This window comes from Artibeus jamaicensis, unplaced genomic scaffold (assembly GCF_021234435.1).
Source record: "Artibeus jamaicensis isolate MK-2021 breed Jamaican fruit bat unplaced genomic scaffold, CSHL_Jam_final scaffold_1689, whole genome shotgun sequence".
Taxonomy (NCBI): Eukaryota; Metazoa; Chordata; class Mammalia; order Chiroptera; family Phyllostomidae; genus Artibeus; species Artibeus jamaicensis.
Genome location: NW_026522029.1, coordinates 12569387 through 12641126, shown reverse-complemented (window position 1 = coordinate 12641126; position 71740 = coordinate 12569387). Strand labels below are relative to the sequence as shown.

General features: G+C 48.5%; 1 protein-coding gene across 1 annotated transcript; it reads left to right on the top strand.

Annotated features, from left to right (window-relative positions):
- Nucleotides 1-26273: 26273 nt before the first annotated feature.
- Nucleotides 26274-71532, top strand: PALMD (palmdelphin). Its single transcript, XM_037152938.2, has 8 exons — nt 26274-26630; nt 46786-46866; nt 49884-50008; nt 64589-64703; nt 64845-64878; nt 64998-65111; nt 65990-67081; nt 71158-71532. Exons 1-8 carry the CDS (start codon nt 26586-26588, stop codon nt 71199-71201), a joined length of 1650 nt encoding a protein of 549 aa, XP_037008833.2. The 5' UTR covers nt 26274-26585; the 3' UTR covers nt 71202-71532.
- Nucleotides 71533-71740: the final 208 nt, after the last annotated feature.

Genomic DNA, 71740 nt, shown 5'->3' with positions numbered 1-71740 from the left:
ATTTGCCCGTGGCATTTTACAAAGAAGAAAAACAATACCTAGAACAGTTCTGTCACTTGGCTAATGATGTAAAGACTTGAAAACCGAAATGGAAGTGTTGAGATTTTCTTCCCAAGACGATGACGAGTCATTGAAAGTTCTTGATCGTGACACTTAAATCATCATTACTATGTCTTAGGAAGATGTTTTAGAAAGTAGTTTGCAGAAGAAACCAAAGGAGGAAGAAGCTGTAGGCAGGGAGAGGAAATCGGTGTGAATATATATGTGTTTACTTTATATTTCACATTATAATCCTATGTGTTGCTGTTCATTTTGCTGCCTAAATGATTCTCGCTTTAGACCATGGGCATTCCTTCGTTTTGACGCCTGTCCCTTTGACATCTTCTGCTCATTTTGTGAGCACGTCCCTCCGTGATGGCACTGTAAGACACGCCAGGCTCATCTTCTGTTTTCCTCCCCAGCCCTACAATCAGCCATTTCTCCAGGGACCCCTAGTTGCTTTTATGGAGAAATGGTGTTTAGATACCAAGACCTATGCACTGGGGGTTCCTATCTCTCCTGTGACGTCACTGCTTCTGGACTCTCAGTGGACAGATCCAGCTGATATATGTGTGTACACCTACTATGCACACCTATCTAAAGGGTTTCTGTGTTAATGCACATTAAGCCACACGTAAGTTCAGACTGACGACTTTGACCCCAATTCAGCACCACAGGGAGATTACCCTGGTTTGCAAACTCTCACCCCAACGGTTAGAAACATGGCACCCACTATTGGCCATACACACAGCTACTTGCCCAATTCCAGTGTAAATATAAGGCAGTTTCAGAACTGTTAACCCTGCACGAGAAACAAATTTACCAGCTAGCATGCAGTACATATATATAGTCTTTGTGGTCTTCGCCCTTACAGTTTCTGGTCAAAACATGGTTTTCAATTTAGGTAAGCTCTTTTCCCTCCACGGCCTGAATGCAGCAATGCTGTATGTTTGCACCACAGTAAACTCATTTGCCAGAGTCTGAAACTCATCCCGGGATCTCTGATACCCTGGTTTACTTCTTGGAGTCTGCACACCCCGAAGTTCACTATGAGCGGTGTGCATGTCTACAGTTTTTGAGAAGCACACGGAGCTATGTGTTTCCCACCCCAGTGCCATACAGAACAGGTGTATCAGCCTCAATTTTTCCTGGGCATCCTCTTTATAGTCAACCCACCAACCCTCCAGAATGTCATATGAATGAAATGATACAGTACAGCCTTTGGGATCTGATTCTTTTACTTAGTGCATTTAAGAGTCATCATTTTCTTGTATGGATCAATGTCTCATTCCTTCTTGTTGCTGAAAAGTGTCCAAATGAATAGATATACCAAAGTTTGCTCATCCATTTTCCTGCTGAAAGACATCAGGGTTGATTCCAGTTTCTAGTAATTATGAATAAAAATTCTATAATCACTCACATGCAAGGTTTTGTTGGAATGTAAGTTTTCAGTTCACTTGGGACACACCCAGGAGCGTGACTGGTGGGACAGAGTGTAAATCTATGTCTAACTTTACAAGAAACTTCCAAATTGCCTTCTAGGGACTTTTTGAAATATTGTCATGCAGATGGCAGATTGAAAATGATTCTTATACCAGTTCAACTATAAAATTAGATTGTATTAAGAGTTTATCATCATCATTTTAAAAACCATTCTGGTTAAAAAGTCCTCTAAAAATGTCAACAACTATTGGTGAGTAGGAGACCTCGGGGGACAAGAGGCCGCCGACAGCACCTGTGAAGCGTGACATGTTACTTACGTACAAAACTTCCCAGAGTATATAGCAGGCTCTGCCTTAAAGGCTTGTGTAGCCACACTTTGCTAAATCGTGAAGACAAACTAATTTCAGATGAAGCAGGTGGTAACTCGTTACAAAGCACATTAAAACTCTGTCGATGTTAATGAGCAACCTGTTTGTCCTACTTTAAAGCATCAAGCTGCTCACACATACAAGTGCTAGACGACTAATTTTAACAACAATTAAATGAAGCTTTCTCGGAATCAGTAGTGGGTCCCTTCTTCTGTATACCACACACCTCACATGGCGCTTTTTCGGTTGGCCTTCTGGTGAGGTAAATCATTTCTAAAACATTTCAAAGTTGTATCACCTTTGATCTTTTTTGTTAACTTCAACCGTACACTTTCTTAAGTATTTTTCTAAATCTGTTTGCGTAAGTGAAAGCTAAATGGTCAGTTCTTCCAAAGGCAGGACCGTTTTTATTTTTTAATTCCTCTACTTTTCCCTACCGTGCCAGAGAGCCAGAGGATACTTCAGTGGGCATTTTCAAATATTTGAATGTTCGGCCTGCCTCTCATCCTCTCCCTCAAAGAGAGAAGTTTTTCTAGAGTAGATTCCCGACATAAGTAAAATGCGTTGTCACGCTCCTGTGACCTCCTCTGTCATCTGTCCAGGATGGCCATATGCAGTCTCTGAACAGCTGAGCTGATTAGGGGCTCCAACCCTCCTTCATTCATTAAAGTACATTTCTTCTCACGATGGTGTTTGCCCCCCTCCAAAAAGACAAAATAGTAACTTAACCATTCTAAAACTGTCTGTTCCCGTAACTATCGAGCAGATTAAAAAGCGTTTCAATTTCATGTGAACTTGAACTCTTCACTCCACAACCTTATGAGTGGAGATAACCTATCAATGTTATGGCAACTCTCTCTAATGTGGATCCATAAGAAGAACTAGGAGAGGTCATCTGTCCTCTTGCTTCAGGCCCAGGACCAACTTCACGGGTGTGCGGCCTGAACACCACCACGCAGGAATTCCCACATAGAAAGGCCCCACCCTGGGTGAAGGCTCGACCATCTCTGCCTTGAAATCCTCCATCAGTTTTGAACAGGGAACCCCTCGTGTTCATTCTGCACTGGACCCTGAAAATTACTGTCAAGATCGTACTGAAATCACCAGTCGAGACTCGGTCAAGGCACTCTAGAACTGTACATACTTGTTCCCTCTAACAGGGTCTATTTTTAGGGTCACAGCCTCCTGAATCCGCCAGCTTGGTTCTGCACAGACCAGAGTTCTATAAATTCCTCTGTCCCTATTTGTCAGGGATGATGGCAGGGGAGGAGGGACCTGGGGAGGGGGGCAAGAGCCACAAAGCTCCTTTGCAGTTTTTCTATTTAGCACACCCCCTCTGATGGTCCGGATTAAAGAAGCGACTTCTGATTTCAGGGGCTGCCTCTAGCACCACGCCCCGTTCCTGAACTTGGCACCAGGGGGAGAAAGCTGTGGTGAATGAGATTTAACATCAGTAAATGAGGGTGTGAACCCTATTTTCACCACTACCCAGTGTTTGATCCTGGAAAAATCTCTTACACACTAAGGCTCAGTTATTTTTTAACTTAAACGAGAGAGAGAGAATGATACCACTCTGCAAACTTTTATAAAGATTAGAAAACTGTTATCAAAATATCTACAAACTACCATCAAAATATACAAGATGTATATCTGATAAAGAGTTAATATCCAAAATATATAAGGGACTCCTGCAACTCAATAGGGAAAAAAATAAGTAATACAATTAAAAATGGGCAAAGGACTTGAACAGACATTTCTCCAAAGAAGACATACAATGGCCAACAGGTATGAGAAAAGATGCACATGGTAATGACAATGAGCGGTCCCCTCACAGCTGCTAGGATGGCTAATATAAGAAAAGGTAAGTGTCAGCGAGCGTGGGGAGAAGTGGAAACCCTGACACGGGTGGGCCTCGAGATAGTGCAGGTTCCGTTCCCTGTCACTGCAGGGGAGAAATATCAAAATAAAGTGAGGCGCACGCGCACACGGACACGGTTTATAGATTTTAGTAGACTCTTCTGCTGAAAAACAGGCCTGTTTGCAGCAAACATACAGTTTGTCCTTACAAAATGGCAAAAAAAATCAACTTATTTACTCAGTTTTTCAGGAACTGGTAACTGCATGGCTCATTTCTTTCAACAGAAAGGGAATTAATAGTCTGGTGTGTTACTCAGCTCAACCAAAGAAACAGAGGAAGCAGCGTCTGAGCTGAGAGCACAGCACTGGGAACCCCGGGTTTCCCAGACCGCTAACTAAGGTATTTTTGTTAGCATAGTGTTTCTTACTCCCTAGTGTCGAGAGCAAATCCAAGATGTTTGAGTTAAGGACATTATGTTCAGTAGAACTCCCAACTGCGAGTGAGCATAAATTCCAGGAAGCAGACTCACCTTCAAAAACAAAAAAGGATTTTATAAGAAGGGGGTCTCACAGTTCTGTGTATCTGGGGTCAGAACATCCACGCTTTGTCCCTGCTCCCTGTGGGTATTTGCCGCGGTCCTGAGGCCCAGACGCACAGTCCATCGTAAGAAAAAAACAACCAGCATCAAACGGTCTCAGCCTGAGAGCAGTTTTTTCTCTTCCTCTGCCCCTCTTCCCAGCACCGGGCAGGGGAAGCTCCGCACGGCCACAGAATCAAAGTCAGTGCGATACACACAGTAGGTGACTCATAAACACTTTTACCACGCTGACTTTTTTTTCATGATTTCTGCTTACAAGTTTCTATTTTTAAAGCTTCATATCCTCAACATCTGTTGGTGTATTTGCTGAAAAGTAGTTATAAAAAAATATTTCGAAAAAAAATATTTCGAGACCAATAAGATACTTATCACTTAAACCAATAGAAATGTGTGTTCAACACTTGATCGGCATGACAATGCCCGGAGAACTATTAGCATAGCCTACGAGAATATTTTAGCCATTGATTTAAACAAGTAAAAAACAGGGGCACGTGGTAGGAAAGATCTTCTAATGCATCCGTGAGCAATGTACCTATAGACAATATACTTGTTTTAAAAAAGGGGTTAGAAAACAAACTAGAACATGGCTGCTGTTCAATGTCATTACAGAATGATTCCCTCTGTGAAGCGACACACCCTTGGGTGATTCAGACTTTCAAGATTTCTGAAGTCTCCTCCCCTGGGGCAGTCACCGCTTCCTGTGCGGCCCTCCTTACTCCGTTCGGTCATGTTGCCACCAAAAGTTCGGCACACGGATTGCATTCTAGCCGAAAAACGCAAAGGGACCGAGAATAGATTGAAGCACCTGTGTTCCTGAGACTTGGAAGGCCTGTGTTAAATTGCTTGGAAATGAATGAAAAGAGCTGGGGAAGTACATCAGAAATGACCTTCATTCACAATTTTTCAAGAGCTTTCCCCGACGACCTCAGCAGGCCCTGCAAAACCTACACCTCTCCCTCTTGGCTGATTGCTCTGGGCTTCTCCTTCAGCTCCCTGTTTAAGATAATAAAAGTAAGAAGGGAGTGATTTCATCTAAGCTTTGCTTATTAATCCTTACTTCTCCTTGGGAAAAAATTATCTATTTTTTTAATTTATCATCATTCCTAGAAACACAAAGTAATGTGGTTTACTCCACTGAAAAACATCTCAATCTTCCTGTCTCAATATTAAAGAAATCAGGCTATTACCATCGCCAAATGATGTAACCGAATTCCAGAAGGATGCCTTCACAGACGACATTCAACAACACATTTGTTCAGAGCAATTTATCATTGAGTTTCAGGTGACGAAGATCTTAGGTAAACGATCCAGATGCTTAATCAAATTGCGCCATCAAAGCGCGGCCACAGCCACCTATGCATGGAAACTCCGACTCAATGGCTTTCTTTGTGTGCGTCTGATTGTTGACATTGGCCCTCGGGAGAAAATTACATTAAACAAGAGACCGATATGCCAAGGTGTATCACTGCCTTAGAACCAGCCCTCTCAACCTTCCTCAAAAAATTCAGTTCTCTAAAATCAATCAGAGCATCAGTCCTACAAGATTCCAATCTGACGCCCCCCTGGGTGATTTTACTTAATGAACCCATTTTCCCATTAAAATTGTCATTGAACTTCAGAGCTAGTATCTCCAGAATTATCCCACCCACCCATTTTATTTTACAGTCCAAACCACTGAGACCAGATAATTTGAGTGACTTGCTCCAATCTGGCAGCATGTTAATTATAGGCCTGGGCCAGAACCCGGGCCCTGACTCCTCGGTCTAGTGTTCTTTTCATCAGGAAGTAAAATCCTTCTGAAGCTTCTCACACTCGTCTGAGTCCTTTACTAAAAACTGCCACTTGCTCACTTGCATCAGAATCTACTCAACAGGGCAGAGAAGTAAGAGATTCAAATATGGGCAAGGATCTTGGCTACAATCAAAACACTTACTCTTATTGTCTCTATAGATTCTTGCCCACATTTCAGTAAAGGGGACAAAAACAACGTTTTTTGGAGTGTGATGTTTCTTCCACGGATCTGCGGCACCTATAGAAACATCACCGACACAGTGCAAGGCCAGGGGATGCTACCAGCCACTGCAGACATGAAGCAGCTCAGAGCTAAGTAATCCCCAGAGGGCTACGCCGAGCCGGCAAGGTCTGCACTTCTCCCCAGTCTTCCCTGTCTCGTTAAGGACCTGCGTGCGCATCCATCCAAGTTTGGGTTTCTTTGTCTGTTTGTATGTTTTAGCCCATTCTACTCTACACATGGAACGGTCTCGAGGTCTCCCTAGAAATCAGTGAGCTAGCCAGGCTGTCACAGGGCGTGTGCCACCAGACTCAAGAGACACATCAAATGTCGAAAACGTGGTGTCTCTTACCAACACCCATCATTACCACAGTGCCACGCTCTGCCCACCCTCATTCAATTCCATCCCCCATCCCCCGCTCCGAGCTAAAGCCCTTCACAGCTAAGCATCACAGGGGAACTTATTAGAAGCACGTTCTCAGGCTCTCCCTGGACCTACCGAATCAGAAACACTGGGTTTGGGCCTGCAATCTCTGCCTTAATGAGGCCTCCAGCGGAGTAGCAGCCACAGGAAGGTCGAGAACTGCCAGGCCGGCCCATAGCCCTTCACTTCTCCCAGGTAATAGGAGAAGCATGAGGCAGTGAGTGTCTTGTGAGACTAGAAAGTCCGAAATAGCTGCTATGAGGAATTCGGATGATGCTTAGTAGCTGATTGTTTGACAGAGAAGTTTTCCATGAAGTCTATGTATTCCGGGACATTCTGTCATCCTTGATAAAGGTACAGAAACGGCAGAGAAGTCTGACTGTGGTGACAAATAGTCATGCACTTGGGAACGATGCGATGAGCAATATTTTTGCTAATTCACAAGGGTCTGGTGCTTCCCCGCTTACTTTTACGTGCCTTACCACGCGGATGTTTCAGAGCAACACTGTGAGACCGAGCTCATTAACTCCATTTTCTGGATGAAGAAAGCGAGGCTCTGTTGTGGACCGCTCTGCCTGGTTCTAGGAATTGTAACTCTACCCCCTGTGGCTAAGGATGAACAAGTGACCTCTGGAATGCGAGCCCCAGGAGACAAAGCTGGTCTCTGGTAGCAAATGCTGCCTCCGTTTCCTCCCTGCCCCCAAAGCACGGTCGGAAGTCCTTGAAGACCTCTCAGAGGAGGGGCAACCTAGGCCAGACACGATCACTTGGGAGGCCTTCATGGAAGGACTGGGGGGGGCTGCAATGGACTCTTGCCCCACCCCCCCGACTTTGACAAAGCCCGAGTCCTTGTGTTCTCTGGGAAAAGTGCTTCCTGGCTCTAATCCCCTTCAGCCTGAATACCTGATGGGGAGAGGTGCAGCTCCTCGCCTTGCTAGAGCATGTCCTGGGGAAAATCTGGCATCACAAAGACTTCCTGATAAACCTGTGAAATCTGCTCTGCTAAGAGTGCTTTCATTCATATGTTAAGGGTTCCAGCAGGAAACCCTAAAACTCTGTTCCTGACAGACTCTGACTCAAACTAAGCCCTCAGATTTCTTTGAAATGTTATCTACTGTTTGATCCTTGCCGCCCTGTATTCCTGTGTATTACAACCCAATAAAAGCCCTTGGAGGAAGGGGTTCAACGCCTTTTCCCCCTGAGAAGCTGGCCACTGCTCAAGGCCTTTTTCCTCTGGGAAACTGGCCACGTCTCCTCCCCAAGCAGATCATCACATCGTGTCTCTGTCATGTTTACTCTCATCTGTGGCACACGGGGGGACTGGCGAGGAAAGTCGCCCCCACAAGACTCCAGCAGTTGCCTAAGGTCACAACTGGAAAACGTCAGAGCCAGGATCACAGCGCAGGTTTCGGATTCAATGCACGGCTCCCCCTTTCGATCCAAGGTGCCCTGCGGAGGCCGCACAAGGAAATGAATGCATCCTACAGCTCTACCCTCTCAGAGAGGAAGCTTTGTTGGGAGAAAGCTATAAATATGCAGCACAGGTAATTAGTGAGAACTAGCACTTATGCTCACGGAAACAAAGGAACAGTGTATGGAGCCAGCGCCGCAGGGATGGGGAAGAGAGGTGTCTGCACTGAAGGGAAGCTTCGGGAAAGGTGTGGGGGCAGCACAATTTGCACGGCGGGAGGGGAGGCGTTACTCCTCTCGGAGGCTACAGGCTTCAAGCAGGAAGCACAGCCTATTCAGGAAACAGAAATTAGGCCCCTTGAATCCAACAGAAGGCTCAGGAGGGGCCCCAAAAGGACAATTACAGGCGAGGTGCCCGTGAGGCCAGTGACAGGAATTTGAGTTTGATACTTGGTCTACTCCTAAGGTGACCCCCGCCCTCATATGGACCAGGCCACGGTCACAGCCGCAGTTGCATGTCAAGCTTGCCTCTCACGTATTTAACCACTGTCCCCAGAACACAGCCTCACGCCGGGGCAGCTGGATCCGATCTCCCTCCTTTAACTCCAGGCACAAGCCCCGAACCCGGATCCCCAGTCATCAGCCCTCCCCTGCGCTGATGCTGGCAGGACCCCTCCCAGCAGGTTGTTCTGACAATTAAGTGGCTCCATCCATGTAAAGAACTTACACTACCTGGTGCATAGCAACCACTATAGCAACCTCACTATAAATTACTGTCACTAGTCTTTGACATTCAAGAATGCAAATCAAGGGGTGGAAAACTTCTTAGAGATAGAGCCTCAGCGTGCTGTCATTTCCAAAATGATTGCTGGCTCTTAGAACCAAAACTTGGTCGCTGCCCCTTTCCGTAGCCAGCTGGTCCCTGTCAACAGGCAAACTCTCGGGCGAGGTAGTTATTAAAAGTGAGAGCGGATGAGTCAGGATTTCCAGTCCACACTAAGCCATACGTGTTATAAATAGGCCTTTAGAATAGAGCAAGCAAGTCGGGGCAAAGCAAGTTTCACGGAGGGGGAGGGAATGATAAATGGTTGTTAAAAAAGTCCTAGTATCCTAGACGAGGGGTGCGCTCAGGTGCTGAAGGACGAAGGACCATGAAAACAGTAGCTGTGCCTTCTGCGCTGCCTCTGGCGTAGAAAAGCCTTTTCCTGACCCACCTCCCACACGTCACTCAGGTTCTGCACATTCACGCACACCGGTGAAACTCCCAGAGTGTCGCAACATGCCAGGTCCCTGGGACCCTGAGAACCAGGACAGGGCGGCCCCCCAACTCCCGGAGGCCACCAGAGTGGTGACACCTCATCAACTGCTGGCAGAGAAACTCCCGACCCACCCCAGCTGCTTCCTCCCTGCCCGGCCACAGCTCCCGCCTGCACCTTGCAGCCTCCATGGCAACCCGGCCTGGAGCAGGTGTGCGGGCCACGCAGCAGAGGCAGGGTGGGGCCCCGACCCTGGGGGCGGGGAGAATTGCCCGGGCACCAGAAGGCAAAGATGGAGTTGCAGTCAGCCCTGTGGACGCGGATATCACACCGAAGTCAGCTACACTGAGGTCGCTGGACATCCTATTTGTTACTAACTTCAGAGGAAGGACTGCTTATACAGTCTTCGTGGGATTTTGAGTCTAATGTCCAGAAAGTCAACCGTATATGAAATATCCACAAAGAAGGATCACTGAATATATATTGTTCTGCATCGTGCGTTCTCCGTGAATGCAGAGCGGGCACAACTTACCAGAAGTAAATCTATCCCATGAGAAGTTCCCAGCGCAACGCTTGTTTTAGGAGCTGCGTAACGCCCCACGGACTGGCCACTCGGTGGTGTATTTGACCAGAGCTCTGCCGAGGGACATTTAGAACTTTTCCAGAACTTTACTAGTGTTCCCTGTGTGTCACGTCTGTGTGAGGTTGTGTGTACACAACACATCCGTGCAGTGGATTTACACGTTCAAGTGATGCACGCCTTGGAAATGTTGATAGAACATGCCAGGCTGCCCTTTAACAAAATGGTACCATTTAATCAAAAAATTTAAAAAAGAAGCCCTGGCTGGTGTAGCTCAGTGGATTGAGCTCAGGCCTGTGAACCAAACAACTGCTGTTCGATTCCCAATCAGGGCACATGGGTTGCAGGCCAGTTCCCAGTGGGGGACATATGAGAGGCAACCATACACTGATATTTCTCTCCCTCTCTCCTTCCCTTCCCCTCTAAGAATAAGTAAATAAAATCTTTAAACTTTTTTAAAAAGAAGAAAGGGGCTGGGATAGGGCAACTTTCCTCCGAGAATCCAGGTGGGTTCACACGTGGCCCTGCCATGCGTACCTGTCTGTACCTCTGCCTTGGAAACCAGCCCACTCAGTTAAAACTTCCTTCTCATGGCACCAGCCGCCATCTCGGCAGGGGCCCCTCCTGGGGCTTTACCGCTAGAAGGTGGGGAGGATTTGGGGAACTTTCATCTCCTCCTCGGGCAATGCCAGACCCTTGGACGGCTACAACTTAAGTAGATGCCACCAACATCACTTCATTTCCGACCACCCTCAGCTCCGCCCTTCATCCACCTGTGGAAAGCGCAGGTGAACCAAGAGGCTGCATTCCAGAATCTTCCCCCGGCTCCAGAACGTGTTTTGCACACAAAAAGAGCAGCATTTAGTGTTGAGAAACCTTGCTCTACATACATCATCACCTCTCTTTCATTTAGATCTTATTTTCCTTCACGGAGGCTCTTTAGCAACACGTCGTGACTGTTTGCTTGATAATATCTCACTGAGTTTCAGTAATAAAGTTGCCATGGTAACGAAGAAGGCAATACTATCATCAGTTCCGACTGTGGGTGTCTGCCCGTCACACAGAAACCCAGAGGAGAGCTCTGGAAAAACCCCGAACCTCATGGAGTTTGCCGTGCAGGACTGGCCTGTGTTCCCTGAGAGACCACGGTCCTGCCTGTGTCCTGGGTGGCAGCACCTGTCCCTCCCCCTGTCCCAGGGGCCCCTACAGGCTCACTGAGGATTCCCTGTCTGACGTTTTCTGTCCTGGCACATTCCGGCTGCGACAGCTGACCAGCGGCGAAGCGGGGCTGGCTGGCATGGAATGGAAGGCCCCATGTGGCCCAGGAGGCGCGTTTGAAATGCCTGGGAAATATCTGTGCGCTGGAAAGGAAATCCTGGGGGGGGGTCAGCGCCTCAGGAGCAGCTGGCCACGCTCTGGATGCTGTCACCGCGGTGTGTCATCCAAGGGACGGGGCTGGGATGGCCAGACTCCCTGGAACCACAGGGTCGGATCCAGGCAAAATTAGCCTGGCTTTCCATCAGGGTAACGGCTGTGGTCTTTTGCATCACCCAGAGCGCTTTCCAGTTGAGGATCTTAGGGAGAATTTGCTAACAGTTAATCTCAGCTGGGGTGCGTGGGCTTCGGGGTGGACAGGAACTTCCATTTACTTCTTTCGAACCCGTTGCTCGCTGTCTCGTGAGCTGCCTGCATGCAGGACTGAGTCGATCCAGCCACGTGCAGTAGTACTGCCCTCTGTAATGAATGACCCCACCGAGGACTCGGGGCTCCAGAAGCAGGAAGCACACAGCCATGCGCTGGGGATGCAGCACCTTCACCAAGACTGGGGTCGGGGCACATGTTGCCCACCGGTCCCAGCTGGGGACTTGAAATCTGAACACCCAGACACTGGGTTTGAGACAGACCTGTCCCCTAGGAAAGGCGCTATAAGCAGAATACTATTTTAGGTCCCTATTATATTTCTGTGAATACCACAGAGGAAGGGGGAGAAGCGGGGGTGGGGGGAACCAACAAACCAAAAAGGTCACGTCCACGGGCAGGGTGGAAATGGCATCCTTTTCTTAGGGAAGTTTATAATCAGTGGTTTTCGTTTTTTGCCCAGAAAAGAGACAGAGTCCTGAGATTTTAGAGCAGGAAGGGATCTGAGATCATTTTCTTATTTTACAAGAAAAAAAAATGTACACAAGCCTTCTTCGCGCTGGCGATCAGCCAGTTATAGACACGTTTCCATTGAGGGGGGAGCAGCTGGGAGGGGGGGGAGCAAGAGGCCCTTCCTGGGGAGGGCAGAGCCCTTGCCGTCCTGGACCAAGACACTGAGGGGGCCACGGGGACCCTGGTGGGGCACAGAGCAGGAGCCCAGGCCACTGCCTGTCCCAGAGAACACCAGACTTGACTTGAACCTACCCTGGAAGCCCGCAAACAAGAAGAAAATGAGGACCAGGGTCTAAAACAAATTCAGAAAGTATAACCTGACGCCAGACAAAACTGGCACATGTCTTTCTGGGGAGCCTCAGAGTGACTCCCACGCCATGTGGCAATGAGCGCAGCTTCTGCCGACCCTTTGCCCTGCGTCCTCTCAGTCAACGTGAAGTGAGACGTGAGCGGAGAGAATGGACGGAACCAACAGCTCACAGTAAAGTAACCCCCAGAGGGCCATGCCGAGCCGGCAAGGTCTGCACCAGCTTTTCCACTGGAATTTAGAGCAATTAAGTGAACAACAGAAAAGACGTACTACGTGATGATGAAGGACCACCTCTTCCCAAGTTCTCTGACACTGCCACAGTCTCTCACACGCCTTCTAAAAATTCCTGTCACAGTTGCCTCCATTGAAGTTCAAGGTCTGTGCTATTCTTAGCTCGCAGTGAGGGCTCCAGCAGTTGGAGAATTCCAGAAAGTCCTCAACGCCAAATTCCAGGACGTGAAGCCAATAACGCTGCTTTGAATGTCTCTTTTTAAAATAAATGCATGATTTTAGGTTTTAGTTATCAAAAGAATGCTGCTTTTAAATAGAATGTAGGCTAAAAGAAAAGGTTTTTCTGTAGCAAACCCTTAACATAACCATTTTAATGGAAGTTTATAATAAGGGTGGAAATGGGGGTAATAAATATAAATATATATATATTTAATATTTTATTTATTTATTTTTAGAGAGAGGAGAAGGGAAGAAGAAGGAGAGGGAGAGAAACATCAGTGTGTGGTTGCACTCCATTCTGGGGACCTGGCCTGCAACCCAGGCGTGTGCCCTGACTGAGAATCGAACCAGCAATGCTTGGGTTGGCAGGCCCGCGCTCAATCCACTGAGCTACACCAGCTAAGATAAATATATATATTTACATATCTTTTAAAACATACATCAGATTGAATATATGATTCCAGTAGCAAACTTTCGACAAGTTGATATTTCACATAGTAAAGCAGTTCAATCGATAAATTCAATAGGCACAACCGAATGCGCTTTTCAATTTCAGATTAATGAATGGATCAGCGAGTTATTAAGCACCTTTTCTGGGCCAGCTCTAAGTGCTTGTGCACAAAACAGACAAAAATCCCGGACTTCGTGGAGCTCACATTCTAGTGGGGAAAGACAGGAAGCGAAAAGTAAGAAGCAGACGTGAAAAACACAGAGAGATCCCATTGCATGTTCGAAGGTGAGAAGCACTGCACAAAACCAGAACAGGCACAAAGAGCAGGGACACTAGACAGTCCTAAGCAGGGTGGTCTGGCTGTAGCTCTTGGAGAAGAGGATATTCGAAAAGTCTTTCAGCAAGTGAAGGGGCCGGTCACGTGGGGGGCTAAGGGACGGGACTTGGAGGCAGAGGCTGGGGGGAGCTTGCAGCCCTACCACAGTTGGGGGGTTATCTGAATTACTCTTCTTTCCACATTGCTAAATTCCAAAAAGACTGGGACAACTTCTTGGGTCAGCCGTCAAAGAGACATACCTCCCCAGGCCACCAATGTCACCGTAGGTTTAAATATATAGAATTACTAAAAGCAGAGTCATTTTCCATTAGGGGTAAAAAAAAACCCTATTCTCTCTCAAATAACCTGCTCATAACTCAAGCCTGGCTATTCAAGTCCCAAGGCTATTTTATTTTTAACAGTCTCACCCATTACCTGGGGGCCGTTTTCCCAGTTGTGAAATATCCATTGCAATTCTTAAAAGGCAGCAGGCAGACTCGCTTGCACTCAATGTGCCTGCTTGGTCAATATTTCTGTGGCAGTTGCAAAAAGGTTTGGTTCATTTAGGATGAGCAAATAAAAACCAATATGGTATTAGGCAAATTTCACAGGCCCAGAACTGCAGAAAGGGAACTTCAATTGAGAAAGATCCCTGCGTTCTCAGCTCAGAACAATTCAAACTCTATTCTCTGAGAGAGGCCTACCTTGACAGCTCTGGTCCATTAGCTGGACACCTGCCGGCACCACTGCTCCCCCAACCAGCACCTCCGCTGAAAGCCCTGCTTTCTTCCTTTGCGGCCCTTACCACCATGGACAACTGAGCTCGTGTGTTTGCTTTTCTTGTGTTTATTTTTCACCACTGAAATCTAACACCCGACGACGGAGCGGGGAGAGGGTTCGGCCGCTCAGAGCCCTATCGCCAACCCCGGGTACAGAGGGGCCACTTCGTCATCAATACGCAACAAATACCATCCTAGAGGCACGACCTCCAGGGGCACAACTACCCTTTCTTCACGGGTGTACGGCACAGAAAAGGTTCCCACTGGGAACTGAAGTGTCGGTCTTGAGAGACGTTCAATTACCACTGGACTCCCAGCGACACGTTTGAAACCAAGACTTTGTCACTCAAGTGAGTCGTCCTTTCCAACAAACCACAGGGGCACCCATGCCGCACCAGCCAATTCAACGGTGATACATAGAGTGTCGTTCCCATGGTGGCCCTACCGGTTTCAAGCAAGTGCCTTAGAGAAAGGAGCCCTTCTTTTCTTGCATGACTCGGGCTCTGGGTAACGCGTGAACGCTGAAGTAAGTAAGCTGACCTTCCATTCAGACATGGGAAGTCGTCTTGCCAGGAAATAGACCATGCAGACCGACCTACGAACACTTGGAGGGGTGGTAGATGACCTAGACTCATTTAGGTAGGTTCTCCCTGAGAATAACAAGTCTGTGGTTACAGGGAGGAAGCGGGAAGAGGGAGGGACAAGGTGGGCGTCCTTTAGGTAGTGAAGGTGCTGGTAACACCCAAGAGCTGCGTGTGCATTCGGAGGAGAGAGCAGAAACGAGAGCGACCCTGGCGCGGGCTGAAAGCTGCACCCTGCTCCAGCGGGAACTCCGGCGGCAGGCTCCAAATGCATTAGCGCTGTTCGGCACGGCAGAAAGACCCAAGAGCTAGAGACAGAGACTGGAATGAGAACGGCAATAATATTGCTGTTCCCAACGGGGATCCTCAACCATTATTCCAATACCTTATCCAAGTGACTTTAGAAAAATCTTTGTTCTGCAGTGTTGAATTTGCACTCTGACACTGGAACAGCCATTGTGAAATCAAAAGACCTTCCCCAGGCCACCCCAGGCCTAGAGACCCCGGGACACCATCAAGGACATGGCAGCAATTGCAGTAAGCTTTGACCCCTGAGCCCTCAGCACCAAGGGCCGTCCACTCCTCAGAGTCAAGTTCATTCCCACTCCGGTTGATCCGTTGATCCGAGGGGCCCCACACCCTCCCATTCCCGTACTGGAATTCCCGGCTCCTCCTCTGGGGAACTCTGCTATAGCAGCTGCTGATTCAAACCTCCCTGGCCCCCCCTGTGGGACTCCTCTCTTCTGGGCGTATATTCCTGCTCACGGGACTGGGTCCAAGCCGCCCCAGTCTTCAGTCTCTCACCAGGCCCGAGGGCAGTGCGTTCCGTTGGTATTTACAACCCTCACTCCGGACCTGAGGTCAGGCTTCTGCAGGTTGGAGTCAGAGGCTCGGGCCATACACACCAAGGCGCCCCTCCCCCAACAATAATTCATTCCTCTCCCAAGCTCTTTTCAACAGTCTCCTGTATCCAGATGAGTTTCTCGACTACCCAGGGCGTTTCTGGCAGCGTCTGAGCCCGGCCGTCTGCCCACAGGCACACGCCCTGATCTCGCAGCCTTCCCAAAGGTGCACAAAGCAGATCCCTCCGCCCCGCCCCCGCCACCCTGCTCCTGTAAGGCGAAACCCGAGTGTGGTGTGAACTCAGGCACCTTTGGAACAAAATGGATTGAGAAATTTGAAAGCTCAGCTTAGCGGCTAAAAGCTCTTCTTTGTTTATTGCAGAATCGTAGTCAAAGTAGAGAAATGCCATATTGGAAAGAAAGAAGAGGGAGGAGGGAGGGAAGGACAGAGGCGGGGGCCAAAGTCAGTGGTTTGAGCTACAGTCAATACTGAAAAACAAACAAAAGCTGACCGTGAATCAGCTAACATTTAGGACTCCTCTGTAGGAGTCCGAATATTTCTCCCCAGTGGAGGGGGGGGGGCGGTCAGCGGGCTGCCATGCAATAGCTATTCAATCAGCTAGAACATTTTGCTCTTTAGCATAATGAAGCTTGCACGCGAAGCAGAGCTCTGCGTTGGTTCACGAGGGGAGGGCCGTGCAATTTTGCTCGGGTGGAATGTCAAGACGTAAGGGGAAAAAAGGACCATCAGCAAACAAATGCACAGAACTGAATCAGTGCATTCTGATCGGTGGACAAGCCCTTCTTTATCTCGAGCCCTAGTTAGGGAGTCGCTGCTTCTCCTGTGTGTCCACGACGTGACATTTGGGGGCCACCACCCGTAGCGGCCTGGGAAGCCCTCTCTGTTTCACTGTGGTGAGGTTTGCGCCCTGCGCGTGGTCCTCTGCACTGGGCAGATGTGTGGGGAAGGGCAGAAGGGTCCCCAGCCGCACAGAGCTCCAAGCAGACTATAGGTGCTTCCGAGACTCTGCTGCAACTGAACTGACCCCCCTCTGCAGCTCCGGGAGCCGTAATACCAACTCCCCTCGGCCATTCTGAAACCCCTTCTCCTGCTTTCTCATGCACACACATTTGGTCAATTCAAAGAAAGGAAAATGGATCTGCCCCACACCCGAAAAGGATCTGAGTTTTATTTCACTCCTATCCATTTCCGAAAGGAGCATGCAAATAAAGGAGGGAATAAGAATATCGCCTGATAAAAATCAAACGTCAAGTGGGCCAACCTTAGTTAATAAAGCCTGGGACAGAATTAGCCAGAGATCGTCATCTGGCTTGACCTTCCTTCCCCAGCTGAATTACCATTGTTCCCCTGTTTAGGGGCAGCCTTCACAGGGCCGCTGCTACTGTGGGACCCTAGGGCGTAGGGTTTCATCTGTAAGAATCCCAAGGTCCACAAGCAACAGAGTAGATTGCTCTGTGGCACTTCCCTTAGGGAGAAACTTTCGTTGAAACTGCTTTGTGTTTTTTTTTAATTTCTCTCCTGAAAACATTTTCATATTACAAGATTAAAATTGGATATGTACAAAAGAAATAGTTCATCACAGAGATTTTTGAAAAAAGTCAGTGCTGGAGGAGGGACCATCTCTGTCCCTATTTGTTCTAGAATCCAGACCTTCCCATCGCACAGGAAATGAGGGCTCTAATTAGCCTCCGGCTCGGAGGGAGCTCCTGCGGATCTGTTTGTGGCAACTGCATTTCTTGGAACTCACTGTTCCCTTAAATTCTCACCCACCCACACCATTGCAGGACTGCGGAATGCAATTCTTTCGGTCTTTGCCCTGGGCACACGTTAAGCAATCCAACCCTGCAGTTAGGATCTCACCGAAAAAGAAGAGGGAAGGCGAGAGGGGAGAAGGGAGAGGGAAGGAGAGGAGCTAATGATAAAATAACAAACGTTTTCCATACTGTGCTAAAATGCAGTAAAACTTCAAAATAAAATGGGTTTTTTCTGTCTTCTTTTCCACTTTCTTTTTTTAGGTTCCTTTATAACGTCTTCGGTGAGGCAAGTAGTCATCGCTGCCCTCACTCACCAAGCCAACGTCTCTCCAAAGAGAGAGCCGTTAAATATTTTAGGAGGAAACTTTCAGAGGGCATCTCCCAAAACACATACTTCCCAAAATCTTCAGGCTAGAATTACCATGGCCCGAAATCCGATCTGTCAGTAAGCAGAACTTCAGGGCCTTTGCTCTTCACAGAGGAAGAGACTTAAGGGCAGACAGGCGGACCGGCAGCCCGTTCCCTGCTGCGCCACGTAAATCCAAGTGAAGGTAACTGGCTCATACCCTTAGCTTGCAGGGTGATGGCCAGCCAGAAGCCAATCTGCTTGATAAGCTGATCGTGTATTTCCGTCGTGACAGAGGGGCAGACCAAGCCTCCCAAAACTTCCATAGTCAGCCTCATGGAAGGACTGACTGCTGGACAGAGAATGTTGCCACTGAATGAAATGGCTTTCTCTGTTCACGTCAGTCCGCCCATGCCTCAGTGTCCCCATGCTGGAAATGAATCTGACCACTTCTTGGTCCACGGAGAAGGATGGGACTCTGAACAGGTCAAGTTCAACACTGGGTTATATGTGTAGAAGGACATTCAGCAAGTGTGAAAGTACAGAGAGAACCAGAGATGTGCCTGCGAGGTTTAATAGCCCTTTCTCAGAACTGGACTTCTACGATAAGATGATCGATGATAATAATATTGGCCATGTATTAAGGAACTCTTACACTCCATGACCAACTTTAGCTAAATAGTCACTTAACCTTGATCAAAACATTTTATGGCAACTGTTGTTCCTCTAAGTTTCTCTGAGCTATTAAGTGATTTTCCAAAGTTTAGCCATCCGCTACGTGGGAATGCTGGGGTAGAAGCCCGTGTCTCTCTGATTCTGCAACTACTGGTGCTTATCAACGTTCTAACAGTGGAGAATTAACATTTCAATGGATGTCAATTGGATATTAATTGGTCATTAATAAATATATATAGACAATTACACTTATAACACATGTGTAGATAGGCATGCATATGTGTGGTGTCTGGATACCACACATCTTACAGAACACGCTGGGGATTCATGAGTCTGCAAGTGGGCGAGTTCGTGAGGATGTAATCCTGTCATCTGCTAAGCAATCTGTACCTGGAGGATTAGTCAGTTTATCTATAATGATTTAGAAAACCGGACGCTATGATTATACAATTTTTCTTCACTTTCCTGCCTCTCACCTGATCCATTCTCTTGGTGAATTAACCCCTAGTCCCCCAGATCAACAACACTCAGATACCCAGCTCCGGTCAGCTGTCCTCTTGGCCAGGATGACTCAGGGGGACTGAGGCCCTCCCCCGCCCTGAGCCAGGCTTTGGTGACTCGGCACTTTCACTCAGTGTCTACTGGTCTTCTGTCTACTGACAAGAGTTCATTGTCTTGTTCACCTCTGTCTGCAGCCCAGAGCACGTTGCTGGTGACCCGGGAGATGTTTACACAACGGGTGATGTTGGGGACTGGATATGGATTGTGAAAGGACGTCACTACTAACGGCAGAGACGTTGCAGGACATCCTGGGATGTCTCTGCTGTTTAGTAGTGATGTCCTTTCACAATCCATATCCAGTCCCCAAACTGTGTTCCCGCGGTGGCCAAACTGTTCCTGGAACCTTTGGAGGGAACACAGGTCTTTGATCTAAACCCTAGAAATAGGAACCCCCGTGTTGGAATTCGGGAATCAGGGGACATGGAAGCAGTTCCGTCTTTATGGGGAGCACAACTCCTCCGTGACCAGTGTCTCAGAGGACGTGGGTCTCCACTTGCATTCGCCATCCCAGGACTGATAGAGAGCATGTCGTTCATTCGCTAGGCCAACAAGCAAGTGAGGCTCAAACTGAAGCAGGAAGTCAGAGCGAATGCAAACATTTCTGTAACAAAAAGGGGCCCCCTCAATGTCGCTTCCTGCAAATCCAGGGCTCAAACCTCCAACCACTCAAACGTTAAGACTCGCAATCAGTTACTCTTTCAACTAAAATCACTGACTTGGGGAGGAAGAGAAGAAATGATTTTTCAAAACACAAAGCAAAGCAAGCTCAACATTTTCAAGTTCAAAAGGCAGCTGAGTACACACAGAAGCGAGCGGAACGACTCAAACACCCAGCTCGCGCGTGGGCTGCCACGGGCTGCGTGGGCACCATTCAAGAGACTTTCGAGTCAGGCACACTCTTTGGCCCAAATAGTTTAAATACTCCTTTGAATCGACTGGCTGAAAATAAAAGCTTCCGGGGAAGGCATCGCAGCGGAACAGTGTTTCTGAAAACACCCAACGCTGAACACAATGCCGGGAAGCTTCCTTCCACAGCTAACAAAGGAAAGGAAGTGAGTAAGGCGGCCGGCCCTCACAATCGCTCTCAAAACAAGTGCACGTAAAGTGCAACCTACAGGGCACTTTTGGTCCCCTCTGCAGCGCACGCTGGGCTAGGGCACAAACACCACAAGGTTTCTGTGTGTGAGTCACAAGTTGGTGAAGGAGAATTCATTGTGCCGAGGCACCTGCTGTCCTTGACCTTGATGGAATGATAAATATAGACTGGTTAGCCTCTTACTTTTTCCCCCTGATGTACAGCGATGCTAATACTTTTTATGATGCTGGTTATTTTCACATCCATTTGAGGATGGAGGAAGTTGAGGTCCATTGAGGTGGAGGAAGTTCAAATAGAAGATCCCAAATATGGTCAATATGCATTTCTTGCCATGTGCACCTGAGAAGAGAGATAAATTACGGAACACTTTCATTTTATGGGGAGTGTTCGACTATGCATGTTTGGTTTGTTTGTAGGTTATTTTTTTATCGGTGGCTATTTCTACAGGCTATTGGATGACTGAGGCTGTGTTCAGAAAACAGCTGTCTCCTTTATCTCTGAAAGGTCCCACTGGTTTAGTTAAATACTCTCTTGCACTAAGTGCAGCAGTTGTTGGAATTCTAAGGCACTCATCCTGCAAATACTCTGTGATGTTCAAAGAAAAGGCAGCATGATTAACCACACGTATGCTTCTGGTGGCAGGGAGAATTCTTTTCTCGGGGGCGGGGATGGAGGCTAATGGTGTACCTCTGGGATATACTCCATTCACAGAAAAGTTACAGCCTAATCTTCAAACGAATCCCTAAGGGGAAATATGGCTATAGGTTCTGTCCCGTCCTTAAAATTCTGTGCCACGAATCGTCGAAATGATCAAATTTGCTTGCTGTGTGTGAGGCATTATTCTAGGCATGTAACGACACATGTAGTTAAACCTCATGCTACGGTGTCTCGTTCCAAGTAGGAAAAAACAGAGGTCGGACGACACAGCAGACTGAGATGGAGTCTTTGGGACCAAAAAGTCCCGGGTTTAAGTTCCGGCCGATTTCACGGCTTCCCGGAGATAAATCCACTTGACTGATTATTTCATCTGTTTGAGTGTTGATTTCCAAACCCGTGAAGTAAGTCTACAAAGCACCCGACACATACTGGAAGAGCCAATAGGAGGTGATAATGATCATCATTCTATTGAGCATCCACTAGGTACCAGTGCTGTTCCAGGCACGGAGAGGATTTTCAAAACCTTTTGCTAAGTGGGTGTGCACTTTAGGGAAAGAAGGGCAAAAGAGAGAGAGAGCAAGAGAGGAAGAAGAATCAGAAAAAGAATTAGCACTCCCTTTTTTTTAACAGGACCTGCTTTCAAAACGACCCTAGAAAAGTCTTTTCACACACACATCCTAGAACTATTCACTTCCTGCATTTGCTTTCCCTCCATTTTTCTGCCACTGTTTTACCTGGATCTTCTTTCTCTGTGGTTTTTCGATCCCAAATCTCTAATCTAAGCTTCTGTTTTGTACTTAATTGGGAACGTATCTCATTCTCATTCTTCTCCCTGTTACAACCTCTGACTGAACGGGGGTTTTTTTTTTTTTTGGACTCCTTCCTTATCAATCATTCCCATTGCCATTTCCCTTGTATTTTGAAATATTCACAGTAGCACCTCATGTACGACTCCAATTACTGGTTCTACTTCTTTGTCTACTCTTGACCTCAGGCTCCAGCCCCCGCAGAGGTCAGGAAGAAGCCTCACAACCTTTCCTTGTGCAGAACATTGTCAATTTTTTAGACTCTTTCCAAGGATACTCCCATTTCCTGCTCCCTAACCTTCCCACAAGACCAGCCTTGCTCAGGAAGTGTTAACAGTTTCATTCTCCTGAAATATGACTTAGATCTTTCATCTCCCCCTGTCTTAGACCCCTTCCCCGAACATCAAATTTTATGTATGGATGGAAATCTCCATCAGTCTTTCCATTTAATTTCTCCTCTCTGCCCCAAGCAGGACGCTCCCCTTCCTGGTCCTCTGACTCCATTTGCTTTTTCTGCTTTTCATGTTCTGCTTCCTCACCCTGACCTCTCTGTCCTTCGACTCACTTCGCACTTGCTACCTGGGCCCCACGTCACTGTGACTCACACGCCCCACTCTTCTGGCCCCAAACAAAGCAGAAGTTAATGCTTTGTTTGATCAACTACAGTGATGGCTGGCTTACTATTCTTTCATCCCCTAATTGTTTTGAGTGTGCGTCTTACCTCTCCCACCAGACAGCATGCACATTCTAAGAAAAGGCGCTGTCTCAGAAGCTCAGATGCCTCTTAACTCCTCATAGAAGGTCAGGTCATTGATTGTAAGTTTTAACTCTGGCCATGCTCATTTACATTGGCTGGAACACAACAAAACATTTCGTGAACTTGGTTTGACAAGATCTCTGAGAGTAGACAGAGCTCTACCGCATACCTGTTTTACAAAGACTGAATTTGCTCATGGAGATATCGTGGACATCAGTGCACTTGATCGACCTGCTCCGTGGGTGATAACACTCTATTCTGTCATCCTGCTTACCACCAGAGAGATCATTCATTTTACAAATCCAGATAAGACTCCTTTCCCCAACTCCAAACTCACGTATCCAATTGTCTTCTCAACATCTCCATGTGATAACTCATTGACTTGTCCAAAACTGAGTTCTTGACATGTCACCTCCCCCTCAAAAGAAAAAAAATAAAACCTATTTCACCTGTGTCCCTGTCACCACTGGTGGCAAGTTCCATTGGCTCGTCTGAGAGTCTTGGAGTGATCGTGAACCTTCTTTTTCTCAAACCCCACGTCCAATCTCAGGAAATCCTGTTGATTCCACTTTAAAACATATCCACAGTTCAACCAACCCCCACCGCCTTCATTGTTCCCATCTTGGCTCACGCTGCCAGCATTTCTCAACTGGGTCACCGCAGCAGTGTCCTCCCCGGCCACCCTGCCACCATTCTTGCAAAACATGCTAGGTTATGTCACATCTCCTCTCAAAATGACTCAAGGGCCTCTAACCTCCCGCAGGGCGAAAGCCAAAGTCCTCCCAATGGCCTGCAAGACCCTGCATGAACTGAGACCTGTTACATTTCCAACCCCATCACCTGTTCCCGTTCTCTTCATTCCTCCCTGTCCTCATTCCTAAAATATGCCAGACAGAGTGCCCGTCGGGGCTTGTGCACAAGCTTCTCTGCTGTGCTCATGCAATGCTCATGGCCAGCTCCCGCCTCCCTCGGGTCCTCGTTCCCATGCTCACCACCGAGGCTGCCCGATGGCCCAACTCTAAATTGCAACTTGCCTCGCCATTCGCCATCTTTATTCTCCTCCCTTGCTCTATTTTCTTTCCCGAGCAGTCGTCACTACGGCAGCTGTGGGAATGTGCCTCTCCAACATCCAACCGCCAGAGCACAGTTGGCCACCTGTCCCAGCTGTTGACTGAAATTTGCCCCCTGTCAAGAGCCAGCCCCTTGGGGTCTGCTCCCAGCCAACAGCCAGAACGCTAAGGCAGGCTCCGTCCTGGGAGACGCGGGGCCTCGCTGGCGGCCGACTGGGACCCTAAGGCGCCCTATAACACTGGCAGTCTTCCTTAGACGGCATTGCTGACAACGCTGTTTTTCCCCAGCGGTGCCTCCCTCGCTCCTCCTCTCGGATCAGACCGGCACCAGCGTCTGATCACTCCCCCACACGTCCCAGCTCCAACCTTTCCCCCTGGCCCCCCATTTTCTCTCATAGGGTCGTTCTACTAATAAAATCCAACACGGTTAACCCACCTGGGCATCTGTTTCTTAGAGGACTCAGACTAACATAACCATCTTCTCACTTCCTACATTTTGCTTGCTTATGCTATGTAGCTTGCCTTGTCTACGGAAATAGAACTTCCGGCAGGGCAGCAATGTTGTTTGTCCATGAACCCCAAACACCTAACACAGGAACATCTGACACATCCCATGTGCTCATTAAATGCATGCAGAACACATGAACAACAAATGCTTGAACATAATAGCGATTATTAATAAATCAATGAATAAGCACATGACGATACCAATCAGTTGTCCCAACTCTGCTCTCTCTGAAATTCCCTGATATTCTTATGTTGTTTAATCCTCCCCCTCCACACTAGAAAACCCTTGGGTTTTCCCACAGCAGAAGTGAGGTTGGAGAGGGAAATTGCTTTTAGGAAAAGATCCAGACTAATAACTGGATGAAGGCCTGACTGTTCTGGGCAGCAACCGAACGATTCCGACGGAGCTATTTATCACTACTGCTCTCCTGGCTTATTTGCAGCTAGAATCGGCAGATAAACAAAATCAAAAAGTTTTGAAGGTTTGAGTTTTGTTTTAAGCTGAAATGCCCACGCAATACTAATCATATTGCCCCACACCAAACCATTCTCCTCTTCTCTGGTCCCCCAAATTCTCCCGAGGACGCTGGAGCAAACTGCTCTTAGGTGGGGTCTCAGACTCGAAACTGGTAGGTTCCCCTCAGGAGGCATGGCTGGCGGACTCCAAGTGACAATAGGCAGAGGTCTTTTCCCACAAGAGCCATCGAGTGTATCTGGAGGAGACCCTCTCAGGGTTCTGCCCGAGGGTGTTGACCCCGCTATCAGTGTTCTGGGAACCGCGTGGAGGAGATGGCCAAGAGGCCCCGGTCTCTCACAAACACCCATCTAACCCTTTGGCCCATTCTCCTTGCCCTGCTCCCTCCAGCAGGCCCGTGGAATGGCTACTGTAACATCAGACAGTCGAGTTCCCACCCTGGCAGTGCTTCTAATCAGCTCTGTGAAATGACCTCTCTGAGCCTCCGTCTCATCACTTTTAAAGCGGGGCCCATGGCATCTACCTCCCAGCACCTGTGTGATGGACAGGATGTAAAGCCTTCGCCGACAGAGAGAACTCAGCAGATAGCAGCTATTGGTACCACTGGTATCAGCAGTGGAAGGAAATGAAACTGCGTGTCTGATGTTAAGTTTGACCCTTCAACCTCTCCAGCTGACTGTTGCTATGAAGGCATCCAAATACCTGACAACGAAGATGAAGGCGATGAGGCCGGACTGCTTGGAGACTGACTCAGAGAGATGTAGGGAGAAGAAATCAGAGTCCGGTGTAAAACTTCCCAGCCTCTGCTTTGCTCTAAAAGTTTCACTGGGCTTGACTTTTTAAGAAAGATTTTATTCATTTTTAGAGAGAAGGGAAAGGAAGGAGAAAGAGAAGGAGAGAAACATCAATCACAAGCCCCTAACCAGGGATGGACGCAACCCAGGCACCTGCCCTGACTGATTCGATTAGGGACCCCTGGGTTCGCAGGCCCAAGCTCAATCCACTGAACCACGCCAGCCAGGGCGACTTCTTTTCTCTAAAGGGCAGAGGAGTAGCCGGCTGCCTGAGCTACAGAATGTCTCAACACACAATCAAAGGCTCACCCTTTCCCTCGGGTAACCTGGGAGGTCAAAATGGGCACCTTCCGAAAGCCAAGTATCATTCCTGAACACTGTCCAAGAAAGCACTGAGTTCCACAGAGACGCAAGAACTCACAGAGGGTGGTTCTTGACGTTGGCGCCTCACGGAACACTGCGTGGGCAGCGGGGTGGGGGAGGGGGAGGCCAAGACCCTCACCCAGCCACCTTAGCTCCTCCGGTCTCTCCTTGAGGCAAAGCTGCCCAAGTCTGACATAAGCTCCTGCAGTGGGAGGGGGCGGGAAGGGGGCAGCTGGCGGGCATTGCCCACCGCAGTAAGTTCTAGAGAAACTCTGGGGTGTGCTACTATTAACGATGGCCCGTCAGAGGAAGGGGGCCGCTGCGGAGGCCCGGCGTCCTTGCGGAGCCCGGAGGAGCAGAGACAAGTGAAGTGTTGCAAACACACGCAGACCCCTCGACAGAGGCTGCGGAAGCCCCCGGCGCTGCGCTCGCTGGGCAACCCCCACCCCCGGAAAACAATGACCTGGGCAAGGAACAGTTAATGAGCAATGCGCTGCGCTCCCTGTGCACGTTACAACAAAGAGCTGTTGGCTCCCAGGGGGAAAGGGCTGGTGTGCTGCCGTTCAAACTTGTCAGTCAGCTGGTGCCAGCAGCCCGGCGTGGCCGCCCCGCGCGCTCTCGGAGCCTGTGTCAGTCCGCCCGGCTCTGCGCGTCTGCTCCGAGGCGCAGCGGCCCGGCCGGAGGTGGCGGCGGCGGCTTCTCTCGGCCGGCGGGGCTCCCGGAGCGCGCGGCTCCGGCCTCTGCGTCGCCCCCGCGCCTCTCCCCACCGAGGCCCCTGATTTATGGTCGCTCGCTCGGGACTGCCCTCCCCGGCTGCCTGCCCCCGCCTGCCAGAATGGCAGAGGCCGATCTGCTCAAGGAGAGACTCCAGGCCATCACGGTGAGTGCGCGCACCGCTGGGACTCGCCGACTCGCCGCCGCCCCGAGGGTGGGCGCAGCACGCTCGGGGCTGTCACCCTCGCCGACGCGTCCCTGCCGCTCCCCTCGCCCTGGCGACCCTCTCTCGCGCCCCCCACCCCCGGGCTCCCTAATCAGCTCAGAGTAAGCGATCTTGATTTCTGCACAAGCTGTTGCCTACGTTTTCAACACCCATGGGAAGCTTTTAAGGCAGTTTCGTTGATCTTCCAGGTGCTTTAGAAACGAACTTTTTCCTTAAATTTATGTTTCCTAGACCTTAGCTCAAAAGACAGATCCCTGGTAACTCGGGAACTTTTTTAAGATAATACTCTCAAAAGTTAAGATCTTTTAAAAAGGGGAGCGAAAAGAAAGGGGGGAAAAACCAACTGGAAACTTTTTATCTGTAGTGCGGTGGTAGGTTCCTGAAAGCCTAACAAGATGAAAATGCATGTTGAGCCGCGCACAGCGTAAAAGGAGAGAAAAGCGAGGGAGCGCACGTATCAGATGAGTTCTCCGGTATCGTTTTGAGCGGACTCACCAACTGAGTAAGACCCTGGTGGAGGAAGGCAGGGCATGCAGTCCGCGGGATTTGGAAACGATTCCACTAATACCGGGAAGGAAAATAATGCATTTTTTAATATTTGTTCTGGGAAAGAGTCAAGGCAAGAAATGAATTACTTTCCTTAAATGACCCAGCTTTTTAAACGTAATTTTATTAAATCCTCTGCTTGGCAGGAACCGACATATCTGTGGCACAGTCGTTTATCATGAGCTACGACTTCTGAGGTCATTTTCTTAAGGGGAGAAACTTTGGAAGTCCACATCCCAATTTCTCAGCACTTTCTGCCCCCTGACATTAGCTGCCAGAAAGCAAATGAGTGCTTTTTAAAAAACTGGTGCCAAGTCAGAGTAGGTAAGGAGATTTTTTTTTTCTTTGCTCTTCAAACTCTCATGGCGTAAGTAATCCCAATTCAGGATTTTGATTAAATGGATACAGTGTCTCGGCTGCACCCAGATAGGACTCAGGGAGTGGAAATACTTTCTCAGCCGGGAGTAAAGAACCAGAAGACCACGGCTGGCACTTTTCTGGAAGACAGAGCTGGTGAAACATCTACCTTCCCACCGGCACCCTCTCCTTGTCCAGAGCATGCTGGCTTGGAGCGTCGCTTGTTGTGGTTCGTTCTGTTTGGTTGTTAAACTTGGCCATGGGTTCAGCTGTCCTGCTTTGAGGGACAGGAACTCGGCCCTGCTCTGTTGGTTTTGGCTGTGGCCTTCAGCTTGACAGCTGCTGTGTAAAGGTCACTGTGTTAGGCTGTGTGAGTTGTGTGGGCACAGGTTCCGCTTGCTTCTTGAGCTTCTGTCCCCTAATTAATGGCGTATCCTATGAAACACACAAGTAGCTCCTTGTTCCCCATCTTTTTAAAAACTGGAGCCCCCTTTCTGGAAGCCCTTGCTTTCTCTGGCACACCTTGCAGCTCTTGCCAAAGCAGTGTGCAGGGTTCTACAGGCGGGACTAGCTACCAGCGCGCGGGGGCCTCATCACTGGGGGCCCCGAGTACAGATGGAACCAGAACAAGACTCCCCCGTGCCCTCCAAGCAGGCCAGAGAACTCTGGCGTGTGCTTTTGGGGGTGATGTTTTAAAATAGGACTTTGGGGGCTATTCTACTCACCCCAAGCTATCCCACGAGGAAGAATTAAGCAAATCTCCGAAGTAAGACCATGAAGTAATTCTGTCTTGGAAGTCCTATGTTTGTATAAAGGTCATAGGGAAAAACTGGGGAAAGTGTATGGGAACAAATTTCCACCAGCTTAGTGCATGCAGTCACCAGGCTAAGTCCAGTCACATGTGTCACCACCTAGAGGAAAACTGGAGCGGTGCTGTGTCCATGGGAATAACACATGCACCCGCCTCCCCACTGGACGCCCTGGAAATGCCAGCTCTGCGTCCCCCTGCCTTACCCAGGAAGCTCCTCGGCTGTCCCCCCGCCCAGGGACAAACATACACACAGTGTCCAGTCTGCAGGGGTCATTTCACTCTCGGAAGGACTTAAAATCTTCAGAATCTCTGGCCCGGGGACCATCTCCTCATTTTAACTCCTTTCCTCCTATTTCCCTACACGAAAACAATGTTTGTGTATACACTTCAAGAACAAAATCATAAGATAATTGCTCAGTGTTTCCAAATGCAGCGACCCCCAGACGTCAGTTTGTTATGGGGGGAAAATAACCTTTTACCCTGTAGCACCTATTTGATTTTTATATTCAAATGTGTTCTTCCAATCCCTGGCTGTGAAACAAAATAATCTCCACCATTGAATTCATTCCACCTGGTTTGGAGTCTCCAGAAAGTCATTGTTTCCCCTGCAAGGGATTGGAAACACAAATGCACGTGCCTAGAACTTGACAAAACCAAGGAGCCGTCTTCTTTAAAAAAAAAAAAAGGATTAAACACAGTCACTAGATGGAATGTGTCACTTAGACTCTCAAACCAAACCCCCAATTCCTGGGATGGTAAACTGGATTGTAGGTTAGTCCGTGGTCTTCTCGAAGGGGACCGGGCAAGCTCAGGAAGGTCCCTGGGGGCAATCACTCGGAAGGAAGGGCTTCAGCTTGGGTGTGCGAACACCGGTCCTCTTTCTCATGCCCATTCGCGTGTTCCCCCTTTACGACTTTATCTGTGACCAGTGCTCTCCGCCTAAATTAATAGTCGAAGGATCTCTGAGCCTGAGAGTTCAGTTTCCAACTGCAACTGCTTCAAGCTGCTGAAATAGGACTTTGATTAGAAAGTCTTTCCAGGCTTTTTCCAGGTCACTATGTAGTTGAACAAATAGCTGATTTGTATACAAAAGGAGAGCTGACAAGGGAGATGGGTGATTTGAAATTGGCTTTATAGTGCTGGAACCGGTGATGCCGACGCCTGCTGTATTCTCGGGAGCAGTGTGTGGAAGGGCTGGCCGCGTTAGCCGAGGATTCCTGCCCGAAAGCACACGCCGCCCCCGCCGAAGAACAGGGAGGAGACCCAGGTGAATTCCCCTGAGATATAAAAGGTGCCGTAAGGATGAGTCATATCCCAGGCGCTCTGGACATCCTCCAGTGCCAGGAACATGCTTCCTTATCTCCATTCCTTCTGTGCTAGAAAACACGGTTACTCAATCACATGGGAAGACTCGAACCGGAAACCCCCTGGATCTGAAGCTGGCTCGCCTCTCAAAACTGGTACGCCTGGGGATCTGAGATCAGAAGAATCCTGATCACTTGAATGAATTTTCAGAAAACAAACCAGCTGGGGAGGGAAGGGGTAAGAATCTAGTCGGCCCTGTAATTCTCATCAAGGCTTTACCTTCAACTGGCAGGGTGTGCGTTAGCAAGTCATTCTCTCGTTCCTGTATTCAATGAATGGGTATTGAGCAGCTGCTATGCCCAAGCCTCACGCATTTAAATGAGAAGAATGGAATAAGGGGAATCGAGAGCGTCAGGGGAGGGTGGGAGGGGGTGTGACCTGCAGTAGAGTGTCCAGGACTCACCTCAAGGAGAGAGGGTGACGCCCAAGCGTGAGTGTGAAGGAGGAGAGCCCTGTCAAAACTCAGAGAATCGTAATAATCTCGGTAATCACAAGAGCGAGCACCTGCCCAGGACCGACGCCACTGGAAGGCAGCCACAGAAAGTCCCGAGGCTGGAATTTGAGCAACGGAGCCAGATTTGCCGGCCAAAGCCACACGTGACGCAAAGTAAGAAGGAGCTCACATTTCCCGGATCCGCTCCCTACTTCTTTCCTCTCCCAAAGAAGAAAGAATTTGTTCTGGAGCTTAGGAGGCAGAAAGGTTTTACGAAAAACAGAAACCTACCCGGTACAAAGTCCAACATTAAAACACTAACATGAAGCAGGTTCAAGGTGTCCCTTCAGCCCGCAGGGCCTTGTCACTGGTCACTCAGCTCTCACTTCATTTCCAGTGTGTCCATATCTGGAATCTTTTAACAGGTCCTAAGACAGTGGACAACCTCAAAATAGGAACTGCAACCTCACTCAGGGGGCCCAGGACACAGAAAACGTGGGGACCCTTGCTCGAGACGCATTCAGAATTTCCAAATAGGAGCAGCAGGGCTTTAAACTAAATGCTGGGCCCCTCTGAGTATGGAGCCATGGAGGCCGCCTCCGGTCCCAGGCCGGGGCAGCTGGCCCTCCTTGCATTTCCCAGGCTGGCCACCTATGTCTTCCCCTATTCCTTCTGCCTGTACCAGCGAGAGAGCAAAAACAGGAGTGAGCCCACCTGGCTCTTGAGTAGAGGTAGACACCAGCGTGCGCTAAGGTCATTGCATCACTGAGTGTTACGAGGACTTCTTAAAGGAACAGCATCGTGCCCCTCGGGTCCAGCACACCTCGCGGTTAAGACAAAGGTACAGGAGGAACTCCCAGTCTGCCACCAACATCTAATGACACCCACACACAGAGATGGTACAAGGAGCTGAACGAGTCTCCTGAAGAGGCAAGTCCTGGGCCAGACTATCTGAACGATGCAGCCCCCCCCCCCACAGGTTTCCACGGCGCTGCCCTGGGATGGCACGTTCCCTCCAGCGGAGGAAAGGCTCCTTCGAACTAATGTGCGGCCGCATCGCTGCCAAGTATAATAGCCCACCCACGAAGCCGACCACGTGAGGAGGCGGAATAATGGTGATAGCTCATTAAGGACACTGCTTCTGGGAAACAGACCACGGTTTTTCCAGTGTGCTGCAGAATGATAACGCTGCCCCAAAGAGCCCTGTACTGACGAGGGTCCCTGTGATCTTTCCGAACTCGACTGAGGGTCAGAGGAAGAGCCGTCCCTGTAGAAAACTCGGGTGGAAACGCGTTGATCTGAGCGCCGGAGTCTAGCGAGTGTCCGATCGCATGGAGCCTTGTTCGGTGCTCACATGCCTGGTCTCCAGATTCAAAGGATATAGCCAATCCTACAATAAACTACAAATAACTTATTTCTAGTAAGAATAATTTAATAAAATAAAATATTTAGCCCTTGCTGGTGTAGCTCAGTGGATTGAGCGCAGGCCTACAAACCAAAGGGTCACTGGTTCGATTCCCAGTCAGGGCACATGCCTGGGTTGCAGGCCAGGTCCCCAGTAGGGGGCACTCGAGGGGCAATGACACACTATGTTTCTCTCCCTCTCTCCTTCCCTTCCCATCGCTCTAAAGATAAATAAATAAAATCTTTTTTCAAAACTTTAAAAGTAAAATTAAATATTTAAATATTAATAAGAACATTTCCATTTATCTAAGTGGCCAAGGGGTCACCTCGGGAAGATGTGGGACCTGCAGCTGCTCGCCGGGCACCGGGGGGAGGACACTTCCCTCAGACATCACAGGGGCAGCCTGGGAAAGCTCCGCACTTATGGTCTGTACGTAACTGAATCCCCAGCGACTGAGCACATTCCATGGAGCCGAGTAAGATAGAACCAGGTCAGCCTCTGAGGCTATGAATGCAGATCGGAACCGGGTCCTGGGCTGAGCACTGTGTTCTCAGTGTGTGACCGTGCGGGCAAGTGACACAAGGTGACGGGACACGTTAAAAATCAGTCCACTCAAAATCAACGTGTGCTAACCATTCCAGACTAGTACGGACACCCCATGAGCAAAAGAATCCTGAGATTAAAAATAATAACGACAGCACCTATTCTTACGTAGCATTTAGGCTTTTAAAAATAAAAACTTCCATGTTATTTCATTTGGCTACCCAGTACTCCGGGTATTTCCTAAAACAGATGCTACCATTCCCATTTTACAGGCAGAAAACCTAAGGCCAAGCAAAGTTAAGGACTTGAGTCCATTCTTCTGGATGTCAGATTCTTGGCCACAGCATCTCAAGAAATTCTAATAAGCAGACTAACCACAAGCCTCGCCCCCACCCAGAGCTTGTCCCCAGACTTCCGGTGCCCACTCTTATGAATGGAGCCCAAAGTGGAGCCAGGAGAGCCTAAGAGATTCTGGGTCACTCAGTCTAACCCAACCCAGCCCTCCCCCTGCAACAGCCTCCTTCCCACCCCCCATCAGCCAGGGGAAGCAGTGGGAAAGGAGAGGGTGCGATAGCATTTTAGGGGCTGTCTGACTGCTTTAGCAGGTGGGGACAGAATCGAAGCCCCGTTCCAGAGCACCCCATAGCTCAGCCTTCGCTCCATCCCAGTTCTGTTACTCAGCCTCTTCCCTCCAGCCAGGATTTCTTAGACAAACAGCCAATGGTGATCGGGTCTGCCAGCGGATTCTCCCTCATGGAGGATGCGGCCAAGTCACCATCCCCCCTTGATTATTCGGGGTCTTGTTTTGTGTTTGTCGTTTATCCTTGTTTGCTTTGGTTTTGCCACTACCATGAGAACAAACAAGAAATGATAGACAAAGGAATGAAAGAGTAGAGCACAAATTCTACTTAGAGAGTCGTTCAAATCTTTTGTAAGGCTGGGAAAGACTAAAATTACTGGATAAAATCAGGCGTAGAAAATGCCTGCCTTTTTAACTGAGCCTATAAGTAGTAGCGATAACTGCATTCAATCTACTTGGCTAAGAATGAGGGTGGTTCAAAGCTACGTGCAGAAATAAGGGAGCGGGAGGACGTTGCCCCTTGCTCATGAGAGGCTCACCCAGCTCCTCCTGAGCACATCCAGTATCAGAGGGGTCAGCACACCCCCAAACACCTGATTCCGTCTGGAACACCTCTCCGTGCTGGGTTTTGACGTAATGTGCCAGATCCCAGTTTCCTTTAACCACCACCCAATCGTCACAACTTAGTCACGGAAGCCACACGGCTTCATTTTCTGATTTTTATCATTGCTCAGATCACAGGCTCATTCTAGACACTTGCCAAAATGTCAGTGTCACTCTGAAAATTTGGTGCTGGGAGTCGAACAAAGCCCTCTGGCCAGCACAGAGCCCCGGGGGGCTGTAACATCCCGAGTTTGGGGAACTGCATTTCTGCCAACACATTTGGGAAGAACTAAGGTGTGGTAGGAAAAACACCACCGTTGGATTACAGACAATTCGGTTCAACACCAATTCCAACGCTGAGCAACCGTAAGACTTAGGAAAGCTAATGCATTCTTACGTGTCTCTAAAAGTAAGAATTAACTTGCAAGTGTAGTGAAGTGGTCAGATATGCAATGTATGTACAAAAATCAATAGCTTCCTGAAAACCAATAATGAGTCGTAAACTGTAATGTGAAACTTTCCCACTCCTAATAGCTACAAAATAAAAAATGGGTCAAACCTAAAAGGAACCCAACCCAGCTCGTCAAATATGCAGGATTTATGTAATGAAACTTAACTAAGCAATACATGTTTGGAGAAGCACATTATTTATTCCTTGAGTTAAAAGTTTGAATATTTTTAAAAGCCATTATGTTTCCAAATTTATATTAAGTTTCATGCCGTTCCAACCCAAATATTTAAGGAAGCTTTCTCATTCACTGCTGGTAGCAGCATGAAATTGCTAAAACGGGACAATTTGGCAACTGGCATAAAAAAAAACCCTCAAAAACTGTTTTATCCTTTGACCTGGAATTTCATTAGCAAGAAACTTATACTGAAGAAAAATGAGAGGCACACAAAAATGGATTCCAAAGTGGAAGCAAACTCAATGTCTGAAAACAGGAATTAGCTAAATAAATGTAGTGTGTGTGTGTGTGTGTGTATGGAATAATAGGCAGCCACTGAAAATAATCTAGAAGACTAGTTAATACTTAATGACATGGTATGCATTATGTTTGTGATGTATTAAACCGGTCAGACTACTAACCATGTAAAAAAATCCAATTTTATATACACTATAATATATCACAAAAATATACATCATATGCAGTATAACAGTATTGATCTCTGATAACCTCTGGATAATCATAATTACTATTAGGAGTAACTTTTAAAATCCCTTAAGGTATATGATGGTTTTACCTGTTTGTATGTTTGGTTGGTTAGTTGGTTTTTTGGTTTGTTGGGGAATGAGGAGGGAGTAAGAAACTGGCTGAGGTCTTAATTTCGTTTCTATTGGAATTCAACAAAATTATTCCAAAGTTCAAATAGAAAAATAAGCTACTGCTACTAATCAAGACGTTTTAGATAAGAACAATAAAGGAAAGCTTGCCCAGTAAAATGTTCATTTCTCTCACTGGTGCATAATCTGATCTAGGTAGTATTACTACCAAAATCAATAATTAAACTGTACAGATAACCTGGAACTAGGCCATAATGTACATAAAAATTAGGAAATTATAAAAGTTACTCAATGATAAAATTAGTAAGTAAATCAATAGGAAAGAATTCTTCAGGAAAAGTTCAGATTAGTTAAAAATTTGGGAAAAAAAATAGGTCTGATCCTGAGCATTGACCATAATCAAAGTAAATTCAGCTGGATTAAAGAGTTATTTTAATATTTAGAAAACTCAAAGAAAGTGGGTGAATAATGACTGTATCTCAGATGATAAAAAAAGCATGAAAAATGGTGTCTTCACTTAAATAATGAGGGTGAACATGGTCCCTACTTCACAGAGATCTGGGGAAGCTTAAATAAATTAACACATGCAGGCGCTTTCAGTAGTCCCTGACACATACAAAAGGCTCAATGAGTGTTAGCTGTTGCTACAACCACCATAACCTTCATCTGCAGATCTTGAAAAATTAGGCAAAAGAAAGTCGGTTTAAAATGCTTTGCTTTTAGCACCATCTCTTAGCCATTCGCTGTCTGAATATGACACTGTTTAATAATTCATTCTGCAACTTTGCCGGGGATGATCCCATAAATTCTTTAAATATTCATAATGCACCTTTTTTTCTTCCTCAAAGAATTTGCCGCTCTCTGACTTCTGCCTCCTCTTTGTTGCACCCAAGGTTCCAAGGACGGTCAACAGTATTTTTCTGTCATGTCTACCAATCATCCGAGTCCCACCCGAGTTTGAGGGGCGCTCTTTTAGATGCTCTGCTTCCTCTTGGGCTTTGAGTTTCCTGTCCGCGTGTCTGTCCTGCCCTCTCCTGCATCAACATGATTCTCCTTAATCAAAAACAAGAAAGAAAGTAGGAGTGGAATGATTCCAATGACTGCACTGTGTATCTCGGCAGTGGTCTAGTGGATGCCTTTATCTTTTTGTCCTCAACCAAACCTCGTCATTCATGTTTCGGCACACACACGTGCTGTTGGGGCCTCGCTGTTTGCCGCACGCCTTGCACCTTCCCGGCTCCCTGGTCGTCTGCCGTGTTTACCTTGTTACAAACAGGTGCCACCTGCTCATCCGCATTCCTGGTGCGCTGAGCTCACGGTGGCCCTCCCAGTGACAGAAAGCTCTGCGGTTTGCTCTCCTTCATAGCTGTTCTCTCTTCTTTTTCTCCGGGCCTGTTTGTGATCGCGTGTCCACATAAATGGCTGTGCTGCATGATCTCTACCTTCCCCCTTGAAAAGCTTGCCCCTTCTTCAAGAAGTTCTTTTAAAGGCTTTTTTCAATCATTTTAAAAATCTACCTTTACTGCAACTTAGTAAACCGCCAGCAAGGCCAGGGACTCTCCCAGGAATATTGTACTAGTACGGCCCTATCATTCAAGGTTACCATTCTTTGCACAACAACAGGAAGCTGCATTGTGCGTACTAGTTTAATTCAAATAAGCAGTGTCTTAGTATGGTGCTTCTGAGACCTTGAACAATAAAATGCCAGGAAGGCTTGTTATAAAGTTATAAGATACCAGCTTCTAGCAGAATGACTCTGCAACCATCTGATTGAATTGGCCCAATTCACCATGTGCTGTTATAAATAACATCTTGTTGACCCCATACAAGCTTTCATGTGGGCTCCCTTCCCCTTGTACCCTTAAATGTAGGTGCTTCATGAAGGATCTGGTTTTAACTCCCCTTTTGTTTTCCTAAAAATGTCTCCTGTCATGCTCTGACCTCCTCCTGCCTCAGCTAGCCCTTCCCAAACTCCCGTGTCTGGTGTCCATCCATCCAGCACCCCAGCTTCCTATCACATCACCCCACCGGTGATTCCCAAGACACCTCCAACTTGGTGGGAACCTGCCAGCCCCTCCTGAACTTCCTGTTCCGGTCAGAGATGCCGCTCTCGGACGCCCAGTAGACTTCTTCCTCTCCTGGGTCCTTACGTCATCGGGTGCAGATCCTGCCAGTTTGCCTCCCTGGTGTCCCTGCCATCCACACCCTCTGCTTCCTCTCGTCTGAGCGACCCTGGCCTCGTGTGTGAGCTGTAGACTAACTGATTACCCCTCAAGTCCTCCTCCTTCAGTATCTTCCAGTGAGGGAGATATCTTACAGTGAGGGACCTTAAACTTCTTAAAATGCAGTCTTCACTCCATCATTCCCCTCCCTCTCTGTGCAGATATATCAGTGAACCCCTTCCCCCTTTTTCCTGTCCTTCAGCCCTCTCTCTCAGGGGTCTGGCCCGGTCCTGTGAGTCTAATTTCACCTCCCACTGCCCCCTGGATGGCAACTTGGACTCCAGACTTGCTGTTCCATGCCACGTCCCACTTTTCCACTTCCAGGCCTTTGAGCCCGGGACTTGAATGCTCTTTCTTCCCCATCCCCAGCTCTGCAGCGACCACCCAACACCCTGCCCCCAGGGGCTGCCTCAAAGGCTCCCCCAACACCAGCAGCTGGAAGCAACCCCTGGGCTCTCCCAGTGCCCTGCTTGTGCCTTCTTAACGACAGTGGCCACTTCTTTCTTAGGGTGTCGCGACTTGTACAAATGATTTTCTTTCTTTGCGAGAATATAAGCTTCTTGGGGAAAGTATCTGCTTCTAAATCATTTGTAACATTGCAGAACTCCTAACGTCACCTTGAACATGGCGTTTGTATGTAAGGACCTAAAGCTTGGGTAAACCAACACTTAAATAACTCAGGATCAATCCTGCCTTCTTGACAGATTCGGGCATTTTATGATATTAGCTATCTCAACACCAATAGCATCTCTAGAATGCTCACATTCCTAAGCACTGTGCTTACTTTAATAAAGTGTATGACTGAGTTGATATCGTGGGATCATCGATGGTCACGGCAACTTTATCGTTGTAAATGAATTCATTTTCAGAATAAGTAAGAGGTGGCCTTTCCCAGGACGGGGCTTTGAGAATGTCCGCTGCTGACATAACCTGAGTCGGACAGTGAACCATTCAGGTGACCATTCTCTGAATAGAAAGTCTCCGCAGGTGAACGTGTCAGAAGTATATAGAAATACAAGGTATTGAGGAGGTGAACATCACTAAGCGTTTGATGTGTCAGGTCACCACGGGTGGCTAAGAGATGTGCGGTCTCCTAGGGGACTTTGGAGAAGCCGATGGCACAGTCCACATCGGTCTGTTTCATGAGGATTTGGGAAGGCACGAGCTGGCGATGATAACCTGGGAGTAGTGGCCATGGAGCTGGACACACAACTGAAGGTTGCTTACAGTTTACTGTGCCACGTTATTTTTCAATACTGCTGACATTCCTGTGAAGTCTGGCAGAAGGATAACTTGCTGCTGATGAATATCTTATGAGGAAGAAGCGCTCCTTCCTTAAAGTCAAATCACACCTGGAACATCATAAAATCACCTTCTTCACCAGCTGGACGATCCCAGCCAGGCACCGCATCACCACGGAAGGACAAACACTGCTGTTCCTTAGCAACCCTTCCGTGAGCCTGGGGTTGCCCAAACACTGGAGACTCCCTGCCTCCAGCCACAGTGTTCCCCACCTTGTCTCGAACCCGAGATGAAGCCAGTCCAGGCAGGCTCTGGACGGGGCAGGGAGGCGCTGCCGGGCCCAGCCATCATGTCACACAGGCCAACTGTGTGTCCTTCTCTGAGGGCTGTCCGCCACTCCACACCAGCGAGCAGGGAGCTGAAACATGCTCCCTGGTACTGGGAGGCGCCTCCTGCTGCTGGCTGCGGGAGAAGACCAGGGAGGTCGGGAAGAGCCGGACTAATGTCCCAGTCCAGAAAACGGTGTCGTGAATCAGCTAGGAAGGGAAAAGCTGCATTTGCATTGCCCGGGTTCACATCCTGGATCTTCAGACGCTCACCTCCTCCCAGGACCAGGGGAATTACAACTAAAACATGCAACAATCGACTTGAAGAGCAACCTGGAGACTAGCTGAACAGAAGCCTTTTAACCAAGGATTTACAGAAGAAGCCACATCGTGACTGGTAGGAAGGGCAGAGACGTGAAGAGGGCTAGCCCCGCTCACATAGGCGGTGGCTGAGAGGTTCAGGAGGGATATCTCAGCTACAGGGGTTCCCCCTGAGAAGTGTGGGGTCTCAACCTCATGCTGGGATCCCCGGCCAAGAGCACCAGAACCAGGAAGAGGCACCCACATAACATCTGGCCATGTGTATGTCCTCTTCGGAGAAGTGCCTGTCCAGGCCCTTTGTCCATTTTTTAATTGGATAGTTTGGGGTGTTCTGTGATGTTGACTTACATAAGCTCTTTATAAGTTTTGGATATTAACCTCTTATCAGATGTATCATTGGCAATTACTTTCTCCTAATCAGTGGGTTGTCGTCTCATTTTGTTAGTTTCCTTTGCTGTGCCAAAACTTCCTGGTTTGATAGAGTTCCACTTGTTTATTTTTTTTCTTATGTTTCCCTTGCCCAAGAAGATCTATCAGAAAAAATTACTGCTACAAGAAATGTTCAAGATTTTACTGCCTATGTTTTCTTCCAGGATTTTTATAGTTTTGAGACTTATATTTAAGTCTTTTTTCTGTAAGACTTAAGTCTTACATTTGGAATTTATCCTTGTGTCGAAGGTGGTGTAGTTTCATTTTTTTTGTACATATCTGTCCGATTTGCCCAACACCATTTGTTGAAAGAGACTGTCTTTACTCTATGGTATGTTGTTGCCTCCTTTATCACATATTAGTTGACCGCAAAGGCGTGGGTTTATTTCTGGGCTCTCTGTTCTGTTCCATTGATCTATATGCCTGTTCTTATGCCAGTACCAGGCTGTTTTGATCACTGTGATCTTGTAGTATAGTCTGACATCACTGATTATCAGAGACACAAATTAAAACCACAATGAGATATCACCTCACACCTGTGAGAATGGCTGCCATCAATAAATCCACAAACAACAAGTACTGGCGTGGATGTGGAGAACAGGGGACCCTCATGTACTGTTGGTGGGAATGCAGACTGGGGCAGCCACTGCGGAAAATAGTATGGAGTTGCCTCAAAAGATGAAAAAATGAGAAATGGAACTGCCTTATGACCCAGTAATTCCACTGCTGGGAATATACATGAGGGAACCCAAAACCCACCAATTCGAAAGAACATGAGCACCCCTACACTCATTGCAGCGTTATTTACAATCACTATGATCTGGAAGCAGCTCAAGTGTCCATCAGTAGATGAGTGGATGAAAAAGCTGTGGCACATTTGCACAGTGAAATATTACTCGGCCATAAAAAGGAAGGAAATCTTACCCTTTGTGACAACATGGATGGACCTGGAGAGTATTATTAGGCTGAGTGAAATAAGCCCATCAGAGAAAGACAAACACCACGCAGTTTCACTTATATGTGGAATCTAATGGACAAAACAAACTAACAAACAAAATAGAAACACAGTCATAGAAAAAAATGACAGTCATCAGTGGGGAGGCAGTTGTAGGACTAGATGAAAAAGGTGAAGAGATTAAGAAAAAAAACACTCAGACCACAGTGCGGTGACGACCAGAGGGAAAGGGGGAGCAGAGGTAGCAGAGGGTAAGGGCGGGATTAAGGGCGATGGGAGGAGCCCTGATTGGGGTGATGAACACACAATATAGATGATGTATACTGATACACCTGAAACCTATATGTAATAACAGTAGCTTATATGACAATGACCAATGTCATCCCAATAAATTCAACTGTAATTTAAATTAATTAATTTAATTTAATTGCTCATTTTGGGAGACCAAGCTGGACTGTTTCTGCCAGCAGAGGTCACTGTCCACTGGCTCTCCACCAATGTGATTTTTACACACACACACACACACACACACACACCTCCCCTCAACCCACCACCCTCACCTCCTGGAATATTTGGCAGTGACATTATTTTCACAGAGTGGGTGTGCTGCTGTTACCAAGAGGTTAGAAACTAGGGCTTCGGCTAAAATCCTACCATGCAGAGGACAGCACCCAACAAAGAAGCAACAAGCAACAAAGAAGGACCTCTCCCCAAATATTACCAGTGCAAGGTGGAGCACTGAGGTGTGGAAGAAATCGTATTCTATGTACCTTTAAAGAGAGACTATGACAATCTCTGTGATGATAATGATGCCTATAATCGTTATTTAAAATAAGCACAAACTTTTAAGTATGCAAATTGGGCAAACGGGAGAAACACACACCTCCCTGGTAAGTGTGTCTCTGGGAAGAGGCGGAGCAGGGGGTGGGCGGGTGGCAGGCAAATGTTTGCTGGTAGCCATGGTTCTGCACGTGGGTGGTGCCCGCTAAGGACAGGGGCCGCGTCTGTGACTCATGCTGGGGAAGAGCAGGGCTCGCCAGGGCAAAAGACCAGCAGGTTTGAGTCTCCGGAGCTGGTGGCGGCAGGGCCTTGACTAATAGGACACAGGGGTGACCTCAGGCTCCCAGTTCTCCAGCTGAGGCTGAGGCTGTGTGGCCTGGGCTGGGGGTGTCCTGGCATCAGGGTGGGTGGCAGAGACAGTGGCAGCCGTGTCCTTCCCTGGACAATGCGGCCCCGGGGACAGGGGCGCAGGCCTGGGCACAAGGGTGAAGATCACCCCCTTTCTCCCTAAAGGCACCTGTGCTCTGGGCCTGCGCACCATCTCTGGCTGTGCGGCGTCCCAAACCAGGGTTGTCCCGCGAATATCGTTTTTCCTTTCTTGCATTGGCTGAGAGCCTTCAGCAGGGCCTCCTGGGCACCAGAGTCAGGGCGCTCGAGGGTGGGTAGATGGACACGTGCAGAAGCTCCCTCTGTGCTCAGGAGAAGCAATTTGGATGGTCACTGGGCTCTAGAGGTGCCAGGGGTGGTGGGCATTCCTAAGCCCCCGCTTCCTGACAGCCAGGGAAATCCAGCCCATGGGGGTGGGACGGGGGGAGTGGGGTCCCCACCGTGCTGTCTGGGAAAGCGCCTCCAAGCTTCAGGCATCGCCTCCCTCCAGACTCAGGCACAGTCCAGGCCGGCCATTCGGTGGGTTGAGTCCAGACACAGCGCTTGGGTGAGCACAGGGAACTCGGCACTGTTCTGTGCCCCATGGGCAAAGGGCGGGCCTGGACGTGGGAGCCCCAGTGTGCTGGGGCGGAGGGTCTCAGGGTGCAGGGGATGTGCTTCGGTACCTGCGCAGATGTCTGCTCAGGTAGCTGCCCGTGGTCGTGGTGCTCCAGGATTGGGTCGTCCAAGGGCAACTTGGTTCCCAGAAGTTTGAAGATTCATGGCGGGTAGCGCTAGGCTGACAGTTAGCATCAGAGCTCAAGGACAGAACATGGGGTGCTGGCATTCGGGGACCCTCTGTGCACGGGACCCTGCACCAGTCAGGCCAGCGTCATGCACACGGGGAAGCTCTCTGAGGCTGGGGACTCCCCGCTTCCCACTTCAGGCCCCCGGCCCTCAGCTCTGGCATCAGGGCCTGAGGGGCCTGGACTTACACACTTGACATTTAAAGGGAGCAACTATAATCATTTCTACCAGGTTCGACGAGGTAGAAAGTTGACAGAATGGCACTTTCTTTCATTATAAATATGAACATAATACACTTGAATGCTCTTTTAAGGAAAAACAAAGGATTTACTTCTACTAGTAAAGGGGATCCGTGTCTCCTCATTCTTCTAGAATGGTCACCGTTTGCGATTTTGCCCTTAAGGAAGTGGTGAGATTCATCCAGGACGTTACGGTTTAGCATGGACAACGTTGCTTTAATGTGGACTCTCACGTAATTTTCAGCCTTCGTCCGTCCATGGATAGATTGTGTTGTCTCTGAACACTAATGTCATTCCTCCCCTTTCATTTCTGCTGGTAATGTTGGTGTGGAGTGAAGCACGGTTTCCATAGCAGTTGGAAATATCCAAGTTCAAAAACAAAGCATCCAGAGGCTCTGGAGACCTGGTTCTAGTGCTTATGTTTGAAGGTTGCTTCAAGGTGGAGTGAATCAATCTCTTCTCGTGAAAACTCCCCTCCAAAGCTCACACAGGAGGCGGCTGTCCGGCCGCCCGAGTGCTGGACTGGGAGGTGGACAGAGGGTGGAAGCCTGCTGTCGGTCCAACCCAAGGGTGGGCGACAGAGTCCTTCCAGATCCGAGGGGGGCAGCTGAATGGTGAGGACACTACACGGACCCACAGGAGGGAAAAGCAGGTTTCTCAGGCCAGGGACAGGCTCACCGTCTTGGGACGCAGGGGCGTGGCCAGCCGGCGGGCACTGGGGCTCGAGATCCCTAACACTCCACTCACTGATTTATTTATTCTTTCTTTTTCTTTTATCTTTCTTCCTTCCTTTTTTTCCCCCACTAATTCCTTAAGGAATGATCCCCAAGTAGCATATGACTTTGAAAACAGAAAAATTCCTATGGCGTCATTTTCTTCTTGGTCATTTTTCAGGATAGAATGATTTCATAGATTCCCCAACATATTTCTTAAGGTGTCAGTGGCATCAGATCGGATGGTCTGACATTCCTGGGTATGGATTGCTTACAATGCACTTTATTCCGACGCCCACACCCTATCTGCAACAGCCCCATCGGTTGTCATTCTGGTTTGGGGCTAATGACCCTCTCACAAACCAGTCTTCCGCTGGTAAGCCACAGGCCGAGGGAGCGAGTCACCCATGTGCTCTTACTGGTACATCAGCACGTTGAATAGTTAAAGCCTGTTTTCACTACCAGTGAAGATGCCTATTTCTTTGCCTCAGGCACCAAGACGTGATGGATTTCACTAGTCAGTGGGTATTGGAGATGGGCCTGTATCAGTGGTACTCCACCAAGACTGAGTTTGCAGCAGACAGGAAGAACGACGAGATATTTTTGATGGTCACCGTCCTTCTGGCACCCAGGAGGTAGCAGCCAGGGGCGCTGCTAAATATCCTCCCCCAGGACAGCTGCCACAACACACCAGGGTGTGTTTATTGGGGCCACACAAAATTCACGGAGAATAAACAAGTCATGGGGGACAACGAGGGGAGCTGACATTAAAGATGTCTTTATGACGTCATCCTATTCAGTAACGCGGTATGAGTTGTATTAATTCAGGTTTGTTGTGTCCCTTGGGAATCTTTTACAATTTTCTTGTTGATATTTTATGTTAAGTTCACTCTGAGGTATTTTAGTTTCTACTCTAAATGGGGCTCTTTCTTCCCTTTTATCTTCTAATTATGATTTTTATATTCAGCTCTGTAAATTAATATGGGACTGCACTAATTGTTTCTCCAATTTTCTTTATCTTTTTGATCCAACTTTATTGGCTACTACTGGAAGTTAATTCAGTTTAATATTTAAAATGCTAATAATAGAGGAGTTAGCAGACACCCTTTCTAAACTAGGCAAGCTATTTACTTTCGAGCTGAGATTAATATACTCTATCAAGTTAGGGAGTTCTCATTTCATTTATTTTATTTAAAAAATTAGGGGGAGAGAGGAGAAAAAATAATAAAAGCTTTAAACATTTTTAAACAAATGGTGAATTTTGGCAAATGTATGTGAGTTTTCCCTTTAGATCTGCCAAGGAGATGAAGTATGTGCCTATAACTGTATCTTTCTAATACTGAACCATCCTTGCAATACTGAAAAAACCCTACACTTGGACAAAGTACACATTTCTTCTGATATACTCTGGATTCTGTTTCTAATATTTTATTTAGCCTTTTTCCCCCTAAATATTCTTGAGAGAGAATGGCCTATTGTTTACTTGTTTTGGGGGAGAGTCCCAATTTTTGGTGGGTTTTGATTTCCTTATTATCTTGCCTTCAGAAAAAAAGAATTTGGGAGCTTTTGTTCTTAGGGAAAAGAATTAATCAATAAAAACCCAATATAAACAAGTAAAAACAATTATTATAGTTTACAAAACAGGATTTCATGTGTTGATGTAGTAATCACCACTTAAACTTAGTTTCTAAAGGAGAAATGAACCGTAAGTCTGAACTCCTAACTTAGAATAAAATTTCTATATAGGCAAAAAAAAACCCAAAGAAACCAATTCTGCCATTTATCTGTTGTAAGAGCTTGGATTAGTTATTTCACTCCCTGAACTTGCTTTCCCTCTCCTGTGAAATAAAAATTATTGCAACGTCTCATTGTAATTACAATTATGAACCGAAAGAGTACCTATAAAAACTCACCGAAATGTTTGTCACGATCCATTTAAAATATTACTAATATTTGCTCAATAACAGCCTCTAGTTGGAATGGAACACTGACTCAGGAGTTGTCAGAGTTTTTATTCCTAATGAGCAGATTTTATGCAAGGAAAAGAACTAGCCCATGCTTGCTGCCTAGCCTCTTTTTCCCCCCAAAAGAGTGGCTTAGGGAGGGTAAAAGAACACTTGTGGAGGTCCCCTATCCTTCTTCCACCCAAGACGGGCATGACAAGGAGCCGGAGAGCAACCTGTTGTATTCCTTCAACAAACGTACCTGGGCTCACACATCAAAGAGGAGCTTGACTCCTTTATCTTCAAAGGAGTCAAATCAGGAAGCCGTGCGCTTATTTCAGTGAGGCGGCCAAATATTTTTGGAAGTCTTCCTTCTAAATTACCCACTGAGCTTGCTTCTAATTCCTTTAGATGTCTTCATTGGCCACCAATGTCTATACTTTGGGAGTTCTTAATTTTGAAAGCAGATTGAAAACCAACTCTTAAAAATAAGAGGGAGGATACTATCCTCTCTGATTTTTTTTTAAGGAAGCAAAGGCCTTTTTGCATAGCTTGTAAACTGTCTCAAATAATTCCAGGGAGGGAATCTCTAAAACATTTCAGACCAGTGGAAGCATTGTGAGAATTAGCGTGTTGCCTTCTGTGTGACTAACAGGTTGTGTGTTTAATTTAGTTAATATCATTAAACAAATACTTCTAGAACACTGTGCATAAGCACTGTTCTAGGAACTCCCGTATGCATTAGCTCACTTAATGCTCATCTCTCGCGAGGCAGATGGTTTCACTGCCCGCAGTTTGTAGATGGGGTGATTAAGGCACAGAGACCTGAAGAGTCTTGTCCAAAGACACAAAGCGGGTAGATGCCGAGGGCAGGGTTTGAGCCCGGGCTGTTTAGCATACCTGCTGTTTTTTTCTAAGAAGTACAACCTGTGTGCATTAACAGCTGTGCTTTCTGGGTTTGGGAGGTAAGGCAATGTAAACCTGGTGAAGGATACTGTATATCCCCATGATATTTTTTAACCGCAGGGAAAAGCCCTCTGAGTGTGGACAAGCCTTCCCCGGCCCCCTCTTTCTCCACTGTCATCCCACAGCAAGTTCCCCAAGGAGGTCGGAGTCCCCGTTCCAGCTTTCGGAGCCCGTCCTGTTTTCCCGCAGAAACAGACTTTTTGACAACACTTCATCCTCATGCCAGGAGGAGTCTCTCCCCTCCCAGGGCTTCCTTCCTCACGCCTCGGTTGAGACTCCTCCCTCCTGTTCCCTCTTCCCATGGCACCGCTCCGTGGCTCAATTTTTTTCCTTTCATGAAAATCTATTTTTAAAATTTTTTTCAATGACAGTTCACACTGAACACCGTTCTGCATTAGCTTCAGGTGCACAGCACAGGGGCCGATCACACACCTCCCGTCCCAGCTGCTTCAGACACCCGCCTGGCCCCTCTCATTGTGAGCCCGTCACCCCAAACCCATCAGCCAGGCTCCCCCGGCTGTGACCTGTGTCCCTGCCACTGTTCTGTAGCTACCAATCTCTACTCTGTAGCTCAATCTTCCTAGGCTGATGGGGGAGACAGAAAAGTGGAGAAAGAAAGGAAAGGCATTAAGGTATTTTTAAGTTCTCTTTGAAAAAGCACCGTATCATTCTCCATCAGCAAAAGGCTTTGAATGGCTCACTCTGCTCTCCTCTGCTTTGAAACAGGAGTTTCCAAAGCAGCTTCCTGCCAATGCGAACAGCCTATCGCTGGCCAGCCTTTCGCTAATGACAACAATGCCAAGGAAATGCTGTTAAGCAAATTGGGGGGAAAATGATTATGCTGGAACTTTTTCATTTCAGGATAAAAGAAAAATACAGGAAGAAATCTCACAGAAGCGGCTGAAAATAGAGGAAGAAAAACTAAAGCACCAGCACTTGAAGGTAACTATTGTCTTTCATTTCACGTCAGTGATTTCGTACTCGGACATCCCGATGGCCCTCAGATTCCAACAGGAAACTTAAACATAGTTCTACCAACACCCCAGTAACCACGGGGCAGGCCGACCAGCCAGTAAGATTCCATAGGACCTGAATACCTTCGGGCGAACGTGTAGGGAACTGAAAACATGGTATTATAACTTGTTGCCCTTCATTCCTGGATTTCCTCCTTTTCTTGGATGAACTTGAGAATTCGGCCTTGACAGTTTGGCCTAGAACAGTCTTGCTTAACATACCATGGGGTGGATCCAGCCAGGAAGTCCCTTTTAAAAATCAGTGAAAGGCCATCCTTTCCCCAGGGGACACAGGACAGACACTGTCTGGCCTGGCCCAGGGGGCTGGTATTTAAAAGCTCGACGCTATGGATCCAATGTTTGGGGGTGTTGTTTTATTCTGTTTTGACAGACATGAGATCATAACCAAAAATAAAGCTCCATTCTAACATCAGGCGTCACCTCTCCCGTGGGTGTGGTCATCTTGTAACGAAAGCACATAGAATTTCCTTGGTTTCTGACGTGGCTCAGTCAACGAGGGTGACCACGTGACCAGCAGGCTCTGGGTGACTGGGCCATGGCAGGAAATCACTCACGGGCCAGGGCTGCCGTCCACAGAGGCAGCGAACCCTCAGTAAGATCACGCCGTGCGCTCGTAGGGCCACCAACAGGGCTGGAACCAGCTGGACCCAGCTAAGCCCATCTTGCAACCCAGGAGCCACCCTGAACAGAGCCCTGAGGTTCCAGTGGGCCTCAGTTTTCTGCCTCTGTTTGTGCCTTTGCTCCTCTGCAAACTGGCAGTGTTTACAGGCATCATTTCAAAGCACAGGGGGGCCCACTGTCTTCACGGTGTCCCACTGAATGTACGCAAGTTGTAGACATGGCCAAGAAATGCAGTGTGCGCTCCCGAGAAAATCAACAAAACACCAACAAACTTCACCAAGTTATTTCCACGCAAGTCAACTGAAGTCCGATCTCCCACCCAGGAGGCGTGTAGGGGCTGGGGCTCCCTCTCAGCGGCATTGCCTGTCCCTCTTCCTGTGCATTAGCTACCACCCTAGCCCGTCGGAAATAAACGAAAGTCCAGGGAAATTGTTCAAACGCTGCCAGACTAAGATTTCCTTGGCACCTCTGACCTCAGGAGGTAACTCCTGACCTTTGGTAACACCACTTACTGGGTGACCAGGACATTGGGATAAAGACCCTCCAGCTGCAGAGCAGCTGTCCAGGTGCACCCCCTTGAACCCGGAAAGCCCAACAGTGACAGGACACCCTGGGACGAGGCTGCTGCTCAGTCCGGCTGTGTCTGAGCTGTGCCCGGGGCACTCATTGAATTCCAGGCCCCTCCCCACCTCCACCAGAGCCCACCGGGCTTCCTCTGTTCTGCAGATTAACAATGTCACAGAACATTTATTTATAGTCCTCGTCACACGTTGAAATAATTTGAAAAACCACTGCCTTAGAATAACCATCCTTGGGTGATTATCCAGCACAATGACCCTTACTTCCTTTTTTTAAATTCAGAGACATTCATATGCCAGTAGTATCAATTCTAGCATCTGTTGAAAGGAAACAAAAATTCTTCCTACTTGATCTCCTTTATAGTGTAAGAGAAAGAAGTTCCAGAAAATAAAGAAAAGTTTCCATTCTTCTCACCATTGGAGACACGGTGAACCCTCAACGAATGATTATTGAGCAGATGATTTACAACAGTGTGTTAGGTAGCCAGGGCACTTTCCCTCAGGAGCAAACAAGACGTGCACACTCTTTGAACACAGTTTCCAGCTATTTCTACTTGAGACACACACAGGATGCTGGCTAAGCACCGCCTCCACCCCCACTCCCCCGAAACGCACAAGTCTCTCTCATTTGCTCTAAGTCTTCTCAGGCTCAGGTCCAGGAATGCGGGTCTTTCAAGCAAATCCAAGGGAGTTTTCTTTCCATATGATGGAACATAAATCTTTTCTCTCTTGTTTAAGTTGACAAAAACTCAACTCACCAATATTTACAGATCAGTGAATGTTGTGCATTGTATTATTGGGAAAAGTGGAGGGCTGGACTTAGGAGTCAAGAACCAGCGAAGTTCTCAGAGCAAAGCAGGAGCACCCTGGCCAGGTAGCTCAGTGGGTTGGAACACCATCCTGTGCACCAAAAGTCTGCAGGTTCGATTCCCAGTCAGGGGACATATCTGGCTTGCAGGTTCAGTCCCCAGTTGGGGCACCTATAGGAGGCAACTGATTGCTGTTTCTCTCTCACATTGATTTCTCTCTCTCTCTCCTCCACCCCCACCTCTCTCCCTAAAATCAATAAAAACATAGCTTTGGGTAAGGACTAAAAAGAGGAGAAGAAAGCAGTGATAATGAATAGGCAAGATGATAAATATTGACCACACAGACTGAGACTAACGTTGAATTAGTTTGAGATATAATAGCGATCCCTTGTTTTGCCCAATGTTCCGAATATCCCCTCAAGAGACTTTTTGGGGAGCAGCAGCTCTGTCCTGTCACTGGGATGAATATCAAAATGGCTTCAGAGACTTTGTACTCTAAGGTCATGAGACATAACCCATCAACCAAACAAATAACCATAAAGCCCCAGTGAGAGAGTCCCTGCCTGGCTCCGTGAACATGCAGTAAACATGCACCGTGTGCCTGTGAGCACACGGGGCTGTGTGACTCTGAAGGGGGTGAGGCCCGGGCTGGGGGCAGGGTGCAGGGAGAGGGCCCAGGTGTATAGAGAAGGAGGGGCCTGAACAAGAACTTGAAGGAGAAACAGGATTTAGAGCCATTGAAACGGGCTTATGAAGAGAGTCAAGAAGGGTACGGAGAAGGAAAATGCCCAATGCATTCAGGCAAGGCAGGGAGAGAAAATAATTTCTCTTCGCTGTGCCTGCCGAGACACATGCACTTGAAAGCCGTCAGAGATGCTGGGATCGCTGACCAATTCCCTCCTGTTTCCTGATCGCAGAAAAAGGCCTTGCGGGAGAAATGGCTTCTGGACGGAGTCAGCAGTGGGAAGGAACAGGAGGAGATGAAGCAGCAGAACCAGCAAGACCAGCACCAGATCCAGCTCCTGGAACAGAGTATCCTCAGGTACGGCCGCGCCGCGCCAACCTTGATTTCAGTGTGTCCCCACATTTCGTGCACAGGAGCCACTCTCATTTCCAGGGACGCAACCAGATCCCCCATTTGGATTTCTGATAAAAATTAGGGACACACCCCAAAAGGACGCGATAGAAATTTTACTGTAAATGTCACCGACGTATAGCAACATGAGGGTTATTTTGAAAGCACATATTGGTGACTTGGCCACCACCCTCTGAGCCTGTTCCCTTGTCTACAATATGGCAGCAGCCATGCCCGACTGCCATTGTCACTAAGACAGAAAACAGACGAGGAGCTAGAAGCACCTTCCTGGCCCACGGCGGGTCGTCACAAAGCAGTCCTCCTCTGCCCCATCCCCCACTCTCCCCTTAGGGGTGACAGGTGACAGGCGCGTGCACAGGGCCCCTCTCCCAGGCCCAGTCACACCCGTGGCATTCTGGAAGAGAAGACACACGGGGCTACCTCACCTGCCACGTTTTCTCTCGTCCACTCCCCCGGTCGTGTGGTCCCAGGCGCCAACCTCACTGCCCCACGTGCATCCGTGCCCATCGGACATTGTCAGTGCAGAGGCGGCAACCTCTGCTCTCACCGAGTTTTCAACCTGCCCGGGTTTCAGATGAGGTGGCGCATGGGGACACAACTGGACGGCTGAGCCATGAGATGGGTTGTTAGTGTCATCACACGGCAGAGACCACACGGGAGAGGGAGGCAGGGGATCGTCAGAATCGTTCTCGAGCCTGCACGCGGAAGAGATGGGACTTCTCGTGGTGCAATAACAACAATTTAAAGCCTCCACGTCTTTGAAACATGGGTCACGCTCAACGCTTGGCTCACTGGGCATGTGTTCTCTTTAGTGAGGGCAGCAGGAAAGACCTGGAGGGTCAAAGTCCCCGGTAGCTGCGCTGCGACCGCACTTTGTCAAGACTCGCCACGCGGCACACACAGATCCCATGGCGCTAAAACTGACAACGCGGCAAAAAGCTCCCTTTTTCCCAGCTGACATTCATTTCATATACTCGTGCATTAAATAGCTAAAGTCACTGGCCATTCCTTCTTACGGAGATATTTTGTAAATTCACAGTTCTTAAATTACATTTTGTCATTGAAATTTTTATGTCTATAACCCTCTCAGCTGTTGGCTCAAACATAGGAAGTGCGTATGCATGGTAGATAACAAATATTTTAAAAACTACCGCAGTAAGTCAACTCGACAATTTAGAAAACTTGCTTCTTCATCAGATGACGCTCAGTAAGAGCTCCTTACCCAAGTGGCTCAGCTGGTGACGGCTTTGCTCGCTCCCCCCACGGGCCCTTAACCTCTGCATCGGTCCGGAGTCTCACTCTGGTAAACGCTCTGCTCGGCGCGGGTGCCTCCTGGCCCCACTCAGAGCCCCTCTTCCCACGGATGGAACCCTTTCTCCGCACCTGACAATAATTGTACTCAGACCCATTGCCAAGTTCGAGCTGCATCCTGAGTAACCCCAGGAAATGAGTGAGAGACCCCAGGGGTTGCTTTCAGACCTTGACAGAATACTCGGAGGAGCGTGGGAGCTTCCAGTAATAATGTTAGTGGCTTGTCTAGTGAGAGCTTCTGTACGACAGGAAAAAGGGAGAAGGCAGAGGAAGAAGAAGAGGAGAAAACGTGTTTTCTAGCCGTGGTGCCCTCCTATGTGCAGGTGTTCTTTCTATCTGTCGTCTCACTTAATCTCCCTAAACCTGGGAGGCAGGTGTCCTCACCTTCACCTTCTGCACAGAGATTAAAGCACTGGCCGGTTAGGCAGTGGCAGGTCAGAGGACAGCTCTGCTGACCCCCCTATTCGGCCTACGCCCCGACTGCACACACGGCCCCATGCCCTGAACAGGCGTGGCCACGTCTCCCAGGAAGTCCTTTCTCCAGGAGCTCCCCCCATGATCGTGATGCTCCGTGCCCCACTTTGCTGAATTACCAATGACACATCTGTTCCTCACCCAAGGCCTGGCACCTCGCTACGACTTTATTCCCGATGTTCAGGTGTCCTATTAACTCATCACAGCTCCTCTCGAATAAACACCAGATGCTGGCAATCCCCGATGTAAAGAACAGGGACAGCCATGGGTCTTTTTAGGTGGCCTCGTGCAGTGGACGAAGCCCTCGCCCTTAGGTTAAGCCACTTCACACTCCCTAGAAAGACAGCATGCTCCTCTCCATTCTACAGATGAGGAAACAGGCTCAGGGAGGTCAAGGGAAGTCATTAAGGTCACAGAGCCAGTGAAGGGGAACCTGGGCCCCCAAGCACATCAGGCCGCATGCCCTCCCGCTGCTCAGGTGAAAGAGAGCTGTAGGAGTGAGCACTCTGGGTGAAATAAGGCACCTCGTACCTCCCAAGAAACTGCTTTAAGGAACGGTCCTTCCGAGATGCACTTACAAAGACTTTGTAAAGGATTTGCATCCTTGTGCCCATAAAGGCACGCTTATCTCACTAAACATGTGCAAGGGACAGAATGTTCAGAAGCAACCAGCGAAGACAGAAAACACCTGTGCCTCATCCCTAGGAGGTAGGCTCCGTCACTGCCTGGCATTACAGAAATCTCGCTGCCTAAGCAGCTTTCCCCGACAGCCAGACCTTCTCGGATATTTCTAAAGATGCTCAGTAATCAGGCATACGTTTTTAAATGCACTCTTTCTCCGAAATAACTGCCCACGATGCTGAAGAAGCCCCGGTTGCCGGCTAAACACAGCACTGTTTCCTTGTTAGCTCCGAATGGCCCAGCCAGCCCCTTCCCTGGGCAGAGGAAGGCTCCAGAACCCTCGGTGTCCTTTATCTATCACCTGACTTGGGTGCCCACCCAGGGGTGACATTTTCCCAGTGCCAGGCCTCTCCGCTGGAGGATAAGGTTCTAATAGGAGCATCAAAATAGCAACGTGGCTGTTAACTCAGATTGTAGCGTGGCCAGACTTGGCCCGGGAAGTTTCTCTTCCTTCGACATTCATAGTTTTGTGAGTTGGACTCAGAGTCCAGCCTTTGACGCTGGGATCCCGGCTCTGCCACCAGAGAACATAAGCCCCACCACGTTCTTTCCTCCCCTCGGGCCTCGGTTTCCTTGTCGGTGACAGTGGGATGATGACGGCTATGTCATAGGACTGCTGTGAGTGACGCAGCCCCCAGAGGGCTTGACACAGGGCAGGCGTCCAAAAAAACACATTAGATGATATTCCCTCTTAGGTGTCAGAAAGGCTGCCTGCAGCTCTGTGGACACATTTTTGCCAATATTTCTCATTTCTTTGGGCTAGTACAGAAAATCTCTTTCTTTGAGTAAACTGACATTACCACCCAATGAAAATTTGGAAAGAACTAGTAGGTTTTCTTACGGCTTGAAGACTCACGTGATAATAACAGGAGTTAATTTTGACCATGCACGTGCTACAGGCCAGACGCTGGGTTAAGCACTCGGTCTCTCTCAGTTCACGGAATGCTCACAACCACCTCGGGAGGCTGATGACATTTAAAGGTGAAAAGCTGACATTTAGAAAGGCTAATTTGCCCCCAAGTCATACAGCTGAAGAAATGAAGAGCCAGGATTTAAAATCTAATCAAAAGCCTCCTCCACCATAACAATAAACTGTGGCTCAGCTACTGCGGAAAACTCTTACGGCAGTTGAATCCTGCACCTGTGACCCTTCTTTCCCAGCACGTGTGACTTCCAACCCGTGCTCTGGTTTCACTCCTGCACGCGTCACCTTGCACAGATGCTCACATGGCACTCTGGCAGCTCCCCTGGCTCACATGCGACCTTCAGGTAAAGCCTGTCTGTGTATTTATCCTCCTGCCTTTTCTTCCAGAGAGAGGCAGCATTTCTGAGCATAAGTGGGTTTTTGTGCTTTTTGCCTCTGAGTCACGTTCTTAGCTTTGGAACGATAGTAGTGGGTTGCCTGGCCCCGATTGGTACCTTGGGAGGAAATGTTCCCAGGAGGAAGACAGTTCCGCGTCAACAGTTTCAGTTTGTCCCCCAAATGAGCCCTGAGCTCCTGTGGCCCCGACCGCCGACCCAGGCGCACGTTCCGCCCCCATCTTGGTCCAGACGCCCACGTGCACAGATCGCCATGTCCAAAGGAGCTGTGCCGGCCACACCTGGGCCCTCTCTCCTCCCCAGCTGCCCTGCAGTCTCCAAACTGCCCTGCCTCGGACTCCTCTCCAGACCCTTGCTCCTTTCCCCGCTGTGTCCAAAGACCTCTGGCTTTGGTGGAACACACAGAGCACTTGACGGAAATGTCAGAGCAAAAAATGCAAAGAGGTTCATTTGCCAAGGAGAGCGATGCAGAGCCCCTGCATTTTCTTTGAGAAGGTTCTTGACTTAGGATGAAATGTTCTCTAGTAAGCGGTTTTAACATATTCCAGAGCACCCCTCTGACCCTCTGTCCTGGTTGGATGAACTTTCCTTTCAATCCAAACAGCAACCGCCTTTCACATACGGTGCTAGTGGGAAGGTGCTCATGATGCACTGATTTCCACATGCGCGTGCGTCATGAGAAGGAGGGGGACAGGCGTGAGGATGGCCCAGCCGCCCCGCTAACCTCAGAGCAGTTCCTCCACAAGCGGAGGTGGGGAGTGGGGACACTGGAAAACACAGTCCACTCTGAGGCGTATACACCACTCACCTCCTCAGCGGCTCAGAAGATGGCAGGCCGGCTTCCAGTCCGCAAAGGAGCCCAGATCACCGGCGTCGGAACAGAAAGACCAGAGGACTGTGGTGCTGGCTGTGGCTCGCACTTTACACCACCCTTGTTCCCACCCTCGTTGGACCCTACCTGCTGCCCGCCTCCACCTGTGCAGGACAGCTGTACCTTAAGGAAACATGTCTCCTCAGACACACACAGGCACCCACGCTGCGTGGAGAACACTGCTGACCTAACGTCCTGCTGACCTAACGGCCATGTCCAGCAGCACACAGTAGGGACACAGGCAGGCTGCTGTTCTGGGACAGTATGAAGGGGAAGCAAAAAGGGGGGAAAACAGGCAGAAAGGGGGGAAAATAACTCCATTTGTTTCTTCCTCTTAAAGTTGCCGTTGCCTAGAAACACTGAAGAAATTAATCCGGGCAATCATATGAGTCAAAATCACTCCAAGCATGTTTTTCACTCTCCATATTTAACTCATTGGTCTACCAGCTTTGCAATAATTCATCTGTTGTTGTTTTTAATTTCCCAGATATTCTGATTAATTTTAATGTGGGAGCTTTTTTAATTCCACAAAAGGAGCTAAGTAAACCAAATTTCCAGGAAAAAAAAGCAGAAGAAATCTATCCACCACCACCCCAAAAATGCCTAATACGATACCTAGCACATAGTAGGAATGCTACTACACAGCTTAATAAATGAATGAATGAAAAAATAGATGATGAATGGACAGACAGATGAATGCATGGATAATAGACTTGAAAACATCACCAATTTAAGGGGACCAGAATGAAGACTAGACAATGACTTGAACATTAATGAACTAAGAAGAAAAGTCCTGAAATTATTTTTCAAATAAAAAAGAATAAACCCTCAACCATCCTGAGTCAAGGGCAAAGTCACACGGCAGTGGTGTCCTGGTCAAGGAGAGACAGTTGTTGTTGACGGCACATTCCAGCTTCTCCCCACCACCGACTCTCTTGCCCATCCCCCCTTCCCCACCTCACCCATTATTTCCTGACTCCAACCTCCCAGCAGTCTCTCTCCCCTACCCGCCCATCTCATTTACATGTCAGTCCAAATAGCTTTAAATGGATACTCAGAATAAGTACCCTCGCACATAGCTATAGGCTAAAAGGTAGATTAGAATAACTTCTGAGAGTCCTCCCCAACCTCACTTCAATTCCGTAGCAACTACTCTTTATGGAGCACCTATTACGTGCTAGGCATTATTCTGAAAATAATAATCCTCTGAGGAAGTCTAATAGCCCCATGTTACACCTGAAGACGTGGACGTTGAGCCGTGAGTCACGCATCGACCTCCCCAGCTGCAGACCCTTCGCCCACGCCTCGCCGTGATTATTCCCGATTCATTTCAATGACCGTCTCTTGCGGACTGGCCCCATGTTAAGTCTTTGGTCTTCCAGAGGGGATTCGAACATCATAAACTTCTCAAAACAAGTTTTATTTGTTTCTACCACTCTTTAGATCCTTTAAGTTTTCAAAGGGTTTTACATTAATTATCTCGTTCAAAACAGTGGTAGCAACTTGAAACACAAATGTAAGACCCCTGGCAGGGATGGTGGAGACCTTTGGCGCCGTGACCTGAGTGAGGAATGAAGGAGGGACTGAACGACACAGGAAGTTGGGGGGACTTCCAGCTCAGAGACGTCCCCGCCACCCTCGCAATGGGCCTGGTCTACCCTGAGGCAGAAGTCCCTCAGTTCACGGAGACCACCCAAGGCTGACGGGTCCTTGTGGGTTCTACCCCTGTTCCTTGGTCTTCAAATAGAGGCTTGTTCTTGGTATCAAATGTGAACAATTAACAGCAGGAGCAAAGCCAAAATGAAGTGGCTAGAAAGTCGGAAACACAGTGACTGCCCTGTAATCCTGTTCGAGAAAAAAATGGGAAGGATTGGGAGGCACAAAGCCAGTACTTATGTCTCATAGAGAGACTCGATGGCTGTATACATCATTGAGTATGTTTTTTTGTTTCATTATATGATTACAAGGAGGCTATTCACTAAACGTATTTCCCCCCACGACTTATTTTTAAAAAATAATAGAGCTTCCCAAATGCAAGCACAAGAGCATCTGTAGTTAGCTTGACACGTCCTGGCTAGGACAGTGTTCCAGGGCCTGGTGGGGGAACTCAAGTTGGCCACATGGAGGACAATTGGAACTGCTAGTACACTCATTTAGCTCTTATTAAGTGTTGGGCACACACTACATGGTTCTCCACAGGCCGTCATTAAAAACCGCACACCCAGCCTCCGTCCTGCCGCAGCTCCCGAGGAGCCCGGCACGAACCAAGTCGCCACGCCAGCCTCCAGGGTGCGCGTATCCGCATCCATTTGAAAATTACCTTTGGGACTCACACAGGAAAGTGGCCGATGTCCTGCAAACCAGTGTGGTTCCTTCATATTCACTTACCGAATCTTATTCTGATTAAGGAGGTTTACTTTTCTCCTAAATCACTTTCTTCCGACATCACCTGCCTACACAACAGTTAATCATGACAGCGTCATCACCGCCAAGGTAATTACTAATGTTTTCTGCATCCGAGCTGGTGATGAGACCCATCTGTGCAAAAAGTCTGCCCATGTAACCACGAATCCTTCCACTTTCCTAAAGATCTGTTCTGCTCGCGATGGTCAGAGCAGACAGACACGCGCCTGCCTCCCCGCTGGCCCCAGGTTAGTGAGCCGCTTCTCTCCCTCACCTCCTGGAAGCCGCGGTATTGTATTGCAGTTCTACTCGCACACAGTCAGGATGAGACGCACTGGGTCTCGCTCGGGGCAAGCCCCCTGTTTGCTGTGCCCCCAGGCCCTTTGATTATTACGTAGGCTCCTGGTGGTGTGGGACCCTCTGCACTGGCAGCTTCCAGTTTCCTCATTATTACCCACACCACCTTGTGGCTACGGCTGGTGGTGAGGCAGTTCTTGTCCTTCGTGGGTGCAGAGAAGCATCCTTTGTCCTTTTTGATACACTTTTATGTCAGTCAGTGAATCAAATGTGCCTGACATGTAGTACGTGCTTCATAAACATCTGTTAAATGCCTGATGAAATTTAGGGGACCCCTGTTGGAAAAAAAAGGCCAAACAAAACAGCCTACATTCTGCTAAAGGACATACTCTCGATTTTATTGAGAAAATATAGTGTGCTATTACCTGTAACCAAATTACCTATAAAGATAAAATACATTTGCCTCAGACTCATTAGTAATAACCTACCTGCCCAGGACATGGGACCATACTCGGGTTGGGACAACCAAAGACATCAGCTACGTGTGCTGAGTGGCCCCCACTGGGATTCCAAAGCAATCGTTTAAAGGGACAGCTCTGTGACCTTTTAACCACAGCTTTCTCTCACTGCAGACTTCAGCCATTCAGTATTCACTAGCTAATGTCAACACCGCCACGTTATTTGACAGATCGTTTAGAAACACGTAAATTCCTTAACCACCAGGAGCAACGACCAGTTTATTTTTTCTATTTTTCCTGGCTGACGACCCAACATGCAAGGAACCAGTGATTAATTCTGCCAACCCACGGGAAAAAATGATGCGGAAGTTCACGAAGCCGGTCACACTCAGACTCATCCCTGGAAGGCTGCATGATCGTTAGCATGCTGCTTTTGGGTCCAGAATCGCTGTGCTTTGAATGAGGTGACAAGGGTTCACCTCTGTCACACGCAGAACAGCGCTGGCAGGGGGCCACTCAAGGGCACGCGAGTGGCAGCGTCACAGGAGATGGTTGAGAGCCCCGGTTTTGCTGTCCACTCTGTTGTTTTCTGTTCTGCTTGTTTCCCGTCGCGAAGTGATGTCCTGGCTTCGCTCCCAGGCAGCGCCCCACCACCACCTCCGCCTTCCAGCGCAGGAAGGGGAGAGAAACGGAGGACAAACTGCTGTTTTAGGGATATGACCTGGAAATTGCAGGGGTCACTTCTGCTCACGTCCCGCCGGCTAGGATGTAGCACGTGGCACCATTTAAATGCAAGGCGAGGCTGGGAAAGGTAGTCTGTGCAAGGGAGATGCAAAAAACCCGAAGACTTCTTCACTGAAAATTTCAGAACAGGAGAAATGGGATGAGGGCTTGAGTACCAGCAGGCTGTCAAACAGACTTGCGTATTCCTTCATTCATTACACGGACAACACTTACTAAATAAACACCATCCCCATACGTGTTGTAAAAATCCTGATAAGGCTGGAGCGCAGCTTTGGATTCCTGTCGAGGGCAGGACTTTCCAGGACAGGCCGTCCCTGAGGCTCTGTGAGCAACCTGCTTGTCTCACTTCACGGATATTAAAATTGGAGAGCAGATCCCCAAACGGCCCCGGTCGGTTTTCTCTTCCTCCCCAGCAGCCTAGGAAGGGCAGCGGCAGCCAGTCATTATTGACGGGAGGTTTATAGATATGACCTCATTTACCTCCTCCAGGAAACCCTCTGTGCACCCGACTGTTAGTCCCCAAAGGAGAAAACGAAAGCTTGGAGGGGTTCGATCAGTAAGCCACGTGTGTCCTTGTATGTGTTCGGGACATAAGACGCACCTAGGTTCTAGAGGAGGAAAATAGGGGGAAATTTTTTTGAAACAAAAAATGCAGTAAAATTTTAATAACATAAACAACATAATGTTTCGCTAATGTCAATGTAAACGGAACTCAACAGCAGCATTAACAACCATTATTCCTCCCAAATTTGGGGGGAGGTACGTCTTACAGTCCGAAAAACGTGGTACTTTGATACGGACTTCCTCTCTGTGTCCATGGGGTAGGGATGGAGGGGAAAGTCCTTCACACACACAAAAATCACCAAATAGAGGTAAATCACCAGCCGCTTCCTGATCTCCCAAGATTCAGTGCGGGGGAAGGGAAAAGAACTCTCTGGCCCAGAGGGAGGGTTGAGGGTCACCACTGCCCACCACTATGGGCGGAATTCAGCACCTGCTGGGGGCAAACACGTTCCGAGGGCCTGTGAGTCCCAGAGACTCCGGGTCCCCCTTTGTCAAGCTCGGGGTGTGGGTGAGGGCTGGGGGTGTCCTCTTATGTTCCATCAGCTGGTCTCAGAGCACAGCCCTGGTCTCAGCCCCTGCTGACTCAGGCGGCCCCAGAGAAGCACCACCGGGCCCTCTTTGGGTGGAGCCCTGGGTCTTAATCAGAGAGCTGGGGCTCCCGAGATGCAGTAATTCCTCCGTCCTTTCAAAGTGCACCGTGAAGCCGGTCATAAACTGCACAGCAAACACAGCACCAGCAATTACATCCAAACTGCGCTATTATAATCAAACTGCATCAGCCGGCTTTATACTTAATTCCTGAAGCTTCTTACTGGGAACGCCAGTCCTGCGTCCAAGCAAAGAAGGTCTCCCCATAAAGCGGTTCTCTCGCTTAGGAAACCCACGGCTCTTGGAAGAAGACTGTTCTGAAATGCTGATCAAAAACCAAACTGAAGCTGCCAGAGAAGAGATGGGTAGAGCCGGGACTTCGGTCCTGGTCAGACTGAATGGTCCCACCGAGCAGAGACATTCCTAGTCCAGCAAAATCCCTCTAACGAAGGTCAGGACAGAAATGCCCCTTTTGCATGCACTGAGTCCACACCTTTCCACGTGGGCGGAGCCCGGCGAGCACTTCAGTCCTCACTTTCTTTATTATGTAAAAAGTAAGAAATCCTTTCCTACGGCTGAGGGAAAAGAATGCTGTGTCTGTGTTCGTAAGGATCCATCGCTAGAAGTTTGGCTCCCACAGTGGCTAATTAGGCAGGAGTTAGGAGCTCAGGCCCGAAGGCGGAGACGTGATTTCGGGCTGCGTCTGGCCGCAGGTGCGTGGCCCCCAGGATGGGCGCCTCTCAGTGCAGCCTGCGCATCTGTCAATCAGAGCTGTTGGCAGGACTCGTGGGGCTTGTTGGCCAGCGCCTGGTACGGTGTGAACACTCCATACAGACCTCGTGTTGTTATAATTGCTAACAAGGGATGCTGCGAAACCGGACGTCGAACGCTGTTGATTGTTTTTCCTCCTGAGTTCTGCTCTGTTTGGCCCTTACGTGCAAACTCCATCCGGTGGTTTTACTCTTTGGTTAACTCCACCAAAAATTGAAAGAGATGAATGGACCCTTAGCAGCAAAAAAATGGCCGACTGAAATAACCCCTGCTTGGCACATCCAGCACTTATATTCTGTCCTTTTTTTTTCTAAGGCAAAGAAAGAAATTGCGTGTCGGAATTGGAATGGGGACATTATCTCGTGGTGACGAAGGGAGGTCATTACCAGACCAGTGCTCGAAATGAAAGCTACCTGCTTTCACCTGGGGAACTCTGGAAAATAACCCTCTATTTCCCCAGCAGATAGGCAAGGGGAAAGATTTCAATAATGGAGAGCATTACAAACCCTTTTTCATGTACTCTGCTTATCTAAATTGGCACCTGCCCCAAATCTCTCAGGCCCGTGAGAGGGACTCGCTCATGCACGGGGCCCCACCGAATAGCCCGGAGGCGGGGGGGGGGTGATATTTCTCTTTCCCACCTGGTTCTCACCCAAATGAATCAGCATTTCCAGGAACTCAATGCCCTCTCAGAAAGGTAACCCCTTCTAAAGATGAGGCGGCAGCAACTATGAAATTCAAACCCGTCGGCAGAGAGGTGAAAAGGTGAAGGTTAGAGAATCCGCCTCCCGCGACCTCCCCCCAAAGTTCCCCTGTACACAGATCTAAACCTACATTTTTAAATACACACACGCAGATGAATATGTGCCTGTGCATATGCGTGACATCCCATTACTCGTGGGCTTCTCTCCAGAGGGAAAGAGCAGCAGATCCCAGAGCATCTGCCCAGTTCCCTGGGAGGCAGGCCATAGGCCAGACCAAGCCTCCTCGGTGCCCCAGGACCAGGAAGGGGCAGGGACAGGAGGACACTGGTAGCAGCTGAGAGCCCACTATTTCTTCTTCCTTATTCAACCTGGGAAGTCGTGAGCAAGGCCCAGACTCCTAAATGTTTAACTGGCCAGGGTTCAGCTCTTGGAGTCCTGGCTTTCTGGGAAATGTTACCCATGTCTGCAGAGAAAAATACCAAGTCCCAAATGTGTATCTTCCAACCCAGACCTCTCTGAACTCCGACTCCTAGACCTGGACGTCTTCCCCACGTCACTCCTTGACTGACTCAAATTTAAAGCACGTGCCACCGACCTCCTCTCTTCTCTCCCAGATTTCTGTTCAGCCAGTTGTGGTCACAGTTGTCCAGTTATTCAGGTCACAGTCATTAGAATCACCTGTGACATCACTTTGTCTCGTACCTTGCATGTAAAGTCTATCAACAAATCCCAGCCACTGCTCTGCCTTTGAAATATTTCCAGAGTCCAGTCCCTTCTCTCCCAGCTACTGGCAAGCGCCCTGGTCAAGCTGTCTTCTTCCGGGTGAGCACCACGACCTCTGGGCTTGCACCTCCCGTCTGCCTTCAGGACAGCAGCCCATGTCTGTCCCTGCTTACATTGCAAGTCACACCCTGTCCCTTCTCTGCTCCCTGACGGCCTTATGGTGCCCAAGGCCCACCGCCATCTAGCTGCCGCCAGACGCTGACGTCACTTCACTCTGCCTGCCTCCACCTTTTGCATCATCTCCCCTCTCTCTGAAGCAACCCCCCAAACCCACCAAGGCCCCCCTCATTCCCTTCAGGTCTCTGCTGAAGTGACGCTTTGTCAGAGAGACTCTCGTGACCACATGGTGCAAGTTAGTGCCCTGTCCCCAGCCACTGTCTTTCCCCCTCGTTCTTCTTTTATAGCCCTTATTCTACTTTTTCATGGAAATAGGTTTCTTCATAGTTAAATGCATGTGTACATACATATACTCATTTGTTTATTGAATATATATTTTTATATATACGTACACACACATTTGCAGGAGCTGGCAAACTCTAGCCCAGAATCAAACCTAGCCCTGACCTGTTGTTGTACAGCCATGAGCTAAAACTGGTGTTTATGTTAGTACAGGATTATAATGCCCTTCCCGGAGAAGGCTGCATTATCCCGTCCCCCCACCAGGAGGGAAACGCCTCGTTCTCTGTAGTGTCCCCCACACCTGGACAGTGCCTGGTACAGAGGTGATGCTGTGTATTTGTGAATGAACGAGGGAATCAGTGAATGAAGACAACGAGGCTTAGCAAGCTCTGGTGACGTGTCTGGGGTCCCCCAGGAAAGTGGCAATGAACTAAGATTCAGACCCAGGGTCACCTGCTTCTGCAGCTGGAGCCTGAGGTGCAGGAGATGTTGCAGCAACAACTTGAACTTCCTTGCGTTTCACCCGAAGGTGCTGCAGGACAGGGTCTTTGACACACATGGAGAGAGACACAGGGTGTTGCAAAAAACCTTCGACACTGACACCAACCATATTGCACGTGCTTTCACATTCATCATCTCTTCTCAGCTTCACCAATAAAGCGAGGCAGGTACTGTATTCTCACTGTACACACTGTGAAACCGAGAGTCGGGGAGGTTCCGGGAATCGCCTCTCACAAATAATCAGTGGCAGAAACAGAATAATCTGGATTTGTCACTTAGGGCATAGAACTTTCCACTCCACCAGCCAACACATGTTCCCACAGCAATGTTGATGCATTGCCATGGATACGAGGGATTTTAATAGAACGGCGGTCACACCTCGGCACCTCCTCAGAAGCCAGAGGTGCCGCTTGTTATTTGCAGGAGGCAAACCTCCTCCCCTGCAAACAGGCACCTGCCAGTGACCAGAGGCGGCCGCAGTCAGAACTTTGACACCGGAGCAATGGGTGGGAGAATCGTCGAGAATGCAAACCCGGGGACGTGGGCGGTATGACAATCACGCAGGGCCTTCCCGCGGCCAGGTCCATGACGGTCTCGAAGAAGGAAGCCGAGACAACCGACAAACACCTCCGCCGACGCTCTCCACCGCAGCTGTCATCTCCAGGCCCAGCTGCCGCTTCTCGTGGGCCATCCCCGCAGGCAGCTGACTTGAGAGCTTCAGAGCATTTGGCTGAGAAACGACGAGCGTGTCCCAGCTGCCAGGCGCTGTCCCGGCTGTCTGTAGATGTCTGTAGGCTGTCTGCCGGTGTCTGTAGGTGTTTACACAGGACGCCTATGGCGATGCCACACCCGGCAGTGAACTTGAATCTGACATGCAGCTGTACACGGGTCAGGAGAGCCACTTGGGTTGTTCGCAGCGGTCCCATTTCAGACGTCTCTGTCTCAGTGTCCCTTATGCTTCGTCAGGTCATATGCGCCATTTTTTCCCAGCATTTACATTTTATCAACGGCAGCAGCTGAGGCCACTGTCCTAGGTTTTGTCCACTTTTCCTCTCTTCACCCCACTCACTGTCACATGGCACAACCCGTAGGACACCATGAATTTAAAACTAAGTGTCGTTCTCAGTGTGACGACATGCAGGGTCTTTAAGTGTTAAATAGCTATGATTATTAAATCAAGTTTAATAACTCTGATGTTTTAAAGTGTTGATTGGCTAGGAAAAATTATTATCATGATTTTCCCCAATGACTCACACGGAGACTTGGGTAAGGAACGTCAGTGAACTACAGGTGCGCCGTTCCTGTGGGTTCAACTTTAAACATAAGTCTCTTTATGAAAGAACTTTCTGTATTTCCTTCGGAATAAACAGTAGTAACCACAATGAAGAAATGGGGCAAGGGTCAAACACTTTACCCAAGAATTCTTTTTATCCAAAAAAATATTTGTAACTTGAATCGAAAATTGTTCAATGAAAGTCAGGCACTAGGTTCCTTCTAGGTACTCAGTGTGGTGTCCGGTGTGATGCTGTGTTCCCAGAGGGTACAGAGATCCTTCCATGCAATATGCCAAGGAACGTTTAGATAAAGGGAAGACGTATTTGAGAACCCTGCCTTGGCATTGTCTGAAGCGATAAAAAGTGCATCTTTCCATTGTCAGACTTGAGGGAGAGATCCAGGATCTGGAAAAGGCTGAACTGCAAATCTCAGCTAACGAGGAGGCGATTTTAAAGAAACTGAAATCAGTTGAGAGGACGACAGAGGACATAATAAGGGTGAGCATCAACCAATCTCAGACTCGTGACTTCCGCTCGAAGTACATAACTCTTTGCACAGTATATGACTCTTCAAAGTAGAACCACATTTAGAATTCATTTTTCAACTGTATTGACATAAAGAATTCTTTTTTCTTATAGTCCGTGAAGGTGGAGAAGGAAGAAACGACCAGAGGTATGTTTTTGAGCATTCTAGTCTATGTCTGATGATGCTATCTTTTGATTAGCCACTGAAATGTTTCCATTGTTCTAAATCCATCCTGGATGTACTCTGAATTAATGTTAATTTTACAGAGTCGATTGAAGACATCTATGCTAACATCCCCGACCTTCCAAAATCCTATGTACCTTCCAGATTGAGGAAGGAAAGAAATGATGGAACAGAAGATGATGAACAAGATAGGAAAGGTATGTGAGTGATCCGTCTCCAAAGGCAGGGTCTCAAATTCAGACTTTACCGTGACCAGTATCAGCAACTTGCTATGACATCCTGAGCTTCCCGGGTAAGCAGGGGTCCAGTTTGCGAACTTCCTGGAGGTGTGTGAGCCACCAGCAGAGTTAGGGATGAGCCCCGTGCAGTGAAAACTTAGAGGAACTCTCTCCTCCTTGGTTTCACCAGGCTGCTGGGCGACCTGCGCAGCAAGGAGGCAACTTAATGACACACGCACCCGGTGCTAGGCCTTTACCGGTGGTGAGGCACACACCTCCCTAAACAGAGGGGAGCCCTGACTCCTCCCGCTGAGTCATGTAAAAGAGTGGAAATCTGTCTCGTCGGGTTTATTCATGACAAAGAGCGTATCTTTGGGTCTGCAGTGAAACCGTCCGCTTCTCTTCCTCAGTCCTCCCCATTTCCCACTGATTTCATGCATCCTGACCTGAAAACCCATGTCATTACAGTACTGGTCACTATGTAGTTAAGGAATAGAATCAGAAATTAAAACCTAGACATCCCCCATGAAAACCATCAAAGGGGAACTTAACATAAAAAAAATAGCCCTGGCTGGTGTGGTTTAGTGAATGAGCACCAGCCTGAAAACCAAAGGGTCACCAGTTTGATTCCCAGTCAGGGCACATGCCTGGGTTGCTGGCCAGGTCCCCAGTAGGGGGCACCCAAGAGGCAACCACATATTGATGTTTCTCTCCCTCTTTCTCCCTCCTTCCCCTCTCTCTAAAAATAAATAAATAACATCTTTAAAAAACATTGAAAAAATAAACCCCATGAAAACAGGCTAGTTTACAAGAGTAAAAGTTAACTGAACTCAAAGATCAAATTTGTCTCTCGACAGCTTTGTACGCCATGGAAATCAAAGTCAAAAAGGACCTGAAGACCGGAGAAAGCACGGTCCTGTCGTCCATACCCCTCCCGTCCGAGGACTTCCGAGGGGCAGGCGTCAAAGTCTATGATGACGGGCAGAAGTCGGTGTACGCAGTGAGCGCCAGTCCCCAGGCCGAGGTCAACGGCACCGACGGCCTGGCCCCTGTGGAGGTGGAGGAGCTCTTGAGACAGGCCTCGGAGAGGAACTCCAAATGCCCGACCGAGTACCACGAGCCCGTCTACGCCAACCCGTTTTGCAGGCCTGCGACCCCGCAGCGAGGGCAGGCGAGCCCTGGACGAAACTTGCAAGACAGGATCAAGACTAAAGCGGACGCACTGGTAAACGAGAGGGCCGTGTCCCCACACCACGTGGACAACGGGCTTTCCGAGGACAGAGGCCACTGCTGGAATCACGTCAGTCCCACCCGGCCAATCCCTCACCCCCGATCGATGTCTCAGCGAGGCCAGGAGACGCCCCACTCTCTCCAGAAGAGGCTGGCGACAACTTGGGAAGAGTCAGATGGGATGCAGGACAAGAACACACCCTCTCCGACGGCGAGGCTGAGTCCCAGGGAGGCGCTGGTTGGGGGGTCAGAACACCAGGGCCCCTCGCCAGCTTGCCAGGGGTATGAGGAAGACGTCAGATACAATATCGTTCATTCCCTGCCTCCGGACATGGATGGGGCAGAGCCCGTGACGATGATTTTCATGGGGTACCAGCAGGCAGAAGATGATGAAGAAGAAAAGAGGCTTCTGACGGGGTACGACGGGATCATCCACGCGGAGCTGGTTGTGATTGATGAGGAGGAGGAGGAGGCGGAGGAAAAGAAACCATCCTCCCGCCCCTCCACCCCCCACAGCCGGGGCAACCAGCTCACCAAACCAACACCGCTTCCTAGAAAGAGAGCAGACGTCAACCACCGTGAGAACACGCACCATCCACCTCCCCACAAAAACTCCATTTCCCTGCAAGAGCAAGAAGAAAGCTTGGGCAGCCCTGCCCGCCGGTCTCTGCAGGCCGTCCAGGGTGCTGGGGATGGAACGGAGGACCCGTCCCTGACAGGTAATAAAAACGACAAGGCTTGCCGCTGCTGTCTAGTCATGTGACCGTCTTGCCTTTGGGTTGTCGACCAACCCTCCTGCTTTCAGCGTTTCTGACCGCCCCGTAGACTAATGCACACACTGAGATTTATCATTAAGGCTAGTTTTATTGCCACCATGAGTGGTTCAGTCAATTCAAACCATAAGGAAAAATTACTTTTTTAATTGTTGCCTTATTTGGAGATTGCATTGACTGACATTGGTAACATGACATTTGTCTTCTAACATGGTGACATGCTGTGTCTGAAAGTATGTGGATCACTCATAAGTTGGATCGTAAGGATCGTATCTTTTCCCTCCAGAACTGGGTGCCCGCCTCTCTGGGACCTAAACTTCCTACACACGCTAACAAATTGCCTTACTTTTGCAAGAAAGAACAAGACACAAACCTTATTTTTGGTGTAATATTTTATTACTCGGCTATATCTTGTTTTTCTCTACTTGCATAGTTTTATTATTTCCTTTATTTTTCTATATTTTACAATAGAGTGTCAATTTACCTATCAAACACTATCTATAACATTTTATTTTGCATAGTCTTCCTGAACCCAGCAAATTTCTATTTTCTATTTTCTATATATTGGTGTTTCTCATTCTCTATAACGTTTTATAGCGATCTGTCTTTCTTAGCACTGAATGGAAAATAACACTTTTTTTCTACAAAAGTGATTATCCTTCCATTTTGGATTCCTTGTTAGTACCGGAATAGTATATTCCTGTACACTATTTAGTCTTATTTAGATAAGACTCCGACCTATCAGCTGAAATAGGTGTACTTTTAAGACATAGTCGCACTACCCAGACATCCAGGCAATACGAAAGGGACAGTCATTTTAAACGTCTCTAACAGAGGAATTGTCACGGAAAAGCAATAACTTGCATCCCGGCTGGTCGAGCAAGCAGAACTTGCTTGCACACAGAAGTTTGCTGCTCCTGTACCGCCGGGAGGGTGCCCCCTCTGCACCCGCGAAACCGGGTCTCTTTTTGCTGAAATTACAATACAATGGGTCCGTTCCCATCTTTTGCGCAGTTAAATTAGGCTTACCGACTGTGAACTTAATTTTCGGAAAAATTTCTAGCCTCTGGGTAAGCGGACACTTATGTCACCTTCCAACACCGAGCTGAGTAGTGTGTCCCCTACAAGAAACCTGCTAAGACTAAATGTCCCCTTCTGCTTTGAGAATGAGCTTTGTTTGCTGAGCAAACGTCACGCCTTAAATTCAGGAGACTTCGGGGAGCACACTGTGTGAGGTTGAGAGCGGTGACTGTACCCCACCCTGAAACCTCCGGATCGTGGACGTGGGCGGCAGCCCCTCCCGAACACCCTGGTCCCCTCACCCCCGCCGGGTCAACACGCTGACCTCACAGAAAAAGGCAGGAAGTGAGTCACGTTTCCAGAAAACACTAATTATGCCACAGAATGGAAATAATGAAAACAGGAAGACGTCTTCCAGACGAAGTAACAATACAAGGTCTGTGCTACCAACACAAGGCGTCTCATAAACAGAAAACTCCAGATTCCTTCCAGTGCTCCTGACGTCGTTCTGTGTTGCTGTTCTCTAGGTCCGTGCGTGGATTACAGAGCTGACAGGTTTGCAGTGGGTTGAGAAAGCGCATCCTGTTGGCACATGCCCTTGGGGGGACACCCGTAGATGAGAACATACAGCCACCTATGCACCCCGATTTCACAAGCACCAAGTAGAGTAAGCTTCTCCCCACAAGCCCCCCAAAATGCTATTGTTAGTACTTAAACATCCACCACTTCAGTCAATTCCTTTACTTATAGAATAGGTCCCCTGCTGAATCTAAATACTTCCGGAAGGTGTAATCGTTCAGAACTGGTTTCCTCTGGGGGTAAATGTTGTTATGGAAGCTGCAGCTAACGGCAGCTCTTAACTTGGCAAAGAGCGTGGAAGAGGAAGAAAAATGGAACAGGTGGAGGCTCGAGAACCCATCGGCAATATTTTTCAGTCCAAACTTTGAATAGGATGGGCCACGACAAGAACATCGAGGCAAAGCTGTGCCTACCTGCTAATGGAAACACAAAGAGTCGTGATCCAGGGCACAGTTCAGTGCCAGGCACTCCCCACCGTGAGCGGCCCCGGCAAGCTTTTCCTGGGACTTCTGGACTACCCACCCCGCCCCCAACTAGACGGCTGGCCCCTCCGGCCCCCTCACCCACTTATTCTGGGACTTCTCCAGCTCTGTTCTCCCTTCTTCGAGACAGCAGTGACGTGTCAGGAGGAAAAGGCAGGGACCCCCAGCTCCAGGGGGGTTCACAGGCTGTTGGTGCCAATATTGCCAACCTTGGCAGCCCAAGGAGCCGGGAGATGCTGAGGGGGAGGGGGCACGCCTTCCTCCTCCGAGTTCCAGCAGCCGGACCAGGACTCTGACTGCTGTGGGGAGGGCGGGTAGAGAGCAGAGAAGGGCGGGAAGGAGAAGCACAAGGGAGGACCCACGGCCCAGGTTTGCAGGTGGGCCCCGCAGAGCCTCCCGGTTGCTCCGGCCCCAAGCCTGTACTTGACACTCACACCACCGATTTCCGCAGGCACCGGGAGAGGAAACGGCATGCTCTGAGGACCTAGAGTTCACTGTCCCCCTGAAGAAAGGGGACAGTGAGAGTGGGGGCTGGGTTGCCCCACTCCCAAGAAGGCACCTGTCCAAGATGCCCGTGAAGAATATCACTGGATGTCACGCTGTGTTTGCGCTGTTTTTTTTTTTTTTTTGCATCTTTATAGAAATAGGTTCCTTCTAGTGCTCCGCCTGCTTCTGCCTCCAGTTAACTGTTTTTCTGTGCTACTAAAGCAACACTCATATCGTGAGGAAGGAGCCTTTGAGGAGGAACTTTAAAAGGAAGCTCGCCCCTGCTCTCTTTCTTGCTAAGGGCAGGAGAGAGGTGCGTGCGGTCCAAGAGTCTGCCTCGGTCCCCTCCCACTGTGGACGAACGGGGTGCTCGGTGGTCTGCACCCACACCCACCAACGACAGAGAACACGCTCCCAGTCTGATCCTAAACTCAAGGGGCATGCTTGACCCTGTCTGCCAGAAGTGACCATGCCCCTTCAAGTCCCAAAGGGAATATGACTTTTCTTTTTCATTCAGATGAAAACATCACACGCCAGTAGAGAGACAAGAAAAATGACCACACTCCCCTTCCAGTACTGGGCCCCTATCCCTTGTCCTGTTCCTGAACAACAGCTTCTTGGAGATCCAGTCATTTCATTTGTTAACAGATCATGGATAGCACGGGGCCGAGAAATGAGAGAACTCCCCTTCCCTTGTTCTTCTCAAGAAACAGACCTTTGCAGTCGGTGGAACAGGACTTAACGATCAGTGGCCTCACAAGCCTGTCAGCTGCCTGGACCATGATGGAGGCGCCTACACTCGGAAGCCCTGACTAGCGATGGCAGAACATGAGAATGTCACAAGTCCCAAACCAACGTTTTTTTTAAATCGGTTTCTACAGCCAGTATATCCTTAGTGGTAGAAGATGCTCAAAAATACAGATTCGCTATTTGAAAACACTTCTATCTCGACAAAGACATTCTATAAGCACTCCAATTACTGGTTCACATGGTTTCACCATATAAACTTTTGTTTCTCTTTCTCTATCCAAGGAGGGAGCCCCCAGTTTGAGGAGTTAAAAGATAATCTAACCGTGAACTTGAGTCTGTGTCGGTGCCTGTTTGTGGCTCAGAAACAGGTGCCCCACACGGTCGTGGGCCGGAACGGAATTTCTCTACGGCTCATAGGGAAGTTGTGCACCAACACTAAATTTACTCAGTTCGTACCATGTTCGCGCTACTAATTTTTCTAATCTTTATGGAACTAGGTCCCTTCTAGTTCTGAACTTGCCTCTGCCCTAAGTTAATCATAGCTCATTATTTCTCCTGTCTCTTTGTGCTACTAAACTGATGGTCGCATTGCTGGGGAAGCTCATCCGAGGTACGTTCCAAACTTTCCTGCCTTCCATGAAATGGCCATTTAGAGTGGACATTAAGGCTTTTTTATAACTATTTTTTTTCTTTTTTCTTTCGCAGCTTTAAGAATGAGAATGGCAAAGCTGGGGAAAAAAGTTATCTGAGAGGTGTCCCATCTACGTAAACATTCTCTGGAGAAGAAACTAAGAAATGTTTGCAACTTTCTCTGCTGGATATTTTCTTTCTTTCTTTCTTTCTTTCTTTTTTTTTTTTTTTTGAGATCCAAAAAAGTATACCCATATTAAGCCATGTGAATAAGCAGTAGTTATTATTTGTGGGGAAAAAATTGCAAAAAAAAAGTGGGGAGCACCAACACTTCACTTTTCCGGTGACTTGACGTGATTCAGTGCGGGAACCAGTGTATTTTTACTGTATTGATACCAAAGGATTTCTACCAAGAGCTTGTTAAATTTAAGAATAAAGTTATTTAAAATAGCCTGACTGCGGTGTAGTCACTGAAACCGCACTTCCGCTGACTCAGGCGGGAGGTCCCAGAAGCCGCTGCCCCTCATCACAGAAATGCCCACGTTCAACGCTGACACACAAGCACACCCTCCCAGACCAGCAAGGCTTTGAGACGGGCACACCCTTCCACCACGGGCCAACTCAGTGGATCTGGTGGCAATTCGATTCTGCGCACATC

Coding starts and splice junctions, on each gene's coding strand:
- PALMD (XM_037152938.2), top strand. CDS start 26,586: ATGGCAGAGGCCGATCTGCTCAAGGAGAGACTCCAGGCCATCACG. Junction 50,009..64,588: donor CTGGAACAGAGTATCCTCAG/GTACGGCCGCGC, acceptor TTCCATTGTCAG/ACTTGAGGGAGAGATCCAGG. Junction 65,112..65,989: donor TGATGAACAAGATAGGAAAG/GTATGTGAGTGA, acceptor GTCTCTCGACAG/CTTTGTACGCCATGGAAATC.